The 72,089-nt window shown below is 44.7% G+C and overlaps 1 protein-coding gene across 1 annotated transcript; it reads left to right on the top strand.

Annotated features, from left to right (window-relative positions):
* Nucleotides 1-15,251: 15,251 nt before the first annotated feature.
* Nucleotides 15,252-53,675, top strand: TMEM92 (transmembrane protein 92). The gene is made up of 5 exons (XM_069237829.1): nt 15,252-15,527; nt 23,955-23,980; nt 30,057-30,131; nt 42,707-42,920; nt 52,966-53,675. Exons 1-5 carry the CDS (start codon nt 15,444-15,446, stop codon nt 53,077-53,079), a joined length of 513 nt encoding a protein of 170 aa, XP_069093930.1. The 5' UTR covers nt 15,252-15,443; the 3' UTR covers nt 53,080-53,675.
* The last annotated feature ends 18,414 nt before the right edge of the window (nt 53,676-72,089 follow it).

The raw sequence follows: 72,089 nt of genomic DNA on the forward strand, positions 1-72,089 counted from the left end.
AAAGCACTGTTTTCCTCCAGTGCAACACTCTGCTATCTGTACCCTCTTCTAAAGCACTCCTTTCCTCCAATGTAGCCCTCTGGTATCTGCACCCTCCTCTAACGCATCCCGTTCTGACCCTCTTTTTGTTGGCTTTAGGACACTGGGCACATTACCAATGCTAATCAGTGCTAAAGTGCATGTGCTCTCTCCCCTAAAACTTGGTATAATTGGTTTACACCTGTTTGGCTTATTTCACTTACATGTAAGTCCCTTGTAGTGTGGTATACCATATACCCAGGGCCTAGAAATGAAATGCTACTACTGGGCCTGCAGCCCAGATTGTGCCACCTACAGAAGCAGCCTTTCAAATTTGTCTCAGGCCTGCCACTGCAGTGCCTGCATGCATAGTTTACTGCCACATTGACTTGGCAAGTCAAACTACTTGCCAAGGCCTAAATTTCCTTTTTACTACCCCTAAGTCACCCCTACGGTAGGTCCTAGATAGCCCTATGGGCAGGATGCTGTGTATGTAAAAGGTAGGACATATATTTGTATGTCTTACATGTCCTAGTAGTAACAGCCTATTTCATTTTTCACTACTGTGAATTCTGCTCCTCTCACAGGTTTGCATTGGGAATTCTCTTATATATGTCTAAGTGGCACTTTGGGAACTGGGACTGAACCTCTGTCAGAAGGACTGCTGGACTGCATAAAGGACTCATCTGGACTGCTCTTCTGTTTGTTGCCTTGCTGCCTGGTGCCTGCTGCGTGGTACAAAGGGCTCATCTGATTTGCTTTTCTGACTGTTGCACTGCTGCCAGCTGCTCCCTGACTGTGGCCTCACCAGGCACTGCTGGGCTGCCAGGGGGAACCGCCATTTGAACCACTTGTTTTGTTGTGTGCTGACCTATTCGCCTATTGGGCTGCTGAGGGGACTGCCACCCTGTAAGAAAGCTACTGTGCTGATCTGCCTGCCCCATGTGGCCACTCTCAGTGTTCTCTCAGGGCTTGGTGGCCTTCCCAGTGCTTTTACAACCTAGTGAGTGGGGAAGCACTGTTTCTGACCCTGCTTCCCTCTCTACTTTCGAGTGTGTTAATTTCACCTAGCACTTGAAGAGTGGTTTTGTCGCAGTCTCTGTAGTGCAGGGTGAGTGCTTCCCCCTTTCTGGAGTTAGTGTGTGCCTAATGGGCGCTCTGGGAAAAAGTACATTGCGCACATCCAAATCAGCACTTCACGCTGCAAGAGGAGAGGGAACTCCACGGCAGGCTGGGGGTATGGCTCTGACATCCGTGCCACCTCCTTTCTATAGCCCGGAAGAGGGCTCCTGGCTTCTACCAAGTAGTGTGGGAGAGATATGTCCACCTCGCATTCTTCGCCAGTGGCCCTACTCTTTAGAAGTGGGCTGAGCCTCACGGGGTGGCAGCAACTGCACCGCACATGTGCAGGCAGCTGCAGTTTCTCCTGCTCCTCATGTCAGGCTGGGAACTGTAGTATGTGGTAACGTGGAACCATGAGCGAGGCCGCCAACATTGCCTGCATTTTGCCACAGCTCTAATGCTTACAGCTGCTGCCCCATGGGTCGCGGCCAGCTGCCTTCCTCCATCTCGTAATGCGGGAGACCCGGTGCAGCCTCTCCGCCATCATCCACATTGTGTGTGCCCTCCCCTACTTTTGACATACCTTAGGGGGCAACTTCATTTTACACTCCCTCGGGAGAGAAGCCAATGTGCTTCTTTATGGATAATGACTTAAGGCATTTCAGGTGTCCGTACCGCCTCTAAGAGAAGCGACTGTATGATTAGACCCTGCGAATTACATTATTAACTGTCACAGGTGCACCGGTGCCCTATGTTTTGTGCTCATTTTCCCATATAACACATAATAGGAGTGCACTGTGCCCTCTGTGATACATGCTTAGTCATTTGCCTTACAAGCACAGTGGTTATAATTCCAATCGTTCTGATGCCTCGTAACTGAGGATTCATGTACTCATATGGTATTGCCTGTGGTGATATCATGTATATTCTGTGACTGCATTTCGTGATATAACATGTCATTTTGGCATGCATTAAGAAGGATATTAGAAAATGTTCAATAATTGCACAAACTGCATTATATTTATGACCTAGGAGGGTTTGTGACCTAATGATATATTTACAATATATACCATATATTTTTACATAATCCTGTGTGGAGTCTCTTTTGTGGTGTACTTATTGTGTCATTGGTGTGAATGTGTTGTGCAGACGCTTTACACATGACCTCTGAAGATCAGCGTGACTGCTCTGTGCCAAGCTACCAGGGAGCGAGCACAGGTTACCTTTGGTGTGTAACTTACCTTGACTAGAATAGTGGGTTTTGCCTGGCGTAGGTGCAAGCCCTAGCCAACCCGAAATGCCATTTCTAACTCTCCTGTAAATCATTCCTTTCCTCAATGCACCACTGTGAAATCCGCACCCTCCTCCTGGTATGTGGCCCTCTACTGAAATGTACCTCACTCCTGAAACGCACCTTAAAACAATTGTCACTGGTGAAGCACGTGCCGACTAAAGCACTCCTCTCCTGCAAAGTATCCCCTGGAGATCAACAGTTCCCTGTAACTCACCTCTTCCCTTCAAAAGCATGTGTTTTCTGCAGTCCTCCTCAGCTGTATGGCACCTCTCCCTGGCAATGGACATCCCTCCTGTAGAGCAACCCTCTCCCGTACAGCACTTCATTAAGTCATCCTTCTTCTGTAAAGTACTTCAGTCATGTAGAATATCCCTCTGCTGTCGAGAATCAGTCTCCTGTGAGCACCTGCTCTCTGAAGCACCCCTCTGCTGCAAAACACCTTCTCCCTATAATGCTCCTCCCTCCTGTAAAACACCTCTCTCCTGTAAATCCCATCTGCCCTCCAAAGCTCTTTGCACACTTCTTCCGGTCCGACACCTGGATTTCCTCTGCACTGTGGTTAGGCGTTGTCGCTCCTGTGGGCTGGCTCTGCATTTGCTCCGCTGTTGGGTGAGCTGTGTGGTGTGCTGAGGCACCTCCCTCTTCTCTGCTTGTGAGCTCTGGGCTTGCAGTGTCCACGTTCAAACCTGCCCATCCGTCTGTGCTGTTGTTGTCATTCTCAATGGATACTGCTTGGGGCAAACGTTTGAAGAATACCGCATTGCGGGTTACTGTCTCTGGTCCCCGCCCGGCTGTTATCATGGTGCCTTTCACTGCGGTCACAGTCCACGGCCGTGTCTCGAAAGGGAGACAGAACTCCAGGGTGGCGATCCTTTACCAGGACGGTATCGCCTATTTGTACCGTTACCTCACGGGCTCTCAGTTTTTTGGAAGCATGCGCGTTGGTGCTGGCTCTCCTTGCTGTTGACTTGTCTGGCGGCGGTGGTCTCGCTGCCCAAGATGGGTGATGGGGGATGGCATCTGTCACTGCTCTCCCGAAGCAGAGTTGGCTGGGGGTGGCTCCTGTGGTGGCGTGCAGGGTGACTCTGTATTCTCTCAAGAAGGCATATATCGCCCTTTCCGGATTCTCGCCTTCTGCCACAGCGATGCAAATGACTTTGTTTTTACGAACCTCTCCACTTCTCCATTTGCTTGTGGCCATCGCGGTGTGATGCGCAGATGTTTGGTGTTCGTTGATGCTATGAAGTCTGCCCATTCGTTGCTGTTGAAGGGGGGCCCGTTATCTGTGCGCACTTCTCCGAAAAGTCCATGGGTGGCCATCAGTTTTTCAAACTTGGGGATGAATGTGTGGGCAGATGTTGAGTGTACCACCTCGACTTCTGGATATTGTGAGTAGTCGTCCATTACTATGACCATGTGTGAGCCATTGTGGAGACTCCCAAAGTCTGCACTAACCCGTTGCCACGGTGCCGTGGGCACTTGCTCCGTGAGAATCGGTGCTGGGGGTGGGGTCAGGGTTACCGCTGGCTTGGCATACCAGGCACCTTTTGACTGTGTCTTCCACCAGCTTGTCCAAACCTGGGAACCACACTTTGCCGCCCGCCAAAGTCCCGCCGGCAGAATACCGCTACGCGGTCATAAGACCGCCGCAGTAATTCTGAGTTTCCCGCTGGGCTGGCGGGCGACCGCCAGAAGGCCTCCCGCCAGCCCAGCGGGAAACCCCCTTCCATGAGGATGCCGGCTCCGAATGGAGCCGGCGGAGTGGAAGGGGTGCGACGGGTGCAGTTGCACCCGTCGCGATTTTCAGTGTCTGCTTGGCAGCGCCGCCATGGAGGATTCCCCTGGGCAGCGGGAAACTGGCGGGACACCGCCGGTTTCCCGTATCTGACCGCGGCTGTACCGCCGCGGTCAGAATGCCCATGGGAGCACCGCCAGCCTGTTGGCGGTGCTCCCGCGGTCGTTGGCCCTGGCGGTAGTCTACCGCCAGGGTCAGAATGACCCCCTTTGTCCCTGAGGCGGGCTTTTGACTTAACGATGCCTTGGTGTGCTCCATTCGCGAGGGATACTGTTCTGGCTGTCAGGCTAGATGGGATCACTAAGCGGAGACCTCTCAATAGGCAGCCATCTTCGCTCACCGAGAGCTCCTGACGTATATTGAATAGTGCATGCAAACGGGCTTGGGCTTCTTGTGTTCGGAAAATGTCGGGGCGTTGGAGGGACCTCCAGTTCCCTGTCCTGGTGGCTGCTATGGCCATCTGTAGACACTCATCCTGGGCAGTTGCTGTGATGACTTTGCTGAGTGGTATGGGCAGGGGTCGGGCGTGCTCTACCACCAGCCTCACGTATTCTTCTGTGTCCCGCGCTTCTTCCACTTCTTGGGGTGTGGCTGTGCGGGCATGTCGGGACAGGAAGCCTGCTGGGTTCTTTGTGCCCGGTTGGTACTCCAGTGTGAAGTCGTACTCTTGGAGCTGCAGGATTATTTTCTCAATCCTCGGTGGTGGCTTTGAGGATGAGCCTTTGAATAGCAGTAATAGGGGTTTGTGGTCGGTCACCACTGAGAACGGCTTTCCGTACAGGTAGAGATGGAAATGACGACACCCCCAGTGTATGGCAATGGCTTCTCGTTCAATTTGCGAGTACCGCTGCTCCGTTGGCGTGAGTGTGCGGCTGGCAAAAGCGATGGGGGCCCACTCTCTGCAATCTTGTTTCTGTGCCAACACTGCTCCCAAACCTGTGGGGCTGGCATCGACAACTAATTGTGAGTGGCGTTGCGGGGCAAAAAATGCCAGTGTGGTATCTGCAGAGAGTGCTCTTTTTGTGGCTTGGAATGCATTCTCTTGTTCCTCGCCCCATTCCCATTGGCGATTTGCTTGTGTGAGTTGCCGTAGAGGCCCTGTGATGTCTGCTAGGTTTTGCATGAAACGACTGCAGTACGTGACCATACCCAGGAAGCTCCTTACCCCTGGTGCTGAGGTGGTTGCTGGTGCTTCTTGGATGTCTCTGACCCGACTCCATTTTTTGAGAAACGATACCCGAAGAAACAGATTTCTTGTTTCAGGAATTCACACTTGTCCCGGTGTAATGTTAGCCCTCTGTCCTGTAGCCTGGCGAACACAGCTCGCAACCTCTTCAAATGTGTTTCAACGGTGGGGGCGTGGACCAGGATGTCATCGCTCACGTTGAGGACTCCCGGGAGCCCCATGCAGGACCTCTTTGATAACATTCTGGAAGACTTCCGCCGCGCTAGAGATGCCAAAATTGAGCCTCTTGTATCTCCACAGACCGTTGTGGGTGGAAAAAGTGGTTATGGGCCATGACTCGGGGTGCAGCATGATTTGGTGGTATCCTGACCGGAGGTCCATTTTGGAGAACCAATATGATCCTGATAGTTCACTGAGGATGTCATCTATCGTTGGTGTTAGGTGTTTCTCCCTTTTGATCGCCAGGTTGGGCATGCGCATGTCGACGCAGATTCTGACGGCATCCGGTTGTTTGGGCTTCCGAGCGACTACGATGGGGGAGACCCACGGTGTTGGTCCCGATACTTTTTCGATGATTCCCGCCTTTTCCAACAGTTGAAGTTCTTGCTCAACTTTGGAGTGCAGATGAAATGCTACTCGGCGATGTCTGAGTGCTGTTGGGGTGACCGATTCATCAATATGTAGGCATAGCGGAGGTCCTTTAAGGCACCCTATGCCCTCAAATAGCATCTTGAACTCTTGCGTTAAGTCTTGGAGTGTGTTTACATGGATGGCAAAAGCGAAGTGTACTAGGTTTAGATATTGGGCAGTTCGGCAGCCGAGTAGGAATCGTGTGCCGTCCTTGGAGACGTAGACTTTTGTGGCTGTTTCCGTGCTGTCATGGGCGATGTCTGTTGTGAAAACCCCTGCTATGTCTAGGGGTCGGCTGTTTCCAAACGCAAATACCTGTATGTTCGTGGGTCGGAGCGCCGATAACGGTTGTAGTAGCTTGTTATATATGTCCATGGCCATTAGGTTTATGGACGCGCCGGTGTCTACCAGTGCCGGTGTTGGAGATCCTTTGACTATGGATTACGTGGATTGTGTGTTGGTCGTTGTCCATGTCACTATCTGAGTCTGGGTCCAACGTGGTTTCAACCATTTTGACGGTCTTCCTTGTGGTGGTGGTTGCTTGCTTAGGTGCGTATCTGCAGACTTTAGCAAAAATGATTGAGTTTACCACAGCGCTGCACATTTTGCCCCACGCTGGGCAGGTGGTCGGATGTGGTGCTGGGCCGCCGCACCACTTGCATGGTCTGCCTCTCAGCCTTCCTTTATAGTTTTCCCCTTTTTGTTGTGGTGTGTTTGTTGTCACCGTGTTGGCTACTTCTGCCTTTAGCTGGGCTGTTGGTGCTTGTTCCATGTGGGCTGTTCGAGCCTGCGACAGCTCTTGGGAGCGTCCGAGTGTGAGGATATCTTTCATTGGCATGTTGGGTTGTTGCAGAATGCGCTCTCGGAGTTTTGATGAGGAGCACCCTTGGATAAACTGTGCTCGGATTTCGTCCTCTTCGTCGGGCAGAGTGCAGGTGCTGACTTGATCCTTTAGCCTGGCGTAAAAGACGTCAACGGACTCATCTGTTATTTGGCGGGCTTGGCGTAATAGGAACCTTTCATAGTCACGGTTGGCGTATGGCTCGAAATGCGCGGTGATCGCACCTTTTAGTGTTTCGTATGTGCGTGGCCACGCTTCTGTGACTGACTTGAACTCTTTATGGATATCTGCTCCACCAATGTGGAGAAGAAGAGGTCTGCGCCGTTCCGGTTGGACGTCTAGGGCTTCAAAGTATGTCTCAAGGCGTTCCACCCAGACTTTCCACCTCGCAGCTTGAGTGGGGGGTGCGCCTGTGATGGTGAAAGGTTCTAGTGGTGGTATGCCGGCCATTGTGAAAAGTGTCCGGTTGGAGTGAGAAAATGAGTGTGGTCTCGAGGATGCAGGATGGGTTTATTTAAAGTGCTTGTCTTTGATTGGATAGAAGAGGGACTCCTGCAGGGGTAGGGCTTTAACTCTGTGTGCCTCCCTTGTGGGTCAGGTTCTTTGCCGTGTTTGTAGGAATAAGGAAGAGGCAAAAAGAGAGAGAAGAAAAAAAATATTCCTTACTATGTGTCTTTTCAGGGTTTCCTTTGCCCGTTTTGCTTGCCTTTTTTCTTTTCTTTTGCAGGTTCACGGTGCTGGTGCTGGCGTGTGTAGGACTTGCCCTGCAGACCGAGTGTCGCTGTGAGCCAGTCCTGCTTGGGTTTCTGCTTTTGTTTTTTGTTTTTTTCCAAACGTTGTATGCCGCCCAGGGCAGCCCAGTGGGTGAGTGCCTTCGATCGGGAAACTCCGGGAGGGGTGGGGCACTTCCTCGTTGACCTGGTGCGCTCGTGCTGAGTAGCGCGTGGTTCTTCAGGGAGGGGTGAGCTCCAGGAGCATGTCCGCACGCCGGCCGCTCCCCGCCTCGGAGCTGCGACGCCAGATGGGGCCGTCAGCAAGCCTCAGTGCAGGCGTTCAGCCCGCGCACCGCCCTTCAGAGGAGCCTGCCATGTGGAGCCTGCTGCAACCTGGGGCAGACGGTCGGGCGTCCACCTGCAGGTAGGCAACCTCGCGACGCGTGTGTGTTGCCGCCGTGTGTTGGGGTACCGGGCTGGCGCACTGCGGTCATCGGGTGGTGTCACTACTGTTTGCGGTAGGCCCACTCTCGTCGCCAATTGTCGAGTCGCGCGCCCGCGAATAACGACTCGGAGCCACTGCACTTATTGTCGACACCTTTATTTCTTACACTCCGTCGTACCCTACCCCTCGCGCCTTTTTTACCTCTATTTATATCCTGCCCCTTCCCGTCATGGTGCGATCCATCTCGCACCGACAGCAGGGGTATCCTGATGCCCACCACTTCCGCCTTCGCGTAGTGGTGCAGTCCAGTTACTGTGACGACACTACACCGACCAGTGCTTAATTTGTAAATAAAGGTTTGCCGGTGCCCAAAGCCCTCCTCTTAAACACGCGTCTGCTGCAATTAAATGTGTGAACACGGAATACTGAGAAAACGTAACCTGAAGCCATCTCGGGCCTCTTCAATCCATATAAAGCTAGTCCCTGCCCATTCAGCTCACTCTTGCAGCTTTCTACTTTCTTCCTTTTTGACGCTTTTTCGTTTTTCCTGTCCTCCGTCTTCCCCATATGTGTCTTTTGCTCGCAGCAAATGCTTGAGGCAGAAGACTAAGCCCCGGCCCTCAAAAATAAGTGCCGGAGCTCAGCACCGGAAACAACAAGCACAAATTAAGTACTGGACCAGACTGCCACTAAGGCGCGGAGCAAGGTTCTCCACCCTGTAGACGAACCCCCATCCTCTTCTGCAGATAGCGTGCAAATGCTTGCACAACAAAGCAGGACAGTCTGTGTCTGGCTACAGACGGTGTGGGATATACAATCACCATGTCTTCCCCCTGCAGCCTTACATACTGTCAAAACAATGAATTGTTGCTTCCACAGGGAAACACCGCCGAAAACAGGCTTTTAAGTCTTCACATGTCACTCAATTTGTAGGTGAGCGGAAAGCACAGGTGAGAGTGGAGCCTACAAATTAACAGGGAGAGCCAAGGCAGAGCTGAGCAAAGGTTCTGGCTTCGATCTGAGAGCCTGCGCTCGAGCCGAGACCTTTAGCCATTTGCTATGCAAATCAGTGGTTCTTAACCATTACCTTCTGTGGACCCCACTTAATAATTACTGGGACCGGGTAGTCCCACAAATCATTATTGGAATCTGGGAACCCCTACTGAGTCATTACTAGAAGCTGGGGTTACCAGCCTAACCACTTTCGTTTATTTGAACTGCAACACAATAAGCAAACAATGCAGAAACAAGCAGTCATCCAACAAATGATTAAATACTTTTTTTAATTCACAAACAATTATGAAAAACACATTTTAATTCTAATGGGTAGGATGGAGTTATTCTAAATTCAATGGAGCTTCTGTTTCATGTGCTTTCACTGCTCCATGCAGCAATCTGAGGATACTAATTTTATTTTTAGCCTTCAATTTCAAATCCCTTCACATTTACACAACATTTTAAAATGTTCATTTTTACATTTTGTTTCCTACCTACATAGACTTTAATAATCTGCTAATATTAATAATTTTCCAAGAGGTTGCGGACCCCCTGAGTAGGCTTCGTGGACACCTAGGCGTCCCCGGACTACAGGTTAAGAACCACTGATGTAAATTATACATCATGTAAAATATGATAAAGTCTCTTCAAAATGAAAAAAGTTAATTTCTTTATTATGTGGAAGCTTTAACTTAATAAGACATTTCAGCACTGCACTGAGAATTACTTATTAAAAAGTGATAGTTTTGTACCATTGGCAGCCTGAACTCACATATTTGCAAGTGCTTTGATACATCATAATGGAGAAAAAAGAGTTTTGGTGAAACAAAGTATTTGCTTACGATCACATGGGATACCTTGATTTTTCAAGGTTTTCTGGTTTCACTTTGTACAGTCTCTAGTTGTCTTTCCTTATGTTAACCGCTTAACTTCTGGGCCTCCTCCCTCTGCCCCCTCCAGTGCTGAGCCCTTTCTTGGCTATTTTGGGGAAGTTCGTACTTATTATAATTTATTGTCCACATACGGTATCCAAACAAAAGGATTGTAAAGCTACCCAGGGTTTGTGGATTCCCCTGGAGGAGACCATGAAAATAGCCAAAATATAGCCACATTTTGAGTTTTTTTGCAGGCAAAATAGGAGACAAATGCTCTGCATAAAAGTGTCTGTTTTCCATGAAAACTGCATCAACAAAACGGTTTGGTGTGCTAAAGTCACCATCTTCCCAGCTTTCAGGAACACTCAGAGCTGCATCATAAAACCTATTTTTACCACAATTTTGGCATTTGTCAAAGAGGTAGCCTTTTTTTCTATTTTTGGGGCTTGCAGTCTACTTCCAGTTTGTGGTTGAAACCAATATGAAACCCGTGGGTGATGCAGGAAAACTAAATATTTCTGGAAAATAGACCCAATTCCAAATTCAGCAAGGGGTACTATGTGTAGATCCCTCAAGGTTTTTTCAAGGAAAAAACTGCTGAAATAAGGAAATATTGAAAACGAGCAGTAACAAACAGCCATTTGTGACAATGTTTTCATATGTAACTTTTTGTCACAATGGCAAACTTAGAAAAGCAAAGTATCATTATGTTACCTACACCAGTGGTTCCCAACCTTTTGATTTCCGTGGACCCCCTCTTTAACATTAATGGAACCCAGGGACCCCCATAGAATCATCATTGGAATCCGGGGACCCCCGCCTGAGTCATTACTGGAAGCTGGGGACCTAATTGGTCAATATTTGTTAATATTTTTTACTTTTCTTAGCAGTCGCTGACCCCCTGAGAATGCTTTGCGGACCCCCAGGGGTCCCCGGACCACAGGTTGGGAACCACTGACCTAGACCATCTTGGTTGTGGGTATACATAGAGTTTGTAGATTTTCCAAGAACCTGAGGTACCCACAGCCAACCACCTAGCTGCCCTGTACAATGGCTTTTCATTGTGTACGGAGTAAAGATCAATTCATATGGTGAAATATTTAGAGTGAAGAATAGGTATCAAGGTAACCTATGTATTTCTGAAATTGGCACAAGATATTGATTTGAGGAGCAGTGTTTTTTGTACATCTCTGAATATTTGGTTGCCTCTAAAAGGATGTGATTTAGAGGATATTTTTCAAAATGTCCTGGCTTACATTTGGAAGGAACACATACAGCAAAATCCAAATGGTAATAATAAATATCCTACTATTCTATGCTCTTACATGTCTTCTGATAGAAATGGTACCTCACTTGTGTGGGTAGCCTTGGGCCTGCTACAGGAAACGACCCAAAATGCAATGTGGAAACATCACATTGTTTAACTCAAACTGACCTGTGTTTTTTGCAAAATGGGTAGCTGTGGATTTTTGGCCCTAGCTCAACCGGCATCTAAAGTAATCCAAGATGGGGGTGTAGGAAACTGGCACTTGTTGCAGTAACTCCCCCACTTTTTGCCTGATATTACTGCTGACTTGACTGAGAGTGTGCTGGGATCCTGCTAACCAGACCCCAGCACCAGTGTTCTTTCCATAATAATGTACCATTGCTTCCACAATTGGCACACTTCTGGCACACAAATAAGTCCCTTGTAAAAGATACCAGTGGTACCAAGGGCCCTCTGACCAGGGAGGGTCCCTAAGGGCTGCAGCATATGATGTGCCACCCTAAGGGACCCCTCACCTAACACATGCACACTGCCATTGCAGATTGTGTGTGTTGGTGGGGAGAAAAAGGCAAAGTCGATATGGCACCCCCCTCAGGGTGCCATGCCCACAAATCACTGCCTGTGACATAAGTAAGTTACCCCTCTAGCAGGCCTTACAGCCCTAAAGCAGGGTGCACTATACCACGTGTGAGGGCATAGCTGCATGAGCAACATGCCTCTACAGTGTCTAAGTCCAATCTTAGACATTGTAAGTGCAGTGCATATTAAGTATATGGTCTGGGAGTTTGTCAAAATGAACTCCTCAGTTCCATAACGGCTACACTGAACACTGGGAAGTTTGTTTTTCATACTTCTCAGCACAATAAACCACCACTGATGCCAGTGTGGGATTTATTTAAAAGTGCACACAGAGGGCATCTTAGAGATGCCCCTGTATGTTAGCCAGACTGCTAGTGTAGGACTGACCAGTCTGTGCCAGCCTGCCACTAGCAGATGAGTTTCTGACCCCATGGGGTGAGGGCCTTTGTGCCCTCTGAGGCCAGAAACAAAGCCTGCTCTGGGTGGAGGTGCTTCACACCCCTTACCAGGGACTTATAAGGGGGTTAAAGGCCTTGCCAATTGGGGTTACCAATTAGGGAGAGAGCACTGGCACGCGGACCAGGTTAACACGCTCCAGTGCACTTTAAAAAAAACAGCAGCTAGTAGTCCAAGTGTAGGCAAAAAGTGGGGGGTGAAACCTGTAAAAAGCTTGTTTCCTTACACTGAAGAAGAGAACGACTGTCACTAAGGGAGAAAGGGGGAACCCTCGATAGTGAGATAAAGGGGCAGGGAGTGTCTGATAGCGCATAGCGGCATCAGAGGCATGAGATGGATTTAAGAATATGCAACCTTGGTAAGGGGCCAACTAACAGTTAATTGCACTGGATGCAGGCTTCTGAGCTGAGCTTTGGGCACTGGCGCTCATTCTTTTACAAATTAAACACTGGGCAGAATGTTGCAGGAAGACAAAAGAAGGCAGATGAGTGTGACAAATGATGAAAATAAGCATATTTTCCAGCAAACAGATTCATAATGTGGCACAGTATAATATGTTATCTTATGGAGGATTTGTATTCCATACATTTTTAGCTTTTGGGTCAGTTCACAAAGCAAAGCACCACAAATCTGACCTGTGACCCTATCTTCTAGCTATGAGCTTTCTTAAAAAACTAGGGGCCTGATTTAGAGTTTGGGCAATGGGGTTTCTCCATCACAAATGTGATGGATATCCCATCGACCATATTATGATCCAACTATAGCATATGGGAATTGTAATACCGTGGACGAGACAGTTTGCGACTGAGTAACCCGTCGACAAACTCTAAATCAGGTCCTAGGTCTTAAGTAGAGGTATTTTAAGTTTGCATAATTTGCTTTTGCATATTTGCATACAATTTTTGACAAATTATGAGTGATCATGCAAAATGAAAACCGTAATTTCCACACTTTATTTTACCACGAAATGCATCCTTGAATCAATTTTTCCTTTCCTGGTGATCTATTGTACTATAGTTGGTGTCTGCATCTTTCAGTGTTCTCAAGAACAAACAACCATAATCTCTTTGCCATCGACAACCTGCCCAAAAGTGGGACCTGTTTATCTCATGATTGCATCCACTAATATAAGGGATCTCCCATCAAGAACATACAGACTCAAAGCCGGTGCATTCACAATTTTATTTTTTATTTCTTCAAAAGCATTGGTTGCCAGAAGATCCAGTCAAATTTAGCACCTTTTATTAGTAAAGACCTTAAAGGCTGCACATTCAAGGCACACCCAGGGACAGATCTTGTATAGCAATTGCAAAGCCCTAAAAACGAGGGCAGCAAATCCTTATCAGTGGGAGATTGTGCTTTTTGTATCCATTCAAGATTACAAAATTTCTGAGGAGTCTCGAACTCACAATACATTCTAGATACCAAGCAAACACAATAAAGTTACATTAACAGAGATTAACAGGACAGTTAAGCAAAAGTACAAATAATACCCGGCCCTAAAGATGATTCCCAAGTATTACAGCACCTGAGAAAATCAGGGGTTTGTTTATGAAAAACAAAATAAACCTTTCACACAAAGAAAGTTTTTTCTCTGTAAGTGGCAGCCAATGTTGATTTTCCCAGACAAAAGTCTATACCTGAAAACCCACTTAAAATAGGCAGACCATCCCGATGGATTGATGCAGAGACCCTGTTGTGGATAGATCACCAGCTATTATGGACTGTTGGCAGATTAGGGTCCAATTTACAGTGCCCATTATATCTGCCATCCAGTTACTGGTAACACACGTATTGGTAATACCGGTAGGCGGAATTACTGGAATTACCAGGTGCTACCCTCAGAATTAGGCCTTAAACATAAAGGGGAGCTGCCAGTCTTGCAGATTGGGAGCCCCTTGAATTTAAGGAAGATCATCTTGCTCTACCAATCTATAAATGACAAGCTTAGTCTTCAGCTTTTGGTGAACAGAAATAATTTGCATCTCCACATGCTTTACAAACCTAATCCCTTATTTAAGTGTTAGTGAGGGGAAGACACGCTCGGCCCTTTATGTTCAATTTTGTAAATAAACATAATAATAACACATGTTGAGCAGTGCTTGAGATGGAAAAATAAAAGTGCGGGTACTCTGTATCAGAGTACCTACTTGTTTCTGAGAAGTGTCAGTACTCTCTAATGAAAAGTATCACGTTTTTCTTGAGAAGTGCAGGTACTCTCCCTCTCAAAATTAAAAAGTACCGGTACTCAGTACCGGACAGTACCGTCCCATTTAAAGCACTGCTGTTGATGTCTTGTAGATGCACGCAGAAGAGGTTAAGTACTTTTACGGGGTAGGTAACAACTGCAGGTGTATAGGTATTGAGGGGGTATCCTCACTACACCTTGCTGGGGGAGGTGTGGTCCGTGGTTTTGAAATCCCACTGCCAGCCCGGGTGAGCGGGGCTTCTGGCCACGGCATTTCTTTCCTGGACGTTTTTCGAAGTGGGATTTATCTCACAGGTAATGACTGGGAGGAGGAGAGGTAGGAGTGGGCTAGTGATTACAGTTACTGGGAAGTAATACCTCTGCAAATATTCTGGAGGAACTTCTGGGCACCCACGTGTCAGTCTGTGGAAGTGGCATTACCTCTCAAGTAAGCACTTGATGAGAAAAGGAAAATCGCCAGTGACCACGATTGCTCATTTGAAGTCAACGTGCCCATTTATGAAATGTTATACTGATACCTAACAAAAGCCTTGAGTCTGAATTCAGCATTAAATCCTTCTGAGGTCACGCCATTAGGTCCCGTGAAAAGTGATACATTCACCCATTCCTGACTTTTTAACAGTTGTGATTTTATCCACGATTTAAAAAAAAAAGTAAAGTTGGTTCTGGGGAATTTTAAATGGTGTGACTATACGGCGACTTCTGTGTCAGTCGCCGTTTAACCAGCTGAGCTATCTAACCTGGTAGAAGCTAACTAACACCTTCAGAGTACCGACCCCGGCGAGGGTCGCTTTAACATCGCCTCGACCCCTCCCACCGCCAAGAGCCTTCGTGTGACTGGCTCTGACCTCACTCGCCGGCTCCGCCTCCTTCCTGGCGGTGACTCACTTTCTTTGTGTGAGGGGGAGATGTGCAGGGGAGTTGCTTTGTGGAACTTTGCACGTGCGCTGGGAGGCGAGGCTCCTCGGCCAGCCTGCCTCCTCCTGGAAGGAGTTAAGAAAGGGGTGTGAGCGCCGCCGGGACGGAGTCTAGAGCAGGAGGAGTGTGGAGGCTGACGGAGTCGAGGCGCTGAGAGTGATGGTTCACCTGGGGGCTTTCCGTTCGACGTCGCGACACACCACTAAACTTCTCCTCGTCGGCATCCTCGGCGGCTGCCGGACGGTAAGATGCGTGTTGTGAGTCCCCCCGCGGGCACAACCCCCCCCCCCCAGAGCACAGTAGATTGTGAACTCTCAACGCATGCCCCCGTGCTCCGAGCCAGCGCACTCCTGGATTTACCCGCGCGTTCACGGACAATGCTCTCCAGACTCACAGGCACGGCCACTCCCGATCTTACTACCGGACGCCCCCCGGGCCATCCCCTCCACTTCTCGAGATCGCTGCGCCGCTTTTTAACATTTCGGGAAGACATCTCCAAAATCACTACCAGCCTCTGCACCATACACAGGTCCACTGCCGACTAAGCTAGGGTGACCAGATTTTGAGGAGCAAAAACTGGGACAGGTCAGACATAAAAAAAGGACTAAAGACTTTACTCCCACTTTTACATCTGGCCTGTCCCGTTTTTTTGCGTAACTTTGTGAATCTGTGCCTATACAGGTGTGTGTTTTTATATATATATATATATATATACACCCCCCCCCCCACACACACACACAGTCATTTAAAAGACTACATATATAAAATTAGCTATGGCTTGACCTCCCGCCCACCTCTCTCTGCTCCCCACTCCTCTCTCTGCTGGGAGCAAACAGGGAACTGTGCTGCCTGATAGTAACAGATAAATTACTTTAATTATTTCATACTTTGTAGGAGTTGTTAACTTATTCTTTCCTAGGTGATCTGACTTTTGTCCCCAAAAAACCGGGACATTTGTTTAAAGATCTAACCTTTGTCCCAAGGGACATTTGTTTAAACTTAAGAGAAGCGTCGGGACACCGGGACAGTTCTCTAAAAACCGGGACTGTCCGGGGAAATCCGGGACGTCTGGTCATCCTATACTAAGCCCACTTTCACTGGTGCAACCGCTACTCCATCTTTCACCGACAGTTGCTCTAAATTTACTTCTCAACAATCTACACTTAACGTCTTGTCTCACTGTCACGCTCGAAGACGATTCCTCTGGGATTGACTGAAAATCTCCTTTAGGTACTTTGGCACTGAGAACCATTCCCTGTCGGAGTCACCTAAAGCCACCTGAACCCCCTCCCCGCACTCACTTAGACATTTACTCTCAGGATTACGTACCAACAATACACTGTCCCCGAAACTGAGAATTTCTTACTCCCAAAATCACTGATAGTCTTGTACAAACCGCGAGACTCACTAAAAATCGCCACAACTCACTGCCGCTATGTCCTGAATACTGACGTATTCTGACTCTCTGTAAAACACCTAAACTCAATAAAAGTAACCAAAAAGTCACTCGGTGACCAAAAAAACCGCTCCCGAACTACACCTTTGCACCACAAATCCCAGAAAAGCACCAGATTAGTAACTAACAATTGATTTCCTTTGGGATTCCCCCCTTACCTCACCGGCACGTGACCCTCGCATTCACTGACGCACTCACAGATAAAACCGCTGCCAAACTGAAACAACAATTGCACACGTTGCCAGGAACAATAAACTATTTTAATACATCAGGTGCATCTCCGTCAGCCTCTGAGGGCTGTAAGGAACAGCCTGCGCATCCGGATTGCCAGCTGTATTTTAATGCATCAGGCGCATCTCCGTCAGCCTCTGAGGGCTGTAAGGAACAGCCTGCGCATCCGGATTGCCAGCTGTATTTTAATACATCAGGCGCATCTCCTTCAGCCTCTGAGGGCTGTAAGGAACAGCCTGCGTATCCGGATTGCCAGCTGTAAAGGGGGACCTGTCTCGCCGACGGTCAAAGGTTTTGGGGGGCCCTTCCTGTGTTGGAATCGGGGGTTAAAGGGTATGGGATGTCGGTTTTGCTGCCTTTGGGATTTTGGTGCTGTGACATCACCGGCCATGTGCGCTCAAAATATCTAAGTGAGGAAGCCGCAGTTTAGATCTGATACCAGAATGCCCGCCCCCGTTTCCTACAAATTTATAGCGCGTTGACTCTTGCTTCAGTTGTTATTCTGGGTTTCTTCCAGACTCGTTTTCAAACAATGATATCTTGTGCCATGGAGACAGTCTCTGCCATACTCATCGGTCAGATACTCTGGGCCTTTGGCACAGTATATTTGTCACTGTTAGTAGTTTCGTCCAAACGTACAAGGTCATTCTAACGTGTGCCGATGCCATCATTCATCAGCCGACAGTTCCCAGGGCTTACTCAAGCCATGCAGCCTGAGTCGCCGCTTTTTGTGTCTCACAGCCTGGTGCACACTGGGTGACCAAACACTGTCGCCGATGATCGGAATAACCGCTGATGTCATCACTCCCACAATCCCCGAGTTAAACCGCTATTCAGTGACCTACCGAGACCTAAATCCATTGGCTGACCCGTTCACACGTTCACTCTGAAACTGCATCACCCTACAGTCACTCCCAATGTCACTGATGAAATCAGACCACCCCTTTGTACAGTCACTCACTGGCAACCACTCCGAAACTCAACTACTGTAAGTCACTCAGTGCACCATTCGCTGCCAGGTAACCCCGGCCTCATTTCAGTCACACACTGGCCATCTTTCCCAAATTCAGTGCCACACTCCTGAACTCAGCACTAACATACTTGCCCTCATGAAACCAACCAATAAGTATTGTCAGTCTATACCCACCCACTTTAGTTAATATAACTTCGGGTGCAGTGTACACTCCTAGATAAAAATAACCATTTAAGCAATTGCTTGTGTTGATATAATGCTAGCCTTCATACAAAAAACATTCACAACCAAAATAAGCATTAGCAAACTAAAATGTTCTTAGCCAATGCCAGACCTATGGGCTTTGTTAATGCTTCATTCACTGTGAGGTGTGAATGTAAAGCGCCTGGTCCTCTTATGCGAGAGGCTTCAGTTAGGCCTTCTGGTTCAGCCGGGTTTGTTTAATTTGTTCAGTTAAATCCCTTCAAGCTGTTGACAGTAATACGTTAGGTACCGTTGACGTGGGTAATTTACTCCTGTTACTTACAGTGCAGGAAACCTACAACACTGTAGGAGCAGAGGAACTAATTGTCATAGAAATAATTAGTTTTTCCTAGAGGTTTACATCGGTTTCAAACAATGTATCATCTTGAACCATTACTTCTAAAACAGCTTATTTATTAATAGCACCTTGCAGCAACACCAATCACCCCACATCAAATATTCCTTCCCTCCATCCAGAAACAAAATCATGGACCAAACTTCTTGGGAAATCAATTACTAATCTGGCATGCCTGTTTATGTTCGACTCGTGACTTGCTGGTTACCTTCTTTTGTCGATTTAAATGTTTTTGATCCACAGTACCAAGATACTAATAGACATTGGCCCTTAATTTCTACATGTTCAACCACAGCCTTATCGCTTACTGGTCTGTTACTGCAGAGGTGGTGACAATGGCTGCATCACCAGGCTACTTTACGTGTATATTTCATTGCTCAGATCTATAGGAGGTTGTATGTTGTAAAGTGATCCACTCCCTTCGGCGTGTGTTGTGTGATTGGGTGAGTATTTTAGCAAATATAGGGCCAGATGTATCAAATGGTTTTACCCATTCTATGTCTATGGGAAGATGTGTTCGTACATATGGCCCGTAGTTGCTTAATGACTGTAGAAATCTAAGTTTGCACTGCTCTAAACCATACCCATAGTACTTTCTGAAAGTCTTTTGGAATGTTTTCGATTTTTTGGAGAAAAAAAACAAAAAACAAAATCTCTCCAAAACATGACCCAGGAAGTCGGGCTACTATGATCTCACTGCCTTGAAAATAGGGCTCCCAGTTTTTGATCACAGGAAGTCATTTTAAGTGGTCGACCACATCCTGTGCTCCAGTCTCTCTGTATAGACCGTGTCAATTACAGTCCATACACTGTTCTGTCTTCTAATTTGCTCTCAGAATCAACTATAAGGGCACTGGATTGGTTGGAACCTCACAAAACCACTGACTTCCATTGTTATCTACTCCCTAGGCTTTACACTTGGGAGTATTTAGAATTCTCAAAAATTGAAATGATGTCAACAATTCCATGCGATGGTTTTTAGGACTTCCACTTACGCTGCCCGTGCTCCTTAGACATATTTCCTCTTATGCGCCAATCTTTGCCCCCAGACGCTCAAATGTTTACTAATGGAGGTTCCTTCTCGTGCTGGCATGTGTGAAACAATGGCCTGCTTCTCTTCGTGACCTGTGTAAAATCACACTATGGAGTGATCACTCACTCCCACACTTATTGATACAGTCGCTTCCTTACTCATTCATGCTCCTGTCTAATGTCAATCTCTTTACTGAAGCAATTCCATAATTTGATGAAGCCAACACAACAAACACATTGATCTGTTTTCCGGCGGACTCACTGTCGCGCCCTCTGACAAATGAGACCTCCCCAGAAGAAGAAATCAAAACAGCAAGGCTCAGCCACCTCAGTCTTCCCAGCCTACCAAGTGCAGGGGAATTTGGCGAGGAGCAAATGTAAAGCAGGGGTTCAGAGCAGAAACCAAGCAAATGCATGCAAATTGCCCCTGCATTGCAGTGCATCCCTTTGGTTTCCCTCTGGTGGTCCCAAACCATCCCTGTCAATCGAGACAGTGTAGGAAGCCAAAGACAATGGGAACCCTCACCAGGTCCATGAACCAGTTAGCTTTTTCATTTGAAATTGATATTTAATCTGGTCAGCAACCAAAGATAACTCGTCCTCCTTTCATCCTTTTAGTTTGCAAATCCATTCCAAATGAAGCTCGGGGTTTCAGAGTGAAAGTGATTTGTCAGGTTTGATAGTGGTTAAGGAGTCGACATTAAAATGTTTCAGCCACCTTAATCACAAGTTGCTTTTGGCCAGTTATGAGATCTGGACCTTTGTTGTAGTCCTGGTGGCTCAGTCCTGGGACCTCAGCAGGACTCTTAAGCTGGTGAAAACATAACTGCAACTAGGCACTGAGGACGCCTTTTTACCACTGTCGGAAGTCAAATGATCGCCAAGGGTTTCATGGTTGCAACATGGGAGCTATTCTATTAATGACTGCTTGGCTAATGGCCATTGACTTTTTGGACCTCATTCACCTGGGTTTTGCAGCGCTCGAATCACATAGACTGACTTCAGCTAATGATCACCCAATGGGGCTTTTGTGCTAGGCCATGGCCAACAATTGTAGCACATCACTCGGGCATCAAAGATCTTCCCCTGTTCCTATCACATTGATGAGATCCCAAAGCTTGATCTCTGGGTAGAATTGGAGTAGACGCTATCATCATCCTACTCAGTGTACTAAAAAACGTCTTGCGAATCATATCTCTGGAACTGTAGATGCGAGGCACTTAACTTCTGGTTTTCAGTGTTCTAGTTTATGCAGATAACTAAATGTTCAAGATATTTTCTTCAGTGATGAGTCTGCCTGGATATTGGCCTTTTGAGTGTACTATCAGTTGTTTGAAGCAGTACCTGAAAGCCGCTGCATACCACCTTGTGGAGTAAGTGTCATCTCCCTCACCACAGCTACCAGTAGGGGTCCAAGGAAACAGAGTTTTTGGCTTCTAATTAAAGTCAGAATGTCCAGTCGGACAGGACAAATTGTGTAGATGCACATTCCAGTGAGAACAGCCCCTCTTCCTTTTCCCCTCACTTTTATTTCTCTCTCTTCCTTCTCAACCGCACCTTCAGAAATAGACTTACATGCAATTTTACACCCAGGGGCTGTAATATACACACTTCTACACCCTAGCGCCTGGTTCATAATCCGCACTGTTTGTACACGTAGTCGCATCGTATTCGTAACTGCATTGCATCAGCACTTTTTAGACTTAACACTTTAATTCAGCATTTGATTTACATGTTCCGCAGCCTCACTCCAGAGTCGAGCACTATTGTTACTGCTCCTCAAGTTCACTTGTTTTCAAACATTCACTCCTGGTGCACCTTAATGTTGTCAATCGTTTCTCCTGTCCCTCTCGTCTTTATGTACACGTTTCAGGCTTTCATATTCGCTATTGGACATCGTGCCCACCCATGCACTTTCACTTTTAGTTCTGGTCTGCCGCATATTGATGTTCTTCCATATGTTGTCAGACTGATGGGGTGGTATGTACTGTGATAAATATAGTGCTGTGTAAAATGGGAGCGTGCAGTACATCTGTTTTACCAGTAGGTGGAAGTATGTGATTGGGAAACAGTGTCAAGGACTGGGCGCAGGTTTTAGTGCCTTTTGCTCATTTATTTACTTGTTGGAATGCCTCTGATAGGGTGACCACCCCACTTGAGGGCAGTACGCACGTTCTGTAGTCCCGAACTTTCCACCTACAAATCATTGATTCCAGATGTGTTTGTCTCCTTATTTCAAAGGAATAAAAACGAGACTCGAACGTTCAGAAGGCATTATTGACCAAAACAGCACAAAGGACTGGAAATTTACTGATCTGGTGCTGATCAGCTTAGTCTCAGGGCCGGTGTTGTTCATCCCTGGCCATGAAAATGAACGAGGCGGCTGTAAGCCCGAGTCCTTCGTCACAAGCCTCTGGATAGGAAGCTCCTCCAGCCAGGTTGCCTGAGAGATTTTTGTGGCATCTCAGCTGAGGAGGGATGTAACTAGGTTTGTAATTGGAAGAAACCTGGAGTGTGATGCGCAGTCGTCCAGGGTGCAGTTGGAGTTTACTATTTGGCTTCTTGCACATGGATTGTAGGTGGTTTGCTTCTGCGCATGAAGCTCCGATGCTGTCTGGACTCTGCGGGATACCGTGCTCACTATTACCCTTTTACCGCCCCAAAAACCTATTTACCGAATCCTAACCAGGGAAATTAGGTATTTAAACATGCAAACTACTCGTATTACGTTAGCTGCCACTTCAATGTATTACTTAATTTTTACCTACATACTGTCCTTTTGCAGAGATAAAGAAAAGAAGGGGTGTAGCACTTGGTGTCAACAGGTGGGGTGTAATTATTATATCATCTTAAAACAAACGTCCCAGGTCTACGTAAACCTACTACTGTTATGGCAAAGCCACTACTGAACTTACACATTTGCATCAGGCTAGTGTCTGTTAAAAAAAAAAAACTGTTCTTTTTATTTTTTATTTATTATTTCACATGTTTTCTAAACCATGCTATATGTGAATCAGTAAACAGATCATCAAAGAAGGTGTTGCAAATGGCAAGAAGCCACACCTAATACAAGAGCACCTTTAAAAAAAACACACACAGAACAAAGATCCAAAAATAACATTTATTCAAGCAAAAACCCAGTTGTGGAATGTGAGTCAGTTGATTCCATTGAGGGTACAGGAAAGTACTAATTATTTGAAAGTGCCTGTTTTCGGTTTATTTCCCCCTTTAAATGAGGTATTTCTTAAGGCTTTGCTTTCTTGCAACTTGAGAAGATACAGCACATTCACATGGGAACTCTGAGGTTTGCTTCGACCTCTTTATGGGAGATTGGTTCAATTAAGGCCTTCAGCAGGACAGTGAATTCTTACACTGTGTCCATTCTATCTTCACCTAGATATGTCAATTGCCAGTGGAATGGGAGGTGCATTATTTTTTTGGTGGTCTGACCTGTCAAGATCTTTGCACTCTTTGCAGATATCTGCCTCAGTTTCTCTCAAAAGTTAGTTACTGGTTCCTTTTCATGTTCAACACTGGATTTATTAAATGCCTGAGACGATGGGTGTTTACTGACAGGTTCATTAACAGTATTGTTGTGGCATCTCATAAGTCATAGATGCAGCACTTGTGTTACCTGTCCAGTGTTGTAGAGTGAACGACTGCATCTGTACTACCTGTCCCACGTTGAGGAAAGGGACTGCCACAAATGGAGAGAATTACTGTCCTAGCAGTGCCTGTCCCATGGAGGAAGTGAAAGGCGCTATCAAGGGTGGACTGCATCTGTTACATGCTCAGTGCAGTAGAATGGATGCCTTCCCCGTGACACCGGAGCCGTCCAGTTAGAATGAGTTTATGCAGTTACCTTACAGTCACTGAATGACTTAACCCGTTTAACTTGTCCCATGCTTTCGTGTGAAAGGATACGTCTGTCCAGGGCAGAAGGACGCCTCTGCCACCTGCCCCGTGGCAGAAGGGAAGGAAACCCCAAAGAGTATGCAACACAACTTCTGGTCTAGGCTATCCATTTCTGACTGTAGCTTGGAGACATAGAGTAAAATCCTGGCTTCCACATGGGACTAAAAATCAATTGACTCTGGGCAAATCACTTAATATTTCTGTGCTTCTAAATTGTACACATTTGAAATATAATAGAACTGTGAAATGTCATTGAAAATGTGCAGATCCTCAGTTAGGTTCTCCTAACCCCGATCAATGTGCAGTGCTCTGCTTGTGCTTCATAAATGTCAATACAAGTACATACGAAGCAGCTGTTCTGTCCCCTGAATTGGGAGGAAAGGAACATAATCTAAAGCTTGAAATGTGTGATAGTGGATGTGCGTGCATTTATCTCACAGCTCTTTCCTTTTCTCTTCTCTGCAGGCCGCCTTACACTGTGGAATATTTGAGTAAGTTCAGATGTTTTTTCTTGTGTTTGTGCTTATGATCTTTTCTGTGTCTGTCTCTAGGTGATCACAGGATCAGAGACACCCCCTAATGTGCCTTGTAATCAGTAGTAGAGACCACAGAACCGGTCGCCAGCCTTTGCTACAAAAGCCTCCTCAACAGTAAAGCTCACCCCAGTCTACTACCACATTTTATTACTGTGATTAAAGTTGTGACAACACTGTGCAGAATTAGGTGTAGTGACCACACTATTGCGTCAGGTAGAGTTACCAAGAGTAATATCTAAAATCTTACCAGTATCAAGTGCACTCGAATGACTAAGGAAATAAGAGCCAAGGCAGCAAGTGAAGACACAAGGTGAAAGCACACTGTAAATTTTATTGAAAAAAGCATAGTTCACTTAACAGCAAAATATTACCATCTGTTTGTAAGTACAGTTTTTTTTTGGGGGGGGGGGTGTTGGGAGAAACCGTGCCACCCTCTCTTCAGTCTTAGGTAAAGTCATTATATTGAAGGAATGTATTTTGTTAAAATCGATGCCAGCCCAGCCAACATATTGCCTTTTCTTTTGGGAACTTTTATTCGGGCTGGAAATATTTATACAATATGTACTAAATACAGTTCCAATAACATAAATGCATATGTTAGATTTAACATCATTTTCAATGCTGGGACGTCTTTGTAAATATTGGAAAATAAGGACATCTTCCCAATTCATCTCCATATCTAATTACCTTTATCATCTTTATAAAATATCAAAACTGTGTTTTTTAATTAGTCTAACATGAACGGAAGGCATGTACTGTTAACTAAATAAACATATTTGCATATATTTACATCTAAACACTAAGAATTAACCAGGCCGCTTCAGAGTCTTCTACTAATCATTCAGTATATACATTTTTTTTGTATTGTTTAAACATTCCCTCCCAAGTCAAGCGATTTAAACTCCTAATTGTTTATGATGCAATCTAAATTGTAGAAAAATATATTATAAAAACGTGAGTACAATTAACCTGGCCCTAAAACTTGAAATGTTCATAGGCGCCTAGGACATATTGTTTGGGGCCAAAGACAACAAGTTTTCATGTCTATTTTGTCCTTGGGACAAGTAAGACTGAACCCTGCAGTTCAAACCCTTTGACTGCGAGTTTACAGGGAAGGAGAGGGAACTGTCTGCAGTTAGGTGATATTTGTGTCCATATGTTAATACTGTTCAAACTTGTTTTTATGGTTCATTAATGCAAAGCCTTTATTATTAAGGTGAGCACTATGGTCACACTGCACTACCAAAAACAAAGTGTACACACGTTTGAAAAGTTTAACAATATGAGGCTATATATAATGCACCCAGAATGCTCTGATTAGACGCAGATGTTTGCAGAAGCTTGTAAGCAAGATTGACGATTCTTTGCCTTCAAAATAAAATGTTCAGATTTGTGAGCTGTGTATTAGCACTAGCAAATATGCATGTGTAGATTTGCTCATGCGAAAATCTATTGAGCATTTACAAGTTCACTTTCCAACCAACCACTTTGTTCCCAATCCTGGAAGAACTTTTGCTTGTGCCCTCTCCAGGAGTAGATTATCAGCCTTTCCCAGAGTGGGGAAAGGGAAGAGAATGTGAAAATCATGCAAGTTAGTTGGTTTGCAAAGACTCAAAGGCATTCCAGCCCTGGAACAATTGTTTATTGCTTCCTTCAGCCACAGTATGTAGATCTGTGGAAAGGTAGCAAAATAAGGAAATTGCTACTTTAGGGCTTGAAATTGCTAGTATTCAAGCCCTCCTGTAGTATTTGCCTTGGCATAATCAGAGAGGCTATCAGAGCTCTTACATAATTTGATTGTCACCATCATTTGTCGCCACACTACATGGCACCAAAGGACTAGTAGAGTGTCTTACAGGACAAGTAGATTTAAGAAGCAATCTGTCCCATGGACGAGTAGGTATTTTATTAAATTCCACACCCCTGAGCTCAAAACATCAAAGAAAATCATAGGCAGTGTATCAATATGACATAAAATAAATTAATGTTAAGAGGAACAATGGTGTGAATTCATAGGCAAAAGATGAGGTCTATTCTAATACATCACGCCAGTGAAAACATTGTTTGTTTTCCTCTTACTCCATATTATGGTGCGTATCATGCAAAAGTTATCAAAATCAACAGTCACATTATGTGGTTAGATATATTTGATGCATAATATTCTATATAATTGGGTTAAACAATTTTCCGGACAGTGTAGTTATTGATGCAATTTAATGCTGCTCAGGAACCCACAGTATCAATCTAGAAGTCCAAAATTTGAAATATTTAGATTCATACCATTAATGACCTGAGGCAATTGTAGTCCCTATTTCAAGTTTGACTAATTACACAATCTTCCGTCATAAAATAGAAACTGTCATACATTGGTTAATGATACATGTATACTGTCCTACACCACAGCAATGGTTACAACTTAGGTGAATGCCAATAAATAGATCTTTCGGTTGAAAAAAAAAAAAAACACAGACGAGTCTGTGTGGAACAAACTATTAAACACACCCTTTTATAACCATACATCAGATTTGTTATGTTTGCCATTTGTGGCAATAATAATCACAAAGCAGTGAATAAATGTCATCCCTTTAAAAAAAAAAAATAGGGTAGCAGGTATGGATTATGGTATTAAACATGTTTGTTTGAAACCACATATCAAATACATAATTCGTGAAGTTTGTGCCTTTAATAGTCACAAAGCAGTGACAAGATCCACCATATTGCAGTGTCCAACATAAACCCAGGAGCAGACCACTTCTTTGATCTCACTCAGTGACAACCTTAATTGCATACAACATTGTTGGAATGCTATATTAGAAAACAAAACAGGGTTATCTTGTCATTTTTATAAAAGTTACAGAAAAGTACATTGAAACCTGCATCCCTTAACAGGAGCAGCAATCACCCTCCTACACAAATGAAATAAGAATAGCTACATGTCTACAGAACTTAGTATAAGTTATTATTCAAATACCAGTTTTAAATGTTTTGGAACTGCATTCATTTTGTGTTAAAACATCAGAATATTGGTTATTAAAAATACGCAAGTCGATCAAATATACACTTTCCATTTTGAGTAAACCCACTCTGTTCCCCAAAAAACATGGAATTTTTTATTCAAAACATCAGTTTTAATTTTTAGTAAATTTATGGTCCCAAACATCAGCCTTTCATTTCCAGCAAGTATTTGCATATACAAATAAATACCTAACATAGACCATTCTGCCCACTTGCACAGGTATAACCATCGCATCTTTCATGTCTACAGTTTCCCGAGATCGCAAACGGTTATGCCTGGGCTACAGCTGTGCGAGCGCTGGATACTACAGTGATGCCCACAGCATGTCACTGATGCTCATTACCCTAGGGGGTTGGCATACTCTTCAAGGGATAACCAGAGATAAACCAAGAATGCTCTCAGGATGCCAAGATCGTTGCTGGTATGGCCTGATTAGACCAAGGAAGATTAGAATATGTCAGGAATGCACATAGATGTACCCCACCCAGTAGCATGAATATTCAGATTAAGGTACATTCACTTGTATGCACACACCACACCCATCCCTGAAACAAGTGAGGCTGTTGATGTGTTTCCTTGGGTTTTCCCTCCTCGCCAGAGTCATCTGAGGTTGGATTTCCACCCTCTGGCACATCTGACATCCAGTTGGACTGAAGCCCAAGTGCAGCCCAGTGAGCTGTGTGGGGGAAATCCTAAACTGATGCACAAAATAAGAATGGTAACCACACAGCAAATAAAAAGTAGCGCAGTCATCGAAAATTAGGCTGGAAAGAAACACTCTTAACTGTGCTCCTGAGTTGACATTATCCTGACATCTCTAGCTATTTCTAAGTGCCACGCTAAGTTTGAGCCAAAGCAACAAATAGCAAGCTGACACTAAACCAGCAATAGTCATAGCGAAAAGTGCTACAACTCGATTATCATTATAACAGCAGGTGCATAGAGTGTAGGCATTATTAACATTTCTACAAATATGTAAAGCATCTCAATTTCTATGAAGAAAATAGACAATTCTGAGTAAGGAAAGGAATCGAAATAGTAGAATTTGTAGGGACAAAATGATAAACTTATCTATTTCTAACAGGAACTGTCTGTGTTCACAACACGTTACTCTCTGCTTGCTGTATTATTTTTTTCTCGCCCAGTTAGTACCCAGTCTTTTCTTTGGGGATCTGAGGTTTACAATAACAAAGTTCATAGGTCGCACCACAAGATGTTTGCTGCTGTAGTGAGAGTGATATCATTTTTGCCATATTAGAAGAATCTGATATAGCTGCCTTGTCTTTCCTGACTACAGGGCTGACATTCTGAGAACTGTAAAGTTGACCATTTCACAGAAAACCCCAGTTTTGCAGTGTGTGAGAGTAATGGAAGGGAGACTTTTGAGATTTTGTGGTTAATGTGGACTTAAGGTTGCGGACTGAGCCTGTGGAGGTGGGATATTTTTTAAGGCCTTGCCTACAGAGCGCTTTAGACATCTGTTGGCACCAGGCCTATTGTATCCCCAAAATAGACTAAGATTGAGTTATGTCATTGTCCTTCTCATGGCTCAGAACTTCTGCTTTTCATGGTTTTAAAACCCATTCCAGTACTGCTGTCCCTGTGTGCATGCATGGCTGGTGGGCAACTTACAGTTTTTTTTGCTGTGGGTGAAAAAAGCATTTCAAAACGGCCTTCAGTGTTTGCCCGTGGTGGCCATTTAAGGGGGAAATAGCCTCAGCAAAGGTAATAGGTCCATTCCTAGGTGTCAGGGTAGGGGGGCTATCAGCTTTGCTAGTACCTGTTATCAGGTTCACAGTTTGCTGCTAGAACTGGGACTAAAGTGAAAGCGAAAGCTTGCATCATCTATCAGGAACATGAGCATCCCATATTAGCCTTGCTCCAGATTCTTTACCCTGAGGTTCCTTTATGTAAGAGACGTAACTTTCATCATGACCTTTCCGGGCATTTTGGGGTCTACCGTCTGTTGGTTTCACCTTGTCATACAACCTTTTGCATGGGGATTTACACTCCTATTCTGCACTCTTCTGATGGCATTTCTCTCAGTCACTGCTATTCTGCTGGGGTTGTCCACTTTTTAAAGTGCCTTTGTCCGTTACCCTTACATAGAGGCCTCAATGTTGATTGTTATTTGGCAGTCAGCCATCTCTCCTGGGACACCAAGCCACCCCTTGCTCTGTCATCTTTGGGCATTTCCAGCTAGAACAGCTATTTACTACATTTCCTTCTGAAACCTGTTTCTCTTTATTTGTGGTTTCATGTTCCACGGACTTTATCATTGAGACGTTGGCGTGGTTTACATAGTTGCATATGCTGTTGTGTAGTTGTATAGAGTAATTAAGTTGAGGTCAAACATTGTATTCAATAGATAAATTCATATTCTCAGTAAAGCACATAAAAGCATATCAGAAGAACAGTAATACATTGGAGCACGGTTTTCAATATAGGTGTTAACTCGCAGTAAACCTTTCAGGTCTACAGTTATATACATTTTACCAGAGATGCTTTTAAGGCATAGGCAAAGTGGGCTTCTTCAATGGGGGCTGCTAGGAAAGTGACTTTTCTCCGTCTTTCCCAGCCTCTTTATTATTCTGCCTACCTGTACTCCAACACAGTCTGTTAAGACTTGTGGGACCTCCGCCAGGAAATATTCCATGGCCCTATTTCTGAAAATGTAACATATAATTCAGTATTGTTTGGCATCAGGCAGACTTGAGTTACTAGAAAATAGGTAATACAATTACAAGTTTTACCAGACAGGAGAGCTCAAAATGTCTAGCCTTGGAACACAAATTCTTAAGATGATACTGTGTTTTACACGGATATAACTTATTTTTTTGTGACTGACCCTCTCGTTTTACATGGATACGTTGACATTCTTTTATGATGCAGTATTGTTTTTTGGGGTTTGTGAACAGTACATGGCATCTGTGTCTTTAAAGCTGGAGCCCATATTGTCCATAAACAGCACGTTTCATCCATTGCTTGAAGTTTAACCAGTTTCTGCCTCAACAGGTGCACAGGGGACTATTGCTGTGGTGGGCAGTGCTGTGTGAGAGACCAAGTCTACCTGGACAGCAGCTGGTATGGGTAAGGACTGTCTTTATTTACTGCTGAAATCACCAGAGGACATATAGTGGCATACCAGTTTTCAAAGCAAGGGTGAATAGCGGATTGTGGTTTTATTAAAGACGAAGAAGCTAACGTTATGCATTCTCCTTTATAGTCACAACTGCAGCACTTTAAAGAACAATAACATGTAGAACCTTGTATGAGGCCATAAAGGAAATTAGAACACTTTTATCCTGAATAAGTCTTGTTTCCTCCGTTTTACTTCTCTTTTGATTGCTGTAAAGACTGACGAAATGTTACACATTCAACTTGCTAGCTGAAAACTGCAGTGAAATTCCCATTGAGACTCTGTAGAGAAAAAACATGTAATCCACTAATTCTGCATCTTTCATCCAGTGAAAATTATTCATTGCATCTTCTGTTCATTTGTAATAATAGTTCAAACCTACGGACTTTCCCTGGTTTCCCAAGCTGTCACAACAAATGCAGCTAATAAACGTGGTGTCTGTGTATACATTAACTGAAAACAATAAACTGTACTACCATGCACCAGTGGAAACGTGGGAGGCATAATGCTAGCCTCCTAGTCTTTAATAAAATTACAGTTCTCTGTATATTATAGCTCTGAGAGTCAGTATTTTGTTTTCAAGGCAGCAGGCTGGTATTGTATATGTTTAAAGCCTTTCAAGGCACAGTCTGATATGTTTTAAAGGATTAAAATAAATGGTTTCAAAAACTACTGTTTGAACAATTGGCTACCTTCCCAATATTCCTGAATCTTCCTCCTGCACAAAAAGCTGTAGCAGCTTTAGCACGTCGTAGAGAACGCACTTAAACACTGATAAATCAACTCCTGCTTCCTGCATCAGTCTTCCTCCATCTTGCAATAGTTGTTGAAAAAAACATGTCTGGCCCCACATAAGCAATTAATCCCAACCCGTTGGCCACGTTCTTGGATAAAAAAAAAAACTTACTTTGACACAGTCTTAGTCCTTCTCCAGTTGTAGAAGAAAAAAAACACACCATTTGATTAATAAAATCTACTATTCGGCCATAGTCTTCTCACATCAACGAGCCTCCTAATGGATATCAGATAAAGCAATCCATGTTAATCCTTTGGGAATGTTTTCTTAGGCCAGTCCTCAAATAACCTAAAATTAACCTAATTTCCCAGAAGCCTTCATATATAGATTGTGGCGGTCTCTTAATACTCATTCCTTACATTTCTCAGGGAATCAAAGAACATCTTATTTATGCCACCATTCATTAGATAATTATCTGCCTCCATCCCTTTAGCAGTTTACTTTATCACTTAAGCCTTTCCCAAATAAGTCAGACAAAAACTTTGCTACCATTACTTCTTCAGCCTGTATGGGATCCAAATTCCTTTCTGCACACCATCATACCCAAACCTTCCAGGCCTCTCTAGATCTTTTCTTAGTTCCTGACACTCGTAATTCTTTAAACTCCAAAGCCTCTCCAGAAAGATCTTGAATCTTCTCCTGAAATCTTCCAAACTTCAAGACTGAGCCCTCCTGACTGTACTAGTGGATGTTCTTCCCTATTCACGCCTTCTAACAAACCCTTGCAAAGTTGAATTGGAAACATGATCCTTATTCCCAACTCTAGAGCAGAAAGGATCTAAGACTGTTCTCCAAAAGGGAGTCACTAGACCTACTCACCATTTCTGCCTTCTCACATATAACAACATTATTTGTATCATTGAACATTGTAGGAAAGCATAGCCTTTCAACTCTTTCCAATGCAGCTTGAATGCCTCAACTTCCTGCACTCCTGGATCTGGGTGCACCTGAAATACCTTCTCATCTCACAATGGAAACGGAATGCACACAAATCCACCTCACCAGAACTCCCGAATTTTCAAAAAATGTTCCTCTTTCAACTTCCAGTTTCTGAAATCTGTCAGATAAGGAGAATTGCGGTCTGCCGCTCCATTCTCCTATCATGGCATATACTGAGCTCTCGCACGTCTCCTGTATTCCAGACACAACTCTCACGTTCCTTTTTGCAATTTGACAGTACATCACACTGTGCATGTATGGGAGGAAGAAAACTCCATCTCTGAGAGACCTCGGACTATCAAGTGAGGAGGAGGATAATGCGGCAGAAGGAGGAGAAGGCTCAGACGCTGGGAAAGGTCATCATCATCTAGTGGGAACACAATAATTTGAAAGAGAAGTGCATCCAGGTGAAGCAGAAAAAGATGGGGGCGTTCGAGGCAACAGCATTGCCCTATTAACCACAAAAGACTGCCTCCGCGCTGAAAATTTTGCTGACCGAAGACGAGGTGAGGAAAATAGACCCCCTCAGCTCCCATATCTCAGGCAGTTAAGCCTCTGAGACAACACGAGTGTCGATAGGCAGTCGAGGCACAGAAAAAGCAAAGAAGATGGCTGCCCCGTCAATGGCAGCAGAAACTTCAACGCTAAAGAAAAGACAGTTAACCACATTCTGCGCGGCAGAACATGCATTTGTTATCGAGCACAAGAAAAGACGACTCGGGCCGAAATGGCTGTAATCCTCCAACAAAAGGACACTTTGACACCAATACTGTCCAAACCTTCGATGGAAAGCGCATGGGATGAGAAAGGCTGGAGCAGACTGATTCACAGCTGATGCAGAGCTGCAAGGGAAGGGGCAACAAGAACTCTCCCATGAAGAGGAGGACTCGAAGTCGCAAGTCTTGTCCCAGGACGTCGAGGGGTCTGAAGGCATTGAAGAACAGTGGCAAGCCCTCATTGCAAATTCACCCAAGGAACTTGCGGCCACATATCCGTCAAGACCATCAGCCCCAGGTGACCGCTCCGTGTACAATCAACTAGAGAAAAGGGAGGCAGTGTGGTATGGAGTGCAGTTGGATGAGGAGGAGTTGTAGACAGGCTTTCTGCACTCCTACCCTCACAAAGTAAGTTTCTGCCAGTGCTCCCGAGCATCTTGGACCAAGGGAGAGAGACATTCTGTGAACCAGTAGCTCAGTGATTCCCCAGACCGAAAGGAAATACAAAATGTTCTCAAAGAGTCCTGCAAACGTTTGGGCAATGCAGTGGCTGACTCCATCACTGTAGCCACCGCCAGGGAAAGAGCCAACATTCCAACCTCTTCCAGATCCCCTCTGACTAAGAAAATTAAAAGGATGGAAATGGTGGAGATAAAATTTAAGAGGGCATCTGCAACACAGTGGGACATCGCAAACTCAAATGCCCTGCTTAACAGGAAAGCCCATCAACACTAGGAGGAGAGGGCCCAGTTAATGAAGCCTCTGCCAGAACAATACCAGAAGAGGGCAGGTGCTCTCACAGAGGAAGGGAAGAACAAAGCTAACATTTGCCTAAAATCAGCACTTAAATGCTGCAGACACAGGGGCTAAACAACTAGTGGCAGGAGCAAACTTAAGGAGACATGCATGACTGCAAATCTCTAGGTTCAATAATGAACTTTAGGCCAAGATTACAATTCCCCCTTCAACTGAGCAACACCTGTTTGGAAGTGCAGTAGAAGACACTCTGCAACAAGTCAAAACAACACAGCAAAATTGATGGGGGCCCATACAGTTTAGAGGGCAGCAGAGAAAGGGAGCCACCCTCACTACAAGACCAAACTGGAAGAGGAGGTTTTCAAACCATCGCAACACATCAAGCCTACCAACACACAGGTCAGGCACAAGCACCAGCACATTAAAGGTAATTTCAGGTGCCACAGAGACTGACCTTTTGCGGGCGAATGAGAGGCAAAGGACAGCTCTGAAGAGGGGCGGCACCAGCAGCACAAAAAGTTACTTGCAATATCAGGAGTCCATGCGTAGAGGGAGGTCACCTTCAGACAAGTGGATACTCTAGATCATCCAACTTGGCTATGGCATAGAAGTGGAAAGACACCCACCAGGCCTGGGCCTACAGCATACAACCCACCTGAAAGAAGAGAAAACCTATCTTCATCAGGAAGTAGAATTGCTGCAAAAACAGGAAATAGAAAAAGTGCCTCTAAAACAGATAAGCTAGGCAATCTATTTAACATACTTCCTGATACAGAAATGAAAAATCGCTATGGCCCATACTAGATCATATATATATATAATATTATATAATTTTTCTCGCCAAATCCAATATATATTGATCCACATTATATTTAAATCATCATGCAGTAACCGCCATTGAGATGCTCCATCTTACACAGGGATAGCCTGCCCTCCTTGCGTGCCAATTTTGACACCCATATGTTGTGAACTGCTAAGGACTTCACCTCCATTAAACTCCATCATCTCAGGGGCGTTAAATGTTTCTTTTTCCTTTGAACACTTACCCCCAGGCTCCCTCTATTACCGACCCTCATCTTGTGATAAAGACCAACATTCTTCCCCTTCCTCTGCAATCTTGTTTCTTTTATTTCTGTTTAGGCTTTTTAACAGCATCATTCCTCTACTGATACGCTTTTTTATAATCTCTGTTTGATAGTGGGATCACAGTCAGACATTTGTGTCATGTCTAGATTTCCTAATCAAAAATTATACAGGAAGTTACACAAAGATGAATTGAAACCTTATACTATGTAATTTGTTTTAGTGAACACACTCTTCACATCTGAGCTGCTTTAAAATAATTAACGTTTTATGCCAAAATAAACTTAACTTGTTGCCAGTGGGCACAGCTGACTCTAACTGTCAACCGACAGAAATTCCTGTGCCTAGGCAGCTGTGCCTTATTGACTGAAAACAAAGGCATCTCCAGACCTGTTAACCTGGAAATGTTTTTTAGTGTGAGTAGGGGGGTGGGGCATTAAAGGGCGCAGAACTTAGTGCCGTGCACAGCTGGAGGCACTTTTAAATTGACTGCCTCCCAGTACACAACCCACTTAACAGTGCCCCTAACCCCATTTTCTGCCATGCCAACAACATAACAAGCAATGGCAAAGCCAGTTGGTCTCATCTGTACAAGAGCAATTGGCGTTTGCAATGTATTGCTATTTTGTACACCAGTGTGGCTGCTGTTCAGCATGGCTAAACGTTAGAGACATGGAGTGGGGGAGTAGAGTGGATTTGTTGGAATTTCGTAAAGTTCAGTTAGAGTAGAGTTCAGTGTTTCAGTGGGTTGGAGTGGATTGAGGTAGTGGGGTGGATTGGAGTGGAGAGGACTGGATTGGGGTTGAGAGGGGTGGATTGAAATGGGGTGAGCCGGAAGGGATTGGGTGGATTAGATTGGATTTGGTGGTTTGGATTCACTGGATTGCAGTGGGGTGGATGTGATTCGAGTGGATTGGAGTGAGGCAGGCTGGATGGATTGGGGTGGGGTATTTTGGACTGGGATAGAGTGGATGGATTGGAATTGTGAAGTGGAATTTGAGTGAGTGGGGGTAGATTGGAATGGGGTTTGGTGGATTGGAGTGGGGTGTGTTGAATTGATGTGGGGTAGGCTGGATTGGGGTGGATTGGATCGGAGTGGGATGAATTGAGATGGAGTAGCGCGGATTGGATTGGGGTGAAGTGGATCAGAGTGGGACATATTGTTTGGGACTGGAGTTGGGCAGAGTGGGGTGGATTGGAGTGGGACAGATTGTTTTGGACTGGAGTGTGGCACATTGGCATAGGGCAGATTGTTTGGATGGGAGTGGGGCATGTGGGAGTGGGGCAGATTTTTCTAGATTAAAGTGGGGCAGGTTGTTTTGGATTGGAGTGGTGCAGGTTGTTTTGGATTCGAGTGGGGCAGATTGTATTGGGGTAAATGGGAGTGGGGCAGCTTGTTTTGGATTCGAGTGGGGTGAGTTGGATAGATTAGAGTGGGTTGGGAGTATTGGAGTGGTGTGGGTTGGACTGGATTGGGGTGAGAGTGGATTGGTGTGGTGTATTGGGGTGTACTGTATGATTCTGTGTTAAAGCATCATTTCATTAATTTCACATAATAAAGAAACAACGAAGCACTGCAATATTTCAAACAAGATAATAAAACATGAGTGGAGTGTAAGAAAGGCCGACCTGGCAAAATAAAAGAAAGTGAACTATAAAAAAGAAAACTTTATAATTTTGTTTGTCCTGCGGGGCACATTTTTGCCAGTTATAAGCCTTCTGTTTGCAGAGCACTAGAAGTTAAAAAGAACAAAATAGTACCTCAATCATGTAGGGAGCTGTGGATGGGCACTGATTAAGTTAAACCAATTAGTGCTTGGTCCCTGCGCCACAGAGAGGAACGAAAATAATGCCAGGCCTGAAGTGGACAAATTACGAGGCTGTAAAGAAGAGTGCCACACAAGCCAACAAATGGTGAGTGACAGGCAAGCTACAAGCTTTTTACAGTACACAACAGAGTGTTGCGAGTGAGACGCCCGCGCTAGCGCATGCACTTGCAGGCTCGACCCTACACAGAGCTGCTGAGGCTGTAGATGTTCCTGGAAGGTTTCACACCTCACATCGGACATTGGCTGTACATAACCTCAAAACAATTAGCTGGAAATTGGGTTTCCAGCTAATTGTGCTGCCCAAAGCAGACCACAATTCATCTCAGTAAAGCACTGATGTACTTAAACAAAAGAGCACACATCAAGTTGCCCCAAAACATATTAAACAGCCCTTGAACCTCACATTTCAATACTTAAATGGTTACTTGATGAATTTCTCATAAATTTGGAAATTAGTACAGTTCTCTGCCTAGCCGAAGCCATAATTTTCTAAATCAATAAATCAAAGTTCTACTTATTCTATACGGAGTAACAGACAATAGGAGGATGGATCACTGAGGGTTAACATCGGAAGAAAGTGTTCTATTTTCTGTTGTTTTCTTACAATGTTCTACATTCTACTGTTCTATAAAGTGCTGCAAAATGGTGAATAGGAGGGATAATGCACATGTCTAGCCTCCTATCTTGACCTAAAATCTGCATGCCATGCTAAATCTTGATATGTGTATTGGCGAAGCACATTTCGACCCCTTAGGGCAGCTTGGCAATGAAGAACAGATGTTCATTGTTACATTACTCACACACTGGTGTTAATCGGGCCAATTATCCATGTAATTTCAGGATAGTGGCTGACACATTTATATAATATTTATTTTTTATGTAGTCTATTTTACAAACCGCAGAGTTAACCGATAAACATCAGAGTGCCTAACAACTGAGAGCTTAGCGCAGACATTACATGAAAATGCAAGATTGAATTATGGCTGAGTCAGTTCAGTAATGAATAGAAGCAGCTGGCCCTGAGCAAAAATAACCAAGCCAAGCTACCTAAAGAATCACAGAAAACGAGGTAATTTGCCTCCGTCACGTCACAAATCTGGAAGAAGCAAGATGAGTGAAAGTTAGACAGATTGAAGAATGTTTATAGTCGCAGAAGAAAATGCCAAATGATGTGTTGATGGCACGGTGAATGGTCGTGAAATGTTTATTCAGTTTTGTGTGTGTAGTCATTTTCCGGGAAGTGTAACTGGTTGGTACTCACCTTATTTAAGAATGACTTCATTATGAGTAATATAACCAGTGTTAAATAGACAAATGCTCAAGTGAAGGAAACCGCACATTAGACAGAATTGACCTTAGCTATTGGTTCCTGCAACCCAGCAGGTCAAATGTGAGCGATCTTGGGTAGCCCTACTTGAAATACGGTGTTTGGAAACAATGTGGATACATTTTGCGTGTAATAGGACCTTTTCCGAGAGCTCTGCGTCACATAAATCAGGTCCACGTTGCTTTCTGCTGTTCAAATGAAAACTTCTGTCGGAGATACCATAGTTCTTAGTCGCGTAGACATACATTCATGGAGCACTGTGGTCTGCTGGCGAGCAGGTTAGTGAGGTTTGTGAGCTTCACTTGCTTGCTGCCTGTAAATGGGTTTATTTCATGAGTGTGCTTGTCTTTTGTGTGGTCTATTTATTTCCTGTTTTAGATATTCTCCTACAACACGACCGTGGTGAACCAGCATTAGCGGCCTCCACTTGACCTTGTAGACTTAAGAATTATTTTGGCCCCAACTGCAGAGGCTGAGTCACTGGGGCTAATGGGGGAACAGTGCAGAACACAGCAATCTCTGGTGAAGGCCCGCCCTGACTACCTTCTTTCATCTGCCACTGGGAGTGCATAAAGCTGTGGTAGGCCACCCCCATGACCAGGCCACACCCATCAAGCTGTGAATTCATATTAGGCTCCCTGCTGGTAGTTGTGAGCATGAGATTGCATGTAAATGAGTGCACCCTGGCTCCCGCCCACATAGGATACAGGCTTCGTGCCCTACAGAGGCCCATTTGTTAAACTTCTCAATATTACATATCACTCTTGAGGCAGTGAGTGATGAGGCTAGTGATCAGAATGATTATCACATAGTGCCTGTTTGTGACTGCTGCACCCGTGAGTACATAGGGGCTGGTCCATGACAGAGACTGGTAGCACACAGGAACAATCTTCATTGTTCACCTAAAAGGCAGAAATTATACTTTGTACCTTAAGATACCATGCCCGTGGCCTCAAGTGCTTTAATCAGTAAACAGAGATGTCAGGTTGGTTAATAGGAGTTGCATCTTGTGCACCTCTTGCCACTGCCAGTTCAGTCTTTAAAAGGTTTGGTGCCATGCCACCTTAGCTATTCTCTGGTCAAGGCCAATAATGGTGTGGCGCAACTGCTGCTCTGTACGTTGCCAAACCATGGGCAGATTGTGCTCTATGCAAACTGCAGTGATGTGACTTTCCTCCCATCTGTAAAAGTAAATGAGGTACATTCCCTCCAAGGCCTTGGATTGGGTACCTAAGGTACAGTCTGAGATGGAGTGCCCTCCTTTGCCATTCAAGCATCGTCTCATCGTTACTGTGTGAAGAAACGTAATCGGCACAAGGTAACCTTAGTTTCAAATGAGGACCAAGTTTAATATTTTATTGCATAGTTAAAAAATGTTTTTAAAAATCATTGCAATCCGCAACGAACATAAAAGCGTTCTCAACTAAAATATAAAAACCAAAAACCACCTACTGGGATTTATAATTCTCATAGTTTAAAGCACTAATATCAAGGTAAATTACCGTTCCCCCCCGCTTAAATAAAGTTGTGTATTTCATCACGAGGGCAATAGCAGGAACTGTCCCCTCCAGATCCATGCTGCCCTTAGAGTTCTATATCTAGGCTGTTCTTGTAAACAGCGCTAACAAAGTTGTAAGCTGAATAGCTCCATCAGCTTTCACAGTTACTTGGCACATGCTTTAAAAGGTGTTCCGCTTGTGAAATGCATTTTGCCACGCATGCCTCGTGTTGAGGTGTCGGCCCTTTGATACAAAATAGGATAGCTTGACGGCAAGATCTAATGCCATTGGAGATGAACACATTTTTGAGGTACAGTTTCCACCAGGGTCACAGTGCGGGCATATACATAGAAACTCTAAGACGTCTTCTTGGTGGTATGCACATGGCCTACATTTCCCGTTGTTTAAGGATTTGAGCCTTTTTGGAACTGCATTATATGTGGGGAGTTGACCATATCTGACGTGCAACACCTTTATTAGGTCGAGCGCAAGTGTACGACCTCATGTGTACTTCTTCCATGGGCTTCCAGCTAGTTCATTATTTAGTTTCAGTGTCATTTAAAAATCCTTGCTTGCTAGTTGTCAGTCATGCCTATTTTTCCCTCCTTCTGTGTGGGAGCAGGGACCAACTACTGTATAATTACGCTTTGTCCTGTTTATCTAGTCTGTAGAGGTCATTTTTTTTGTTTATATATATTTCGCATCTCAGGACGCTGTGTCACCTGTATTAAGAAATAAAATTATCAACTGAATTCGAGCCTGTTGGATGCGAGTCTATTTTATCATGGAAAATCAACTGACTGGATCGGTGCAGCCGTCAGATGGCTAATTGTCCATCTGTTGAAGAATTTTTATATATATATATATATATATATATATATATATATATATATATATATATATATATATATATATATATATATATATATATATATATATACATTTTTTCCTGCTCTTGCCAGGAAAGCTTCCCTTTTCATTTGCAGAACATTCTTACTCTGAGCTTAGCTGTAAATGGGGCTATAGATCAGGCTGTTATCTTGGTCACGTTTCGTCCTTGTGGGCTCTCTGCACCTTCTTTCAACTGCCTGGCTCCCACCTTGGCTTGGATTTTCTTTACCAACTCTACCTGAGCTCTGCAATCCTTAGAGACAATGCCCACTTCTGCTCCATACTGGGATCCCATACTGGGATCCATCGGTGCACCTCAGGTCACACACTCCAAGCCCTCAGCTGTGCCAGTGCCAAAAAACCCACACACGCTGTCTGCAAGAGCGCCTCAGTTGTTCCAGTCAGTACACTCTGCTACTCCAAGTACTGGGACCTAGGGTGCAGCTCCATCAGTACACCTCAGTTCTAACCCAGGGATGTCACTTCCTTTCCTATACTAGGACCCCGCTCTCATACAGTTCCATTACAGAAGCTCAATCCTGCTATTCTGTCCTACTGCCAAGCCAATACTGGACCCAACAGAGCAAAACAAAGCTCAGCCAGTGCACCTCAAGTCTAACATCCAATGCCACTGTTGATGGGAACCACCACAGCACTGCCAGAATCCATCAATTCTAACATTCAGTGCCCATTTCTTCTCAGTACTAAGGCTCACACACATGCCTTTCAGGACTCCTCGCTTATGTGTTTCAGAGGCAATGCCACTCCCATGCTGGGCCCCACTCGCAGCTTCACCAGGGCACCTCCAGGCTAACACTCTGCAACACTGGCACACCAATACCCCCAGTTACTATTCCAGTACTGCAGCCCACATACTACTCTTTCAGTGCACCTCATCACTAACCTGTAGCGCCCCATTATTCCAACACCAAGAATTACACAGCACTCAGTTTCTCATTGGTCACCTACTGCCCTTCTGGTATTCCAGCACTGGGCTGGGATACAGCTCTGTCTATACCCCCCAATCCTGATCTGAAGCGCCCCAATATTGCTGTATTGTGGTTCACATACAACTTTGCTAATGCACCTCCTGCTGTTCTGCAGTGTCCCCTGCTGTTCCACACTCTTACTACTGTTAGAGGACATGGAGGAGTCAAATCTATTCTCAGCTGCCATCTTTATATGGGGGTGGTCTGGGTGAGTCAAATCTATTCTCAGCTGTCCTCTTTAATTGGGGGATGGAGGGGTCTGTTTCACCTGTCTCACTCCATCTTTCCTTTACTCTGTTTACTCTCTTTTCTTTCTCCCCCATTTTTCTCTTTCCAGCTCTTTAAATCCACATGTTAAGTTTTCTTTCAACTGTTTATTTCTACTCCTCTCCCTTTTTTATTTTCATCTTTCTCTTGCTACCTCCTCTTTCAAAGTCCCAAAAACGTGGTTATTGCTTTCCTTGTTTTGTTCCTCTTTTTTCTTCATCGAACGTTCATTCTACCACAGTTTTTATTTTTCTGTCCCCTTCATTCTTTCCTTGTCTTCATTTGCTCTTGCTATGCGTTCTTTCACAAATGTGTGTTTTTTTTATTTTTATTTTTTATTTTATTTTTTATACATCTTTCTTCTTTTCTTTCCCTGGTGTTCCTGTTATCTTTGTCAAGTCATGAAAAATCATTTTCTGCTGATTAGTAGCCACCATTTTCTCCTTTGGGAGAGGGTATCGTGGTTTTCTGTTTCTTCGTTCCTTGGGTCAAAGGAGCGGATGTCGGTTTGCAAGTTCCTTGAACGCTTTGTAAACCTGGACGCATAACTCTTGTGCAAGGAACTAGCTGTCAGTGTCTGCATTTCATGTCCCTTTGGTGCACGCACATACCCATTTTACATCTTATTTGTACGGACTTCCCACGGCCACAGAAGGGCACTGCTGATCTACTATGCCCACCTGTAAATTTCTATCTGCTATATTACACAAGGATGACTAGCTACTACGAAATTGGATCAATTTGTTATTTGTTCAATTTATCGCCTTATCGGGCACCTGCGTTTTGCTAGACCACGTTCGCCGACCTCCCCTTTCCTTTCTCAAAAAGAACTCGTTAAGCAGACCTACGCTGAAGAACATAAGAATTGCACCGCTTTTATTTAGCATTAGTGCTCTGAAGTAACTGAAAACGGGACACCCAAACTTCTAAAAACTCCAACTAAATTTAAAAAGAAAAAAAAAAAAACCATTCTTAAAGCCAGTATGTCTTGCTTTTATGTGCTGGAGTATGCAAACAGCATTTGTGCTTGCATGTGTTGACATGTTAAAGTTATGCTTTTTACCTTTGTAGATGGTGGTTAATCAGTTGGGTGTCTCGGTTAAATAATTTTACCTTTGGTCGTGTCACCATGTGCAATATTAAGTGCTTGAAAGTAGCAAAAACGTAGAGGATTATCGTTTTGCTCATGTGAGGTCAAAATACTGAACACCCACTAATGCCAATTTTGTGGTCTCTAAGTGAACTTTAGAACAAAATTTACTAACGGGGATGATTTATTTCGGTATTCGGCTGTTGGATCACCAGTTGCGGAATAGAAGGTACCATTTTGAGCGGACTGTTCTTGATAAAATGAGAAATGTTTGGCATAATATGAATTTCTGACCTGTAAGTGACTTTATGCACTCTGTTTTCTCCCTCTGCCATGTGCAATAGACCCCTTTTTATTTCCGTAATGGTGGCCTTCGCCTTCATGTGCCTTTGTGGGCTGTGCAACCGGCTATGTCGGTCCAACGCAGAGCGACACACAAACAACGTAGAATCTGGGCGGCCCCTTGAAGCACCGGTGTCGCCGACAAACTCTGGAGCTTTGGCTGTCCCTATAACGCCACAGCAGGAGATTTATGGAGCGCCACCACCTTACAGTGAGGTAAGCGCTGCAGTCTTGCATTCTGTTTAATCTCAGTATTTTGTGGGTTTGTTAGTTGATGAAGGTTGGGACCATTACAGTCGTAGCTGGAAGGATCGCCATTTAGAAGTCCATGCTGCAGGAGCTCTTAGAAGCGTGTGACATGTTCTTAAGCCTGTTATGATCTCCTGTGATTAGTGACTTGAGTGTAAGAGTGTGGGATGTCATGCCTTCAAAGGGGTGCCAGATCTCTGGATCACCGGTGCTGGTTCTTCTCAGTGGTCTTGGACTGCTGGTGCCCAAACTGCAGGTTGCTCTTTGTTGTGGAAGTGGGTCAGTCGTATCCTTGAATTTCCCATGTTTTGTGTTTGACTGGAGCTGAGGACCCTGCTGGGTCAGTGTTTGTATACTGTACACAGCACACCAGTCCTTGTAGTGCTTCCCTGATAACCCTTCGGGTTTAGTGTGAAAATATAACCATGTCAAGCATAGACTCCCCTCACCACACACAGACCCCTACCCGTTGTCCTGGTGCACCCAGTTAGATTTCCCTAGCTCCACAGAGTTTGGGATATAACCATCTCTTTCTATCTTGGAGAAAGAGAAAACGGACATGCACCCCGCCTCCCTCCCTTTGAGATATACACAGTGGCAGGAGAGATGTTTGGAGGACAGTAGACCTGCCAAGGACTTTGGATGGTTTGTGAGGGGCTTGAATCAGGACACCCACAAAGAGGTGGGTAATTATATCCAAACCCGTTGTATAACGTGCACATTAGAATCGCATTAATTGTAATACAAACACTAACTAAAATAATCTGTAGTAGTAGAAAAATGACAGACCATAAGGTTTGTTGGCAAAATTCTACCCTACACTGTTTCTTCGATCTGCATAGATATGTAGAACTTTGACGTCATACCGTTGTGAATTTAACTTAACTGGGCTTCTAGCTTATCGGTAAGAAACCACCCTGGGGAGGGGCATGTCTCCCAGGCTCGTAGAGATGGTCCTCCTTCAAGATCCCAGTGGCGAAGAAAGTCAAGCTCCTCGTGTGTCTTCACGAATAGGCTGAAACGTGTTGACCTGAATAATTGGGGGCGATGACCACCCCTTTTTATCCTCCAGGCTTTGCAATCTTACTGTTGCACGCTAAAATAAGAGTATGGGTGTCTATTACTAGGTAATTATAGCAGGTTTTTAATTAACGCAGCCATCGTTGCTACAGGGTTAACGTTTCATTCTCACAGTAATGGGAAAAAAAATCTCAAAGACCTGAAACGGGAGCTCATTTGAGCTTTACAGACTTTTGTCTTGGTGGGTAACATGGGGCCTTTTACAAAACTTGCCACCACGGTAGCAGAGGCTCTTGTACCTTTTAAACAAAAGTGTTTGTTGGTGTAACTCTGCTTAGTAACTGATTCTTCCCCCCAAATATATTGATTTCACAAGTGTGAATCATTCACACCTTTTGTTGAATGTAATATAGGGAGGGAGGGGTTATGACTGTCCCTTCAAACACCTCTCTCCTAAAAAAAAAATTAAGATTAGAATTTTGCCGAAGGTGGCCACAATATGCAAAGAAAAGCCGTCATTATACCAGCAGCACCACCACTGGCGAGGGTGAGCTCTAGACCAGCGGTCACAAGCATGCCAAGAATGACCACCCTTAGAGTGAGCCCATCAGCAAAATATGGTCGTTTATCCTGTCATGGTCCACAAGATGTCATGTGGCTGCTAAAGGGGACATTGCCAGGGCAGACAGAAAGACACTTGTTCAGAAGTGCATACACACAAGTATGCAATGGTACGCATATATATCCCCACCCTACAGCTCCCTAAAAGAGCAGAGAAATGTTATTTTACTCCTCTGTTTTCGAGGTACTTCCACTCACTCTTAACTGCTGTACTTAGTTTTTCCTTGCACCAGATGCCGACACCTTATTTAGCTTTGGCGAAAGCAGAACCTGCCGAGCTGTATAGCACGCAATCACTACCCATGTATTGCATGGGTGGGCATCCCCTGCCAGCTTGTGTCCATGGTGTTGGAGTCTAAGCCCCATAGGTGGCATACATAGCTCTTCCTGCCACATACTGATGTGCTTGTAGCCAAGGCTCTGCCTCTCTGAAGGGATGTGGCCTGGCTCGTGGCTCAGTGAGGGGGGGTGCATGTTGAGTGGCCCACACCCGCAGCCATCTCATGATGGAGATCACTGTGCTGCCTCGCAGTCCGAGCAGGTGATATAGACAAGAGCCGTCAATACAGCCCTGCGTGGCAGGGTGAGCAGCAAAGAGCTATTCACTGTTGATCCGGTGCATGGAAATAGGATGTAATCCGCCTCCTCGTTTACGGCTTCCCGGTAACTACTTTAGATAAGGATTTATAAGTATTACCGGAGACTTTCGGCTAGCAGTACTCGTGGCACTTGCTTTATAATGTAAAGAGCGATGAATTGAAAATGTTTCAGTAGTGATCCTGCTGCGGTGGCGGCCATCTTAAAATGGGGAAAGGCAGATTCAAATATACACATTAGAAATGTGTGACGATTCTGCTGAACTGACAAATATGAATGCGTTGCTGTCCCTATTATAGCAGCAAGTGACATGGCCTGGGGATTGTGCATGTGACGCTGTGTCCCACATCCGTTCATAACTCAAAAGATGGGCACACATTTGTTTTTCCGAGGGCTGGAGCGTTGTTAGAGGCCTCTTGGTGTTCACACTTTGTGGTTTCCTCGGAGGCTGTCTCCCAGCCTTCTCCAGCTTAAGCCGCGCGCTGGCGTGCGGTGACACGAGGGCGCAGGCAGCCTCCCCCAGCAGTGCCGTTTTCAGCACAACTTGCAGCAGAAGCCTCGTCCCTCACTTGCAGCCTGTCCGGAAATACATTGTAATGTAGTGACTGCTGAAAAGACTGATTGCGTTACACTTTCTCTGTGGATGTTAGGGGTTGTACTGCCAATGAGTGCTTCTCCCCAAGAAACAAGTTGCCTTTAAATTGCTTCCGTCTCCACCCTTCGTACAGCCTAGTTAATGAATTAAGTGGGAGGACAGTCCTCACTAGAAAATGTAGTAAACAAACGATGAGCCTAGTGCTGCAGGATGCATTCGTGAATCAAAGCAGCAGGTTTCCATTGGCAACGACTCCATAGCTACTCCTTTGGTTTTATTCACTGTTGCCATTGGTTTGGAGACTAATGGCGTCAAGGCACCATTAAGGCCTTGACTAAATATGGTGCTGGATGTGACGGACTGAAGGACCAATTATTTCTGATTCCAGCTCATAGAGCCCAGTGAGGTGGAAAGACCTTCAGGCACTCAGAGAGAAAAAACACTTACCTATGAATGCAGCACGCACCCGTTAACTACTGGTGTGCGAAATTCACATAACTTGCTTTCACATGAGTCATGAAATGTCAGGGAAACTATGCAGAATTGTGTAATCACACACAATCCAAATTCTTATTTTAGCTCTAATTTAGATCACATTTTTGATGTAAGGACTCATTTGGCAGTAAAAAAATAAAACAGCACAAAATAATGGCACAAGCAACAGCAGCTCGCAGTTTTGCAGCAAATGGCATTTAATTCCACAATAGGGGGTGATGGCATTTCAGGATTTTTGCATAACACGAAATTTGGATGAGACCAGAATGAAGCTGCTGCTGACAAACACGTTTCCTTGGAGATTCTTTGGCTTGGATAACGTTTTTCCTGCACAGGTGCTTGGTCTGTGCTTGTCGGGCACCTGTGATTTTCACCCTTGTCCCAGGTGGAAGGTTATTTTCTTAACAATCAATTGTAGATAAAGTCCGCATATGTCTGGGTTCAGAAGAGACCTTTAATATTGTTGTAAAGCTCCGAGGCGAGAAGGATGGATCCTATACAGAGCATGTTAATACTAAGAAAAACACCTCAGTTACAGACCTGTAGCTCCGCATACTGCTGGCCACGCATGCTTCCTCTAGTCCACTTCGTTTGCAGAACCTTTAGACCTCCTGCTATTGGGCAGAAGTACATTCCGAATTTACATCCAAGTGTTGTGCGTGCAAAAGAAATCAAACTAGATAGTTGAAAGGTCAATCTACAAGTGCAGACTTTAGACTTAATCTCCATGACTAGAGAAGGTTGCTAGTATCCACAAACAAATGGAGACTTTAGGACTGCACAATGTTTTCTTTTTGTTTTAAGATGCTACTGCTCAGTGCTTCATTTGCGCCGGTGTTTGCAGGAGATGCTCACCAGCACTAATTTCTGGGGAATCACACTCATATTTCTCATCTGACTTTGATCCAGAACAATATAGAAAAAAACTCACATAGGGCAGGTGGGGGAGGGAGGGTGGAAGGGAGAAAGTGAAAAATTGTGACAAAGGGAGGAAGCCAGAATCTGCTAGTGTGAGATAAAGAGGCACAGGGAGTGTGGTGGTGGATTAAGGAGGCATCAGGTGGAATCGGTATTATGCAGCTTTGGTATTTGGCATCCCTACCTAAGTGCTGAACCCAAACATTTGTGCAAAACGATAGGCCGGAGCCCTTATTCCTTTACAAGGTAAGCATACTGACACAAGATTATCTGTGGTTTGCTTTAATTCGGTCAAAAGTACATTCATGGCACTTGGTGGTCACCAAGTAGACTGGTCGTGGTAAAAAGGGCTGTGAAGGAAATCTATTATAGATCCTGACCTTGATCAGTCTAGGGTTCAAAGCCCCCTTAAAGCCTTTATTTATTCAACCAAAAAGCACCTAAAGAAGTCAACAGCAGATTGCCCTCTCTCTGCAGAACCTCATGTTTTCCTTTCAGAACTTATTGTGCTTAAATGAAGGAGCAGATTTAACTTTCCTAAAAAGCTTCATTTCTCTGTACTTACCCAAACGTACCACCCTTGTGCCACCTGGTAGTGCTCAAGATTCTTCTTCATCTCCAACCTTGCTTTTGAAATGGGTAGGGCATTACAGTGTCGTGTTTTTTTTTTTTTTCCTACTAAATTTGGTTTCTGTACTCTGAATCTATGCCTCTAACCCATCCTGCAAACAACAATTTTCCTCGACTCATGGACTTGGTCTCAGAAAGGCGATAGTAATGCATTAATGTTATTTTACCTTAAAAGCAAAATGAAGGTATTTATGTTTTGCTTTTAAATGCTGACCTGCACAGCACAAGCCCATGTTAAATGTATATTGTAATTCCATTTATATAGTGCTTACTACCCCTGATGAGGCGTCAGAGCTCTCTTCGGTGGGTAGCACGCTACTCCAGAGCACAAAAGGATTAGTGGTGGATTAGTATAGGGAAATACAAGTTAATTTGCACTGTGGACATCTGAGTCTGTTGTTTAGTTTCAATACAGTAATGGAGGGATGGAAGAATGGAGGATTTAGAGAGGGTTAATTGGGAAACAATGTAGTAGTACGAGGTTTGGGATGAGTAATAAGAGAGATGGAGGAGGGAAAAAGTCTATAAAAAGGGATTAAGGAGATCATAGTAAAATTATGTTTGGGCTGAATCAAAGGAGAAATACATGAGAGAAAAATTTAGGAGGGTTGTTTAGGAGATCATAGTAGTAAAATGAGGTTTGGGGTGAGCCAGAAGGGACAGAGGAGAGAAGTGTCTAGAAAGGGTTATTTTGGAGATCATAGTAGTAGATTGAGGTTTGGGATGTAAGAGTCGAGATAGGATAGATTGAGAGCGGTATAGGGCGAGACAGTAGTGCATTGGAGAGTTTTCTCTCTTTTACAGTACGGGAAAGTAACAAATATAGATACATGATTACATAGAAAGTGAATATATGTATAAGGAAGATAATATATTGGGCTTTAAAGTTGTATTGTATGTACAAAGACTTTCAAATGTTGCAGTATTTGAAGGTAATTTATTTTTTATAACTCAGTTTTTTAAATTGATCTTATCTTCAATAATTCAATAGTGAAGTGCTTGTAGATAGTTATTTACCTTTTGTGAGAGACAAATGGAGCAGAAACCCATAAGCATCTAATCAAACAACTTATATAAAAAAAAACCTGTGCAGTGGCCTATGAACATGTATATACATTTGTTAATCAGACCTAAAGAGTATATATTTTAAAAAAAGTTATTATACATATTTGCACAACGAATTGCACATATCTAGATTTATACATATCAAATTATAAATGTTTACATTTACAGGGATGTGCTGTACACATTACTGTTTGAGTATGGTCATTATGTGGGAAAGAGCTTCTTAAGTAGTCTTATGAAAATAAGATAGATTATACTATACGTATAGTGTACGTATGTAGTACTGTGTGTCCCACTTGACTTGTTAACAGGCCAGCACATCTAGAGGGTAATGTTTTGTAAATATATGTGGTGGCCATGTAGCTGCTTTACAGATGTCAGTTACAGATAGGTTTCCTAAGGCAATTGAAATTCCTTTTTTACAAGTGGAGTGAGCTCTTGGAGGAATGGGTAACGTTTTCAGCTTTAGAATAGCATGTTTGGATACATTTAATAATCTATCGTTCAATTCCTGATTCAGAAATGGCCCTTCCTTTGTGAGGTTTTGAGAAAGCAGCAAATAGTTCTTGTCTTTGTCAATATTTTTCAAGTTTGGGAGAAAACAAGCAGTTCAATAAATTGAGGTGGAATTGTGAGGCCACCTTTACAAGAAATTTGGAGTTGGTGTGAAGTACAACCATATCCTTATGTGTTTGGAAGAAAGGTTCTTCTAAAGTTAGTGCCTGAAGCTCACTGACACTAAGTGACGTGATAACGAGCACAAATGTTACCTTTGAGGATAAAAAAAAATGGAGGGGGCTGGAGTTGAGGTGCTCAAATGGAGTTCCCATTAACCTTGTCAATACAATATTGAGATACCATGTCTGAACGGGTGGCACCCTAGGAGGAATGACTCTATTAAGTCCTTCCACGAATGCTTCAGTCACTGGAATACTAAATAAGGAAGCGTGTGGCCTATTTTATAAGTATTCAGCTACCTCTTCAAGGTGTAGCCTTTTAGATGTAAAAGCTAAACCAGAGGAATTCACATGAAATAAGTAGTAGACAGTGTCTTGTGCCTTGGCTGCTAAGGAATCAATGTGTTTGGAATGACTATAGTGAACAAATCTGTTCTATTTAGCAGCGTAACAGGCCCCAGTAGTTGGCCTGCGTGCCTCTTTGATAATGTCCATACACTGGATTAACCTTCTGTCTCTGTTACATCGTGTGGATGTTTGACTCTTTGTTTTGTTAAATTGGATTCTAAATCTGGCTAGTAACGAGTGAAATGCGGTCGTTTATTGGAAGACCTGATCTCTTCACCTATGCCCCAAATCAATTGGCTGTTGCTTTTTGGGCCTCTGACATGTATTCAGAAGTATGGAGCAGTGCAGTAATCCTAAGGATGGTACTTGCAGTTTATACTGCTATCGCAGTATTATCTAAACAGCAGCGACATAAGCATCCTCAGGGAAATAATGATGTGTGCAATTTTTAGGATGCATGGAAACTTCATGCTCATGTCTTGTTAAAGAGTGTAACTTGGCTCCTTGTTCATTTTTAAGGATCGTTTCATTAGCAATGGTAGCTTAAAGGTAAAAGCTTTAATTTTGTCTTTACATTTGAAGTGGATTACCTCCACTTGCGTGGCATGGAGCAGGCGATAGCTCGGAGTCCTCCCACCCGTAACAGTTTTTAAGACTTCAGCCACTTGAGCCCACTTCAAGGAGATTTTATGTTAAACAATGCAAATGAAAACATTCCAAAAGTATTTTATGCAGATGAAAGTCTCATACAGGAAAAACGGTCCAGCAAAATACTTTTTGGGAAAAATTCACTTGTAGGTGAAGTTGTGCAAAGTCAAATACCTTCAACTTCCCTAAGCTTTAATGCTATGAGTTTTGCATATTCCACAGGCTTTGACTGCCCAGAAAATAAACATAACGTGGTTCTGCATGACTGATGGACCCCGACCTCTTGACTCATGAGCTCTGAATGTTTTGGAAGATTATTCTATCATCCTCATAAAATTTTAGTAGTACTGTTGAGATCTGCATGTGATACCTGTTTGGTTATAAATGAGACCTGATTCGGGGCGTTGCTTTCACAGTTATGTTGTCCTCAGGAAGTCAGTCATGGGACCTAATCTAGATCGCAGGCTGAACTACATATTGAAGATAGCGCCCAGTTCCAAATCTTGTCTTTTTCTCTCTTTACAATGCCCATATCCCTATCGATGGTGGATACATGCTACAAGGAAGGCTTAATATATGTAATTTGACAGCGGTTTTAGTAAACCTCACTGTTGGTAGAAACCTGTGTAACCTAATACGTTGCATGTATACCCTGTGGCGGCTAGCTAGTATTTACAATGGAGGTCAGGAAGGGGGATACAATCAAATAAAAAGGCACCTACCAGCGTCAGGATTGATGGGAGTGGGCTCCCTCAGCGCTCACAAGAGCGCTGGAGGCCTATACTTTCTCTAACCCAACTGTAAACAAGTGCAGAGGTCCCTGCTGCCACTTGGCAGCAATTGCCACGCCCTGTCCTGACTCTTGGTTCAGGACGAGGCACTGAAAAATAAAATGGTAATAAAGTTTATTACCATTTTATTTTTCTGTGATGGGGGCATTTTTTGGTGGGGAGATGCTCCTCCACCTGCGTGGAGGGGCCACAACAGGGTATAACTCAGCCTAAATGAGAGATTGATCAAGACTTTGCTCTCCATCTAGCAGTGATCTGCTATTAGCAACCTAGAATTCACTAATAACTTGCTAATGTCTTCTTTACAGCCCCAGAAACCCTATATTAACCAGAAGCAACCTATTATACTACAGTGAGTAAGACTTTGCACCTCCAAGATATGCTAAGGCTAGAGAGTATACAGTACCCTACTGCTGGGTCTTCAAATTTATGGTATTCCCCAAAAAAGAAATTTAACTTTTGAATCCACTTTACAGGTCAGATTGAGAGCTACCGGGATGATGGAATTTTATATAGATTTTTGTACTTTAGTTAGCTATGTGTTCGTCATGGGCTTCGTGTTGCTGTTTTTTTTTTTTTCAGGAGTGTAACAATATCTAGCGTGTGTTAGTCAAATCCTATAACAGTTAGAACATTCGGAGTTTGGTTAAAAGCCTAATTTGAACTCTCTAGAAATCTGTGTCTCTGATATCATCATGTTAACGAAAATCATCCGAATGTTATTGGTGCCCTTCTTTTAAGACCATAGGTCGTTCGTCCCGGTTCACTGTAAAAAGTTGGTTGTATTATACATCGACACCCCAGGTATGTTCTTCCACAAAGAGCTGGATATTTACATCTTTTGTCCTTTGTTGATTGGCCATGCATATTTAAAATGTCACCCTGGACCTACAACGTCTTAGTCTTTTGTGCCAGTCCATTCCATCAGAGTGAAGTGTAGAATCAGTTGGACTCTACAGATTTGCACCAACTGCACACTTTGTAGTTAAACTGCACAATGCCAAGGGTTTATCTTGATCTTCACAGATCACCTTTATTGGTCAGACACATTGTCCATTTCCAGGAGTCTGCATCAAGAATTAGGAGAGAGTCCATTGCTTTTCTTTGGCTACCTTCCTCGTTAGCTTTTCGAAAGTTGTGGTCAAAGGATGGACTTTCAATTAAAAAGGTGTGTAGAGGGATGCAGATTGTTGCCCATTGACAGAAATTCATGGGTCCCTTGTCTCGTTTAAATAATCCCTTAAAATACTTGCATTGCTCACAGAATGGTAAAGGTAAAGTCACTAGTTAGTCATGGAGAAAGCCAAATAGCTGATGGTCGCACTACTTCAGGCTCTCCACTTTGTTTCTTCGGGGTTTATGAGTACTTGATCATTTTGTGTAAAGCTGGTATCCTCTGAATAGATCAATATAGCTGAGTGGGTTATGGTACCATAAAAGTAATTGCAGGGCGAATTCTGTAATGTGCTGTACAAGTTACATCATGCCAATCAAGTGTCACGCTTGCGCAACTCTGCAGTACTTCTAGACATATTTCTTGTCTCTTGATTTTCTCTGCTGCTTGAAATCCATGTGTCCAATTACTTATCTCCTGATTCCCTTTGTAGGTAACGTCTAAGCCGTTCCTTTATCCAGCACCCGAAGGTCAGCCTCCAGCCTACAGTAGTCTGATGATTGAAGATGCTAATTCTGGAGAAGTCTACATCCAATCTGCCTTCTGAGGCACATGCTTTCTTTTATGGACTTGTCTATTAGAAGTGCCTTGTGAGCTCAACACTGGCTGTAATGTGTAATGAGCAGTCCACAGAGGACCACAGCATAGAGTGTCCCATGTGCTATTAGGGCTCCTTGGGAGTCCGCCCGCCCTTGTCTTCTGGCGTCATCTCATCTCTTTTGGAAAATGTGAAAACTCGTATTCGGGTGTATCTGAGAGATGGTTCATTTGTATCGAGCTCTAAGTTTGAAGATGGTATGGGTGCCCACCTTTAGTCATCCGACTTTATAGATACAGATGAATAGCGAAAGACTTTACAGTGCCTCTTTGGGTGGGATGGCACCATTTATCTTCTGAAACATTACAGTCTGCGTGTGGGAGGGCCTTGCACCCTACAGGCTTAATTCTAAAGGTGCATTGCTCATGCAGGGTATGGAGGCAGATGGAAGGGACATTTTCAAATAAGGGGGGGGTGCTATTTATGTAGATACTAAGAGTATCTTGTGCACAATTGATTTCTCTACTGTGTAGATGACCGTGGCTTATTTATATGACTGATTGTTGTTTTATCTTTTGTTAAAAGCAAATACATATTTTTTTCCAGCAAAATTGGTGTGCGTGTGTCATTGAGGCTTATCTGGCCCCAAGCAGGTCCTGAAAGAGTGATTTGATGGAAAATTGAGATGAGTTTTATATGTGGGCTGAAGTAGGGCACCATGGGGGGGACTATAACTCGTCACTAATATTGTACTGATTGAAGTCCAATTTTAGTGAAATACTTTCAGTGCATATATTTTCTCCAAATAACGTTTGAGAGGGGAAGACATGGAGTGGGGGGGGCATGACACACTAATAGGAGTAAGTAATAAGAGATGTGCACATTTCTTGAACCACCTTCACAATACACAGCACATCAAATCGGTGTCTTTCTACTATCTATACACATTTATACTTGCGCATCTATAAGCATCGGAACTCATACATGCATAGCCGCTTGCAGTTCACTGTTACATTTAAATTAATATGTAAGTAATGAACAAGCAGCAGGATTGTTCTGTTCAACGTACCATGTTATTCATTGATATTACAAATGTAGAACCATGTAAATTATCCCAAACATTTAGACAAAACATCAAGATATTAGTAGAACGCACATGTTAACTTTAAAGATTTTCAAAGCACATCAACAATGAAATGCCATAAAGTTGTGCACACTTATTAACTCTCATGTCCACAGGTAAACAACTTCCATGTCGGTGCTTAAACTTTAAAAAGAGATTATTAAATGGTGGAGTGAAGAAAGAGGGAAAGTAGAATCGATGCAGAGGTCAAATAGTTTATTCTAAATCTACAATATAAAGGTTTGTAATAGAATACCCTCTTTAATGGCAAAGCTGTATTTTAAGTCACAATTCTGAAAATGCCACTTCTACAAAGTTGGCATTTTCTTGTCCTTAACATTTCAATCAATCAGTCAGATATGCTTAGAGTACGCTACTCACCAGCAGGGTCTCAAGGCACTGAGGGGTTAAATTGAGTTAGCGATGGCGACTGTCTGAGGTGAAGAGGGAACGTGTTCCAACCTTTTGCTGCCAGTTAGGTGAAAGATCTTCCTCTAGCCGAGGACCTCTTAATGCGGGGTACGTTGGCGAGCCACTGCTGAGATGAGCTGAGAGGTCCGGAAGGGGAGTACCAGGTGATGCGGTGGTTGAGGTAGCTGGGTCCAATGTTGGGGAGTGCTCTGTAGGCTTGTACGATGAGTTTGAAGTTGATCCTCTTCTCGACGGTGAGCCAGTGGAGGTCTTTCAGGTGTCCTGTGATGTGTTCTCGGCTGGGGATGTTCAGGACGAGTCTGGCAGCGGCATTCTGAATTTGTTGTAGCTTGCTCAGGTTCTTCTTGGAGGTTCCGGCATAGAGAGCATTGCCATAGTCAAGTCTGCTCATGATTAGGGTGTGTGTTTTTCAGCAGTCAGTTGGTAAATCTTCCATAGGAGTCAGAGGGTGTGGAAGCAGAGTGATGCAATGGAGTTGACCTGTTTAGTCCTAGTGAGCCCTGAGTCAAGGATGACGCTGAGGTTTTGTGTGTGGTCTGTGGGGGTGGGAGGCATGCCAAGTGTTGAGGGCCCCAGGAGTCATCGAAGGCTGAGGAGGAAGGTCCCAGGATGAGGGTCTCGGTCTTGTCCGAGTTCAGCTTAAGGCAGCTCTCTGTCATGTAGTTGGCGACTGCTTCCACCCCGTCTCTTCTTGGCTGTTGAGGGGTTCTCGGTCAGGGAGATGATCTGCTTGGTGTCATCAGTGTAGGAGACGATGTTCATACCGTAGGCCCTGATGATAGGGGAGGGTGGGGTCATGTAGATGTTGAACAGCGTGGAGCTCAACGAGGATCCTTGGGGTACTCCACAGCTGATCTCTGTAGATTCTGACAGGTGGAGCGGGAGCCTGACTTTGTGTTCTGCTTGTCACAAAGGAGTGTATCCATCGAAAGGCCTTGCCACGTATGCCTGCTGTGTGGTGCTTAGCGTGCGGTGGGTCACTGTATCGAAGGCAGCTGAAAGGTCTAGAAGGATGAGGGCTACTGTTTGGCCACAGTCAAGGAGGGAGCGGATTTCATCTGTGGCGACGAGCAGGATGGTTTCGGTGCTGTGGTCAGTTCTGAATCCTGATTGGGAGATGTCCAGGGTGGTGTCCTCAATGTGTTGGCGGAGCTGGATGTTGATTGCTTTTTGGGCAACCTTAGCTGAGAAGGGCAGCAGCGAGATGGGGTGGTAGTTCTTGAGATCTATTGGGCCAGCTGTTGGTTTCTTCATAAGAGGGCGGATCTTTGCATGCCTCCAGTCCTCGGGGAATGTTGCTGGGTCTAGGGAGCAGTTGATGGTCTTGCAGAGTTTGGGCGCAATCAAGGAGCTGGTCGTGTTGAAAAAGTAGTGGGGGCAGGGGTTGGTAGGGGCTCTGGAGCTGCTCATGATGGAGTGAGCCTCGTCCGTCTTGAGGGGTGGTCCAGGCGTGCAGGAGTCATGGGGGTTCTGTGGATCCTGGTAGGGGCGTTGTTGATGAGGTCAGAGTGTCTTGGGGTCCAAAGCTGTTATAGATGTCTTTGATTTTCCAATGGAAGAAGGTGGCTAGTCAGTTGTAGGGATCCTGCAATGGAGGCATGTTAGTGGTCTGTGCTTGTGGTTTGGTGAATTCTTTGACGTGGAAGATTTCTTTAGTGTTGTCTGGTGGTGTTGATGCAGTCCTGCAAAGCAATTTTCATGGTGGATCTGATGAGGCCATGGTGGGATCTTGTGGTGGATATGAAGGTTGCAAGGTTTTCCGTGGATTTGCTGTTCCTCCACTCCTTCTCCAGCCTCCCGCAGATGCGCTTTGATTCCTGGAGTGCAGGGGTGAACTAGCTTGCTTTCTCAAAGGAGTGCATCCCTGTGGTCGTTCGGAGAGGCGCTAGGATGTTGGCGCAGCCGGTGATTCATTTGTGGAGGTCGCATGATGAGGTTTTGGCATCTGTTGTGCCAGGGGGTGGCGAGTTGCTGAGGGTACTGATGAGTTGCACCTCTCTGGCATGGTTCCATTTCCTATGGGCGGGGGGCACATTGTGTAAGTGTGCGCTGTAGGCGTGGCTTTGGAAAAGTGGATGCAGTGGTGATCAGTCCAGTGTAGCGGGTTTGAGTCGATGACGTTGCTGCTGGTGGCGAACATGGGGTCGCGAGTGTGTCCGGCAGTGTGCTTTGGTGAGGTGACCAGTTGCTTAAGTCCGATTGTGTCCAGGTTGTCGAGTAGCGATGAGGTGTTGTAGTCGCCGAATTTGTTGAAGTGGAAGTTGAGGTCTCCGAGGAGTATGTCATTGCTGGAGGCGAGTGTATGGGGGGGGAGGGGGTGGGCTATGATGTCGATGATGGAGTCGATGAATGCTGGGCGTAGGCTGGGTGGTCTGTAGATGAGGGTGCCGTGGGTGGTGGTCTTTGGGGTGGTGTGCACTTGGAAGTGGAGGTGCTCCCTGAGGGGGGAGAATTCCTGTGTGTTGATCGTTAGTCCGAGGTTGGCCTTCTGGGCGATGGCTATGCTGCCTCTTGGTCTGGAGGGAAGGTCTTTGCGGAGCAGCTTGTAGTCCCTGGGGATGGCGATGGCCCTTGCGAATGTTGTGTTAATCCATGTCTCGGTGAGGAAAGCGATGTCCCGGTAGGTGGTGTCAATCCGGTCCCAAATCTCCATGGTGTGCTTGTGCAGGGCGCAGATGTTGAGGAGGATGCACTTGAGGTGGTTCTGACACTGGGAGAGCTGGCATTTGGCATGCGGAGAAGGTGAAGGGGGGGGGGGGGGACATGGTGGCAGGTGCTTCGAGGTCCAGGGTTCAGTGCATGGAGGGTCCCGGCGTCATATCAGTTGATGGTGCGAGGGCCATGGTATGTGGTGCTGGGCGCAGATGGGCGCAAATGGGCTTGCCTTTGGTGCACCATGGGCGCGGCCGCACAGCAGCCACCCTTAAGAAGGTCAGGGAGGGATTGGTCAGCGGGAGGATGGGAAGTAATACAAGGGAGGGGCTGCAGGGGCAGCAGTGGCAGAGAAGCGGGGGAAGGTGCACCACCAGCAAAAAAGCAGAAAGAGTGCAAAGAGAAACTGTCAAAAATAAAGAAAATAATGAAAAGAGAAAATGACAGACAGACCTGACAGACACAGATAACCACTAAGCCACCAGGGATGAGGTGGAGGCGGGCCTCAAACACAGAGCCAGCAGGCTCTGTCGGGACGCAGCAGCAGTGGCCACCCAGGAGGAAGCGACTGACACTGATCAGAAGAGGTCAGTGAAGTCACCCCTCACTGCGCAGCGGCCACCCTTAAGGGGGTGGAGGGGTGATTGGTCAGCTGAGAGGTGCGAGGGCGGGATCCAGCGCAGGGAGCAGGAAAGCGCGGGAAGGCATGCAAACAGCAGAAAAAGTGAAGAGAGAGGCAAAAAAAACAGAAAAGGATGAAAAGAGAAAACGGTAGACAAACCTGCCACAGATGGCCACTAGGCCACCTGGGATGAGGCGCAGGCAGGTGCCTGGGGGTGGAGCCGGGCCTTGAACAGAGAGCTGGCTGGCTCATAAGGAGACAGCGGCAGCAGCAGTGGCCACTCAGGAGTGAGTGACGGATGCTGGCCAGAAAAGGTCAGTGAAGAACCATTCGGTTTCTGCAACCTGTTTCGTGGGTCACATGACTTAGGGTAACTGGCATTTGGTCTTTGTGTATTCCTTCCAGACAGCCACACAATAGAGGTTCAGAGTGTTGCTAGATGGGTCATCCTGACTCGTTGTGAGAGGTGGAGCTGTCACCTTTAACACTTGTACTTCAAAGACACTGCCTCAGTTTATACTTCAAAGACACTGCCTCAGTTCACACACAAAGGCCTTCACACTAACCTATTGTTCCTGCAGACAGGCTGGGACCATGGAAGAGAGGTAGGAAATTTCAGACACTTCTGTAGAGGGAAGACTCCAGATGTTTCTGCCACTTCAGAGAGTGTTTTTAGCCACTGGTGGCAGAGTGGGTGTTGACCTGGAAGCAGAAGTGCAGAGCGAGAGTGGAGAGGGCTCACCGCACTCACTGCGAAATCATCACAACTGCCTTTCCCCCCCTCCCCTGCTGCCCGTAGCCCATTGTGCCACTACATAATTATGTTGCCCTCGCTCCCCGGAGGCCTGCATGGGGTGGCGGCCCGGGCTTAATGCTCAGAGCCCCAGAGGCTCGGCCATGTTCCTTTATTGAGGCCCGGAGTCTATTGTGTGCCTGGAGGCACGGAAGCCGATTTGATGGCACATAGCACGTTGCAAAAAAAAAAAAAAAAAAAAAAAGGCACGGAGAGCAGTCGGCTGTCAGGCCATCCAGCCACCCGTCTCCAGCCATCGGCAGATAGCACCAGCACTAGCCTTCAGTTACTGGCACTGGCATCTGCACCTTCACCAGGTATTTGGACCTAAAGAAGTGCTGCTAGGTAATGCGAGTGCAACAGCCATAGTTGGCTATCTCTAAGTGTGTGCCGCAGCGCCCCCCCAACCCGTGGAAGTGGTCCGGCTAGGTTCGGATGCGGCTTGCTGGGCAGTTAGTGAGCCCCCCCATATCTCTCCTTTTTAGGACACAAGGTAACAACAAAACATAATTAATAATAATTCGGAGTATAACCTTGAGTAAAACATAAGCATAGGTACAAATATAAGCACACAGCAGAATGTCTTATATTGGATTACATTGCCCACCCTGCATTGTCGCCTGCCTTGTCTACCCTGCTCCGAAAGCTTCTGGAAAATACACAAAATGAAAAAAATACACACACAAAAAAAAAAAAGTTTGAGACTGATATTGAGATTGAGACCACATTCAGATTTATGATTGGGTTTGGAGTCTGAAGTTAAGCCTGAAAGTACTGGGTTCTTTGTCTCACTGAGTATTTAACCAAGGAGAAGGAGAATGAGGTCAGGCAAAGCAAGAGGCAACATTTCCAACGCAACTAAAGGTAAAAGGAAAAGAGAACCGGCCCCTGATGAAGTGGCCTTAAAAAGGAGGGAGAGTAGTCCATTACTGCCCCGTAGCCCCTATTGGGTTTTGGGTACGATCAATACAACCTGTAGGAGCCTAGCAGCGCAAAAATAACAGCATGGAAAAGGTGAATGTAGGAGAGACATGTCAGTCAGCAAATTACACTTTCCAAGAGGAGGAGACAAAATATGTGGCCCAATTCAATTACCATAAGATAACTGAGTATTAAGCTGTTTTAAGCAATGGTGTAACAAAGAGGCACGCACTGAGTTCCAATCCACAAGCTCCTGGGGTCAGCCCGCTACCTTCTCAGGTCCTCAAACTCAAAAGGCCCGGAAAGAATAATGGCGCCAAGGAGCTGCCTCCACCAATTCCTCGCTCACCAACAATAGTGATTGTGGAAAAATCGCTCCCAAGAGGAAGCGTTTTGGATGTTGCCCCAGTGGGACCAAGCCCTATATCAAGAGCCTATGAAACTCCCAAACAAGCAAAGATCATGAAAAATAACTGTCTAAATCAGTATAACCTGAATATCTTGCCTGGTTTGGTCAACCTATCCATCCCTGTCTCAGAGATAGTAGCAACTGCTGAAATTCTGGAACAAGAGAACTCGCAAGATCGCCCAAAGAATCGCAGATCTAAGTTCTCCTCTTTTCCGATTTATACATATGAAAACATGGAGCAGGACCCATTGAAGACAAGACCAGCTGAATCAAATAAAAGGATGGAGGCAGGGAACGTACTACAGATAGAAAGATCCAACACGAAAGCCATATTGGGAGACCAAAGGGCTGATCACAGGGACAATCCACAGCCACCAGCAGTAACAAGTGCAAATGAAATGTGGGCCGCAGTTCTGAACTCAATGCAGGCAACAGTAATGGCTCTCCAGTTTTACTCCCAACAAAATGGATATCCAGGTAGTCCTGTTAAATACATTGGTGGTGTTCGTCTCCGGAATAGATGGCAAATTAGAAGAACTTAATGCCCTGATGATAGGGGCTCAGGACAAACAGCTTAATGATTTCACCATCTGCTCATGCAGAGGTGGCAGACAGAGTATCCCAATTGCAGTAACCTTAGAAGGAGTACTGAAAGAAGTCTGCACCACCCCAAAGGAGGAGCGCACATGTCCACTCACATCCAATATGTATACATCTGTTCCCCCTGCAGATAATACAGAGGGCAGTCTTCACATAGCCCAGCAGCTTCACCTGTGGATTAATCCGTTAAAATGGATCCTGCAGAAAACTTTGCCAACAGCCACTTGGTCAAATCTGTCACTGAGGTTCTGGCTTATTCATCAGTTGTAGAGCATCCCCGAAACTATCAAAAGCCTACGACCTTGAAATTGACAGAGAGAGAAAACATGCGAGAAAGGGCAGGAAGTCTGCTTGGTCTCTCCATCCAAACATAAAGTCCACTGTGGCCACCCCAGTAGAACCAAGTAAGGAATGTCAGGCCACAAGGGGAAGGCAAAAATCGGATAGTATTCCCTGGTCCAATTCAAAACACGGGAGCAAAGAATGTCCTTGAACCAGAAGGTACCCCCCTGATACCCCTGGCTCAGTTAGAACACATACTATCCCTACTAGCAAATGGTCCCCTGGAGGAAATCAGAAGACCTACAGGCAGTCAGTAAAATGTAGCGCCAAATAACTATGACAGGAGGGGTTAGTCCTCTAACCTTGAACAACGTAAGGGGAATGAGAATTGAACACTTTGCCACGCAGCAGTTAAATTTGGCAAATCATCGAAACGCAAATAATCAGAAGCAGGATCTTCAGTTGCTTTGGATCCTGGAATTTGTCTAAAGATCTCCTTCAGAGTGCTCAATCGCTCAACTGTCTTAAGACTTCTAAAAGCACTTCCAGATCTCAAACAAGTGTCCACAGAACATATTGCTGCTATAAAATTCATCCAAACAAGAGGTAGTTAGCACACAGATCCAACGTTGGTGATTGTTTCAGCCCCGACATCTCCAAGCAAGTCCTTGAAAGGAGGGAGTACCGGAGAGCCTGTGGCACTGGGGTAAATATCCATATCCATTATTAGAGGACCATCTGTCAACAAGGACACAGAGCCATGGTCAGTTTTACGTGGGGTAAGCGAAACAACCAATTTTAGTGAAGACATTGAAGGAAAGATTAGTGAAAGGTCTGTAGCTCAGTCCCCCCCAGGAGTTCAAATATGGAAGGAGGCGACACAAAGGAAAATAGCAACAAGACAGGATCCCCTGGCCAACTGGAACTGGCTGTCCATGGTGCTATCCTAAGGAAGGGTCTGGAAAAGCTGAACAACCGAACAGTTTTCACAAGGGGTATTGAGCACTTGTTCATGGAATATAAGAGGCCTGCAGGCAAAATTGGAAGACCCTGCAGTGACCCAATTTGTGGGTTCTTGTGATATAATGATTCAGGAATCCTGGGCCCAAGTGTCCATACCCCTAATTGGATATACATAATTTATCAAACCAACAGTGAAAACCAGTAGGTCTGGAAGGGTAAAGGGTGGCCTAGCGACTTATGTCAGTACATTACAGTGGCAAAGACATCAGAACTTAATGTGGAAGATCTACCGTTCCAGCTGGTTTGACTAGATGACTGGGGAAAAACCATACATGAAGCACTGATATTAATCAATATATGTCATCCCAAAAAAGAAATCAGCTGAAGCTAATAATTTGATAAGACGCCTGTTGTATATAAAAAGTATAATATATCCAGCATATTGGTAAATTTGGGGTGACTTCAACCTCAATTTATTCTATAATCCAAGTGAGGAATACATACAGTAGCAGTAGTACCAAGACAAACCATCCCAGTGAATATAAAGAAAGACAAGATCGAAGCAAAATTAATGAAGAACCGAAGACTGAATCTGGCTGATATTCCCCCCTGCATGGACAAGATCCTCCAGAAAGATGGTATCATATCTAGATTATACACTGGTTAATCCTTCACTGTATAAGTTTGTGAGTGATTTCAGAATCCTGGACCACTTGGAAGAGACTATAAACCACAGGTAATTAAGGTACGATCCACAGTGTGTAAGCCGGAGAAAGTGTAATACCTTAAAAGGGAGATCAGCACTGAAAACCTCAAGCGACTGAAATGCTCATCCAATTCTATCAAAAGTGAAGCAGAAGAGGCACTGCCCAGACTGGAGTCCATGGTCACGGGCTCCACAAATTTGATAATGGTCTGCATGCTTTCATTAAGGATCTTGTAAGCCAAGGCCTCTCGAAAAAAACAAAAAAGGGAGCTCAATTGAGATATCTCAATGGCATACAAATGCCACGCGCAGTCCGCATAAGGAAAGCAGCTGTGGGTAGGCTGCTGAGGCAATTTAGCAACTTTCCCAAGGATAGAACATTATCGAGTACTCTTCGTGAGCAAAGAAAGCTCCTAAAAAAGGAAATATGGTCCTTTAAAAATCTCCATCAGGAAACGCTGTGGGCCAAACTGCACTATGCGTCAAGACTATCAGCCTCAAAACGTTTCTGGAAACTGATTAACTCCATTGAAAAAGGCCCAAAAGAAGCCCACAGTGCTAACATAACAGAGGAAACTTGGGTTAATCACTTAGTCACATTTTAGGGGAATCCCTATCAGAGGAGTTGTGCCAGCTCAGTGAGAGGAGGATCCCCAAGAACCTGATGTCTCGAATACCTTGGTAATCACGGCATCAGAGATAATAAAGATCACCGGGAGATCGCGACCTGACTCTGCGTCTGGCCCTAACAGACTACCGCAATCGCTGTTTAGTTGAAAAGATGGGCAAATTTCTTGGCTGCAATGTTTAACCATGTCCTGCCAACTGTAATTGTCCTGGCAAGTTGGAAGGGTTCCGTAATTCATCCCCTATATAAGGGAGGGAGGCCGCCTCTCCAAGTAATTATAAACTAATTGCCCTTCTAGATGTGGACCTCAAATACTTTTCTGTCTGTTTGCTGCAGCATTTAGAGTAGCAGATAATGGCATACTTCCCGTAAATCAAGCTGGATTTATTAAGAACCAGGGTACAATAACGAATCGCATGGCACTGGGTATGATAATTAACCCTTTCGCTGCCAGGCCTTTCCCCCTCATGTGCCAGTCCTTTTTTTGGCTATTAGGGGCAGTTAGCAGTTAGGTCCTCATAACTTTTTGTCCACATAAGCTACACACGCCAAATTTGTGTAATTGTTCTCCAACATCTAGGGGTTCTAGAGGTACCCAGAGATTTTGGGTTGCCCTGAAGGAGACCAAGAAATTAGCCAACATAGAGCAAACATTTAGGTTTAAAAAAAAAAAAGGGAAAATAGGGCTCCAGAAGAAAGGTTGTGTTTTTTCCCCTGAAAAAGGCATCAACAAAGGGTTTGCATGGCTAAAATCACCCTCTTCCCAGCACAGGCAGACTTGAATCAGAAAACCACATTTTTCAACACAATGTTGGAATTTAACTGGGACATACCCTATTTATTACTATTTTGGGTGCTTTTAGCCTTCTTCAAGTTAGTGACTGAAATGGGTGTGAAACCAATGCTGGATCCCGGACAGCTAAACATTTCTAAAAAGTAGACAAAATTCTGAATTCCGCAAGGGGTCATTTGTGTAGATCCTACAAGGTTTTCCTACAGAAAATAACAGCTAAAATAAAAAAATATTGAAATTGAGGTGGAAAAAAACAGCCATTTTTCTCCATGTTTTACTCTGTAACTTTTTCGTGAGATGTCATGTTTTCAAAAGCAATATACTGGTATGTCTGCTGGACTCTTCTGGTTGCAGGGATACATAGGGTGTGTAGGTTTGTCAAGACCCCTAGGATCCCAGAGCCAATGAAAGAGCTGCACCTTGCAATGGGTTTTTATTGTATACCGGGTATACAGCAATTCATTTAGTGAAATATAAAGAGTGAAAAATAGGTATAAAGGAAACCTTTTGTATTTCCAAAATGGGCACAATATAATGTGTTGAGAAACAGTGGTTATTTGCACATCTCTGAATTCCGGGGTCCCCATACTAGCATGTGAATTATAGGGCATTTCTCAAATAGACATCCTTTTTACACATTGTCTTACATATGGAAGGACAAAATGTATAGGTGGACAAGGGGCAATAACACTTGTTCTGCTATTCTGTGTTTGCCCAAGTCTCCCGATAAAAATGGTATCTCACTTGTGTGGGTAGGCCTAATGCCTGCGACAGGAAACGCAACATGGAAACATCACATTTTTATATTGAAATCTGATGTGTTTTTTGGAAAGTGCCTAACTGTGGATTTTGGCCTCTAGCTCAGCCGGCAGCTAGGAAAACCTACCGAACCTGTGCGTTTTGTTTTGTAAACTAGACACCTAGGGGAATCCAGAAAGGGGTGACTTGGGCTCTCACCAGGTTCTGTTACCCATAATCTAGTTATAAAAAATGTCGGGTTTTGGTAGGTTTCCGTAGATGAAGGCCGCACCCAGGACCAAAAACGTAGGTGCCCCGCCCCTCCTCCCCCCTGGAAAAAGAGGTGGTTTTGTAATAGATCATTTTGATGTATCCACATCCTTCTGTGATGTTCAAAACACTAAAATTGTGAAAAGAAACGCACTTAGGTTATGTTAAAAAGACCCCTCACCCACCAACCAAGTTGGTGGCGTGCTTCATCATCTGGGTCCCACCTGAGACACCTATCTTGTCACGGGTGTGCTGCGACGTCTGATTTCAGTGGAGCAGGTTTTGTCATTTTTACCACACATACTGGTTGGATTTGGCACGAGGGTGAGTTATGGTTCAGTAGATCAAATTTTATTAACAAGAGATTTCACAAAAATTAAATGCACTGTTAATAATGGTAAGGCCCAAAAACTGACCCAATGACTCAGCTCGTGAGCTGTAAAGCCGCTTCAGGGCACCAACCGCTGTACAGTCCATTGATACACCTTTGATACATGACATGCACAAGACCATCCATGCCGCCAGCCGCAGGCCCGTCACATTACAACACTCATCAACAGACAGTGCCATCCAAGGGCCCATCACTTTCATGTGCCCACATGCCTGATATAGCAATCACACCAGCTGATGGGAGTGTGTGGACTGGTGTTTGGCTGGCTGTGTGTTGCAGTGGCCAACAGGAAGTCACTATTTACACCACCAGCCAAGCGCCACTCCACGCACATTGCCAGCCAAGCGCCACTCCATACACACCGCCATCAATTTTTTTTTTTTTAACTACAAAGAAACCACTAACTAATTAGAAATAAGTACAAAATTACAAACACAAAAACTCTAACCAAATACATGACAAAAATGCCAACGGTGAAACTGAACAAATGAAAATATAAAACAGGCAGTTTACGCTCACAGTAGTTCCCAGTAATTCTTCTGGGTGTGGTAACTCCTGAAACAGCCAGCCACACACAGCCCAGGCTTTGAAGGACAGTCTGGGCAGTACATCCGGCTCTCCCTCCGGATACCTCTTCGGGCAGAGACTCTACATTTCTTAGTGGGCAAGTCTTTTTTTTTGTGTGTGTGTGTCGGTGGGGTAGGGTGGGGGGGAAGTGGGAGGAATGTGATCAGGAAAGTGGCACTGCTACTCTAGGAACACTTTTCTGTTCCACTACAATAAGGCTTGCTATCACTGACTCCTGAAATTTACCAAATTTCATCCTTGACTCGGGAACAATCTTTGAACACAATAAAAGCATTAAAAGTTGCCAAATGAAACAAATGGATGGCCAACTTAGACTTACGAAGAGCACTGTAAGGTTCCAACCTCTGATCTACTCTAGCAACACCACTAATGTGCTTATTGTAGTCCAAAATGCACGCAGGTTTGCGCACTTCTGCAACCTGACCCCCAAACAGTCACAGAGGAAGTACTCTCATCATGGATGGTAGTTAACATGTACACATCCTTCCTGTCTGCAAATTTCAGAGCTAGCAGCTCATTATTATGCAAGGCACTGCACTGTCCTCTCAAGATTTTTTTTATTTTTAACAGGCAAGCTCCCTTGGATAGTCTTTCTGGTTAGAACGGATTGTGCTACAAGCACCAATGACCACTCTGGACAGTTGCTTGAACAACTGCACAGCAGTGTAGAAGTTATCTACGTACAAATGGTGACCTTTGTCAAACAGTTGTCTACCAAGTTCCCACACAGTTTTCTCACTAATTCCAAAAGTGGGCGGACAACCGGGGAAGGGGGGGTGGAATGGGATGGGTCAATACTGGAATCCCTACTAGTGTAGATACACATATCCTGTGCCACTTTCAGACAGCATATACATCTTAATTCCATACATTGCCCTCTTGCTAGGAATGTACTGCTAAAAACCGTACGCCCCTTGAACAGGACCAAAGACTCATCCACACTTATTTCTTTGCCTGGAACATACACCTCTGAAAACCGATTTACTAAATGATCAAGGACAGGCCTAATCTTGAAAAGACAGTCACAATCAGGGTGATCTCGTGGCAAGCCTAAAGCATTGTCAACAAAATGCAGCATCCGAAGAAGAAGCAACTACCGATTACGAGTCATGGTTGCAGGAAATATAGCCGTTGCCATCAAGGGACTAGTAGACCAATAAGAAGCCAGTGATGGCTTCCTTATCAACCCCATCAAAAAAGTCAAACTCATGAACTTTTTTTTTTTTTTTACTCTTCCAGATTTATGGGAATCCACTGGGTAGCTCTAGACTGAGGCCTAAGTCTGGCAGCGTTGTCCCTCATACAAATTAGTTTGCTCAACAATCTCTTCTAAAAATACATCGTCCATAAACAACTGAAAGAAATTGACTGGCAGAATGTTTTCTGTATTCACTCTACATCCTGGGAGACCAGTAAAGGCAGGCAACTGTGGCTGCTCCATGTTTGGGGCAACCCAAGTGTCAGGTCTTTCAATGGGAAACCTTTCAGCCCCAGGCTGCTGCACTATTGGCACATCAGTGTCCTCCTCCAAAACAGGCCCTTTATCTGCACTGAGAGTGGCTTCCTCATCAGAAGATTCCTCTCGGATAGAAAACTCACTGCCAGAATCTCTCACTTCTTCCTCTTCCTCTGCCTCTGCCTCAGATGCAGAGTCAGTCTCATAATCATGGTCAGAAGACAACTCAAAAAGCATACCAACAACCTGCTGAGCGGTCACTCTGCGGCTAGCCATGATCCTTTCTAAGAAGTGTAACTTGACAAATGTGCCAACAATAAGTAATAAAGTGTGGTTTTATCACAAAGAGTTATATACTCAATAATTATACCACTCACTTGCCTGAAAAAGCTAGACTCACCAGCAACTACTCAATCATCAATGATACCCCACTAAAAAGAAAAAAGAAAAGCAAATTAGACATAAGACAACACAAATATCATTGTGAACAAAAGTAAGGACAATTTCACACACAATCCTTCATTTAGTACACCACCTACAAACATGTCATTCATGCATGGCAACAATACTCCTTTGGAGTAAATAGTTTTTACTTACCTAAAACATGCAACTACGCAAACTGCAGGTCAATCACTGCCAAAACTGCAAAGAGCCACAGCAAAGGAAGCAAAAGCTTTGAACTAGAACAAAAAGGAGAAATAAACTGTTATAATCACAAATGCAAATACTTCATCAGTTGACAAACACTCCGCCACCAAGCATTTAGAAATTTACTCTGGTGCCTAAGTGGATTCTGCCCCCCTTGGGGACAGATGGGCCTACAAAAATAGGCCAATCTGCCCCCAAAGGGGAAAGAAATGGCCAACAGTTCTGTCCCCCTTTGGGGGGCGACCCTTGTCAAAGGAGGCACCCCCCGAACAGAAGAAAAAAGAAAAAAAAAATCCCTGGCTTCTGTCTCCCTTGGGGGCAGATGGGCCTAAAACAAATAGGCTGATCTGTCCCAAAGGGACATCAGTAATGTGCCCCCTTTTGGGGGGGGGGGGTTGGGGTGACCCTTGCCTAAGTGGGCGCACCCAACACAAAAACAAAATCAAGGGGCCTAAAAAAAGTAGGCCGATCTGCTCCCAAGGGGGCAGAAATGGCTATCAATATTATACCCCTTTTAGGGGGCGGGGGCGAGCCTTGCCCACGGGTTGCCCACAAAAAACACAAATACAACAATCCCTGGGGTCTAGTGGGTTTCGACCACCCCCGGGGGCCAGACCGGCTGAAAACATGGACGATCTAGCCCCAGTAGGGGGCAGAAACATACCAAAAAATCATGCCCCCAGGGCAGTGCCCCTTCCCTAAGGGGTTGCTGCCCTAAAATATAAACAATAATGTGATCCCTTCTGTCTAGTGGGTTTCTACCCCTCAAAACGGCCAATCTGGGCCCGGGGGTGGGGGCGGGGTTGAAACACAGATACATAATTGCCCCAAGGGGAGCGACCCTTGCCTAAGGGGTCACTCCCCAAAATACACAAACAAACAATCTCTGGTGTCTAGTGGGTAGATTCCTCCGGGGCCCGCTATTGTGGAGCAGAAACCCACTCAAAACAGGCACAGGGGGAAAGGAAAAACTCTTTCCTTTCCCCTGTGTCTGTTTTTCCCCCCAACCCCTCCCCCCCAGGAGAAGGACTCACCTCTTATGGATCCTCTCCGATGGGCGCGCTGGACGCAGTGCACCAGGCAGCATTTGATGATGTTGGCGCACTGTGAACGCGCTGACATCATCAGATTGTCGAGGGGGGCGGGATGAAAGGGGAAGCGATTCCGCTTCCATCCCCGACTGGGGGGCGGGGTAGGGAGGCCCACGGGGGGAGAGCTAGTGCTCCCCGTGTGCCAGGTGCAGGACGAGCTGGTCTCGTACCCAGCACACGGAAACCGTAGCCGAGGCCCCTTCGCCCCAAGCACCGAGGGGGTTAATAGAGCAAAAGCAACAGGGACCCCATTATATTTGTGGTTTGTTGGCTTTAAAGCTGCTTTTGACTGTATCTTGTTGCAATCTGTGGGCAAAATTACAGCAATGGGGGCTGCCATCAATCATTTTAAATGCTATTAGACTGCTTTACTAAAATACACAGGTGAAGGTTAAACTTGGGGATGGTTCATACCTATCTAGGGCAGTTAAAACAACAGTTGGTTTAAAGCAAGACTGTGTTTTAGCACCTATGCTCTTTAAACTCTATAATGCAGACCTCTTCACAATGTTAAACAACCAGTCTTCCCATTTACCCATCCTTGGCGGTCATCAATTATCCAACCTGATATGTGCGGATGACCTGATGCTGCTTAGCAACACCAGAATTGGTATGCAAAAAATGAGGAATAATCTAGGAGGGTATGCAAGAACCAGAGTGAAACAAAAATGATTGTCCTTAACCGTAGACCCTCTAACCAATGTAAATGGTATTTGAATGGTAACATTTTAGAGGAATTGGCCTCTTATAGGTACCTAGGGGGCCATGATAGAAGCAAGAGGCAATTATGTATGCCACAGGGAAGCAATAAAAAACAAAGCTCAAGAACTCTTTCATGCCTTTGGAACCCTAGCAAAGACCATCCGTGGAAATTCCCTTAAACCACTAACAGCAATAGTGAGAGCAAAAATACTACCAATGCTCGCATATGGAACTGAAATAATAAGGGGGATGGAGGAATCTCTCCTGGATAAACTCTTGGTAAAAACCTACAAGTGTGTCTTCCAGTTACCTGGATTGGCATCAACGGCCCAGGGACTGGAATTTATGTTAGTAAGGCAGTAATTAGCTAGACTTGTAGCTTTTATGAAATGTTGTCATAAAATGCAGCACACCCCAAAAGGGATGCTGGCTAATTTAGTATTGGCAGGAAATCAACCTTGAAAGGGGCAATAGTAACTATAGAAAGTATTTGGAAAGAAGTTTAAATCATTTGGATCTAGTTGATCTATGGGACAAGATGCTGTCCAGTCCAGCATTTAAGAAAGCAGTGAATAAATCAAGTAAACTACACAGCTGGCTAGAAGACAGGGAGGAACTGGCTAAAAGGTCTCACAGTTGGTTGGTTCTTAACTCATATAAAACATTTAAAGAATCCCCATTGATGGCCGCTCCCTATTCCTTGAAAATTAAACAATGCTTTCTAAGGCTAAGCGATATGCCAACGCTAGACCTCATGCCAAAATGGAAGAATGAAGACCTAATCATGAATGCCACTTATCTCATCTCGCTGTGAAAACTTTAGGGCACGTGGTCTGCATTTGCCCAGCTTTGGCTATTCAAAGAAGAAAAGTGATGAAGAAAGAATTTAATGAATTCGGGATCAGAACATGTAGACAAGCCCTAATCGAGGCACTTGACCCAAGAAATGAAATACTAAACATTAGGCTAGTTCAATTTCTGGAAAGTTTTATTTCCTTAACTGCTCCGTTGAAAACTTAGGGACTCCGACAAGCGAATAACTATTTAGAGCATAGCACCTTCAAAGGAACTGAACCAGGATGCTTATGCCATGATTAAGAGGTAACTATGCAACACCTAATTAGTGCCCAGTCACCGGACTGAAGGAAGGTTATGCTCTTTTTGGCCTACATTTCACTTTAATCCTATATTAGCGAATTTTAGTATTAGACGCCTAAAAAAATCGAACTAGGCCAGGCCCGCCCCCATAATTTTAGCAGATATGAACAATACTGGGAGAGTTAACCCACATATTATTTTGACTTTAACTACCTTTCATGTGCTTGAAAACAGCTTTATCGGAGGTAAATAGGAAAGAAAAAGGCAGGGTGGGTAATCACTTAATCAAGTTTCATATTTGTGAATGGAGCTAAGAGGGGTTAATGTGTTTATTGCACTGATGATGACCTTTGTCACTTATTGTATTAATTATGTTTTGCGCCATTTTATGGAGATGGAACTTTTAATGTTTTTTTTAACTAATGAAATAAACACAAACACTTCCGTGGGGGCACCAGGTATAAAAGTGGGACCCACTCTTCAGTACACTCCTAGACCTGTACTACTGAAGGGCTGCCCTGTTGTCTGAGGCCTGATGTTATTTCAAAGGTCAGCTGAGTGACCTCCTGTTCTGAACTGAAGAGACACAACAAGCTCTAGAGGCCGCTCTACAACTACTCAGCTGACCTGCTCCTCTGCCTGGATGTGCATCTGGATCTGCCTGAGTCATGCTGGCCTCTGCTTGATTGATTTCCTTTATCCCCAAGAGGTGCCTCCCAGGTCCTAGATCCTTGGTGTGGCATTATTTGAGCTCCTTATTCAAGAAAAGGAAAAATCCTGCAGTTTTAGGCTTTTAGAGACCGCGAAGGGGCCCATTCACTCCAAGATCTTGCTGCCCTTACTGATTGACAATGCGAAGATTCATAGAATTAGACTCTTTGCGCTACAGCAACCGCTGGCAACTCAAGACCTGCATTTCCTGTAACAGCATTGACCGCCTCCATTGACTGCAAATGCAGAGCTCCAGCAGGGACAGTAACTAACTATTTCAGCGGGACTAACCTGGTCCCTGTATCCAGCCCATGTTCCATCGCAGTTGGCTAGAATTTGTGATTTTCACCCGGTCTCGTGATAACTAAGTGTGGTGCTGTGTCCTTTTAGGCACTATACTTC

This window comes from Pleurodeles waltl, chromosome 6, assembly GCF_031143425.1.
Source record: "Pleurodeles waltl isolate 20211129_DDA chromosome 6, aPleWal1.hap1.20221129, whole genome shotgun sequence".
NCBI lineage: Eukaryota > Metazoa > Chordata > Amphibia > Caudata > Salamandridae > Pleurodeles > Pleurodeles waltl.

Coding starts and splice junctions, on each gene's coding strand:
- TMEM92 (XM_069237829.1), top strand. CDS start 15,444: ATGGTTCACCTGGGGGCTTTCCGTTCGACGTCGCGACACACCACTAAA. Junction 15,528..23,954: donor TCCTCGGCGGCTGCCGGACG/GTAAGATGCGTG, acceptor TCTTCTCTGCAG/GCCGCCTTACACTGTGGAAT. Junction 30,132..42,706: donor CTGGACAGCAGCTGGTATGG/GTAAGGACTGTC, acceptor CATGTGCAATAG/ACCCCTTTTTATTTCCGTAA.